Source organism: Nicotiana tomentosiformis, chromosome 12, assembly GCF_000390325.3.
Source record: "Nicotiana tomentosiformis chromosome 12, ASM39032v3, whole genome shotgun sequence".
NCBI lineage: Eukaryota > Viridiplantae > Streptophyta > Magnoliopsida > Solanales > Solanaceae > Nicotiana > Nicotiana tomentosiformis.
Genome location: NC_090823.1, coordinates 42,944,002 through 43,016,090, shown reverse-complemented (window position 1 = coordinate 43,016,090; position 72,089 = coordinate 42,944,002). Strand labels below are relative to the sequence as shown.

The following is a 72,089-nucleotide window of genomic DNA, read 5'->3' as shown; positions in this document are numbered from 1 at the left end:
AATTGCTCATATGTGAACCTAAAGTCTTGATTGAAAATGTCTAACTGTTGATAACCTATAAAGATGTGAAAGAAGTATGAAATGCGATGATTGATATAAGTGAAAGTTATACTTGTGGTCAATGGAGCCAATGAAATGAAATGATGTGAGAAAGGTTATGAAATGAGCCTTGATTCAACTATTTCGAATTGACTTCGAAAATAGAATTGCCTAAAAGCTTATAAACTCAAGTCATACTCATATGTGACTATTTTAACAGACGTTATGATTTGTGAGTATTTTCAATGTGTTTTGCATTCTTACATATTCGTTAGTGGAAATTGTGTATTGCCCTTTGTGGGGAAAAATGTGTCAAGAGTAAATGGTGTGTTATTTGCTAATGATTATAACTTGCGCATCAATTGCCAATCATTTTACTCCATTTCTCGCAAAGAAATCTATTGTGCTTAAATTGTTCATTTCTAATGAACTTAAAGTTGTGATTTCCGGGATATTATATATTTGTTGATATTTATGATGATGATACATGAGAGGGAAGAAATGAAAGTGTGGAATATCAAATATGGCCATCGTGCCTTGAATAAAGAATCTTGTGGATGGCCAAAAGAGCCAAGGAAATATTGTTCTTATTATTGGTTGAAAATACTAGTGAGGATTTATACAATGTGAAAGATGATGAGGTAAATACATTTGCACCTATGTTATTTTTGTGAATTATACCCTTTATTTGGGATGAGGTTGATATGATAAAATTATTCCTCTTAATTGAAATAGAGATTTTGGTTGATGTCTTCAAATGAGACACCCAAGCCGATCGGGTCGTGATCGGACTCCGTGCTAAAATTACGGTGGTATTGGTATTGATAGTAATTGTGGTTGATTCTCTAAGGAGATAGCCTAGCCGATCGGGTCGTGATCGGACTCCGTGCAAAATTTATGGCGGTATTGGTATTGATAGTAATTGTGGTTGATTTCTCTAATGAGATAGCCTAGCCGATCGGGTCGTGATCGGACTCCGTGCTAAAAGTATGGTGGAATTGGTATTGTGAATATTGGTATTGTGAACATTGGTATTATGAACATCGGTATTGTGAACATCGGTATTGTGAACACTGGTATTATGAACATATGTATTGAGAACATCGGTATTGTGAACATTGGTATTGTGAACATCGGTATTGTGAACACTGGTATTGTGAACATTGGTATTGTGAACAGTGGTATATCGGTGCTAAAGATCTCCCAACCAAAAATATTATTATCATCATAATTTGATTATCACTTCCCAGTGTTATCTTCATATTTTGGAAATTATTATGTTTTAACATGGCATTTGAATATCATTGATTGTGACTTGACGTTACTATGGATTTCCCTTTCTTACATTGGTATTCTATTTTGAAAGAGGACAGTTAGCTTAACATACTAGTACTATTCCATATGTACTAACGCCTTTTTTGCCGGGGGCAGTGCATCTTCAATGGATGCAGGTGATTCATCAGCGGTGCAACTTTGGTCCTCGTTAGCAGTTACTCAGTATTCAGGAGGTTTTGGTGAGCCCTACTCTATTCCGGGCCTAATGTCATTTGATGTTACACTTTGTGTCTTGAGGTATAGCCGGGGCTTTGTTGTTGGCACTTCCATACTATTCTTTTGTCATATTTAGAGGCCTCGTAGACAGGTTGTGGGTGGTGTATGACGTTGGAAATTGAACTAGAAATGTTGCTATTTGGCAAACATATTTTTCATTAAATCTATAAACTTGTAATACTTTGGAAATTATGAATGAAGTTGCTAATGGAATGAAATGGGAGTTGTTAATAAATTATTTTCACTGCTTGATTGATGGAGTGCATCTCCTCTTTATTCATGAATAAGTTTGGGTAGAATGAAATCTGATAGGCTTGCTCGGCCGGGTTCACTCGGTTGAGCGCCGGTCGCGTTCACCGAGTTTGGGGCGTGACAAACTTGGTATCAGAGCCTATAGTTTTAAAGTATCCTAGGATGTCTCAGAGCCGTGTCTAGTAGAGTCCTTCTTATCGGTGTGTTGTCGACCACATCTATAATGAGGAGGCTACTTGGACATTTTGGATTTCACACTTCTTTGATACTCCTAATCATGCGATAGAGCTCAAGATAGGAAGTTATTTTCCCCATCATGCCTCATTTTCCATATGAGTAACCTACGGGTTCGAGTCAGTGAGGAGGGAATGAGAGAACCAGTTCCTAAGGGAAGTGTACTAGTCCTTATTAATGTTATCGTGCTACCGGATCATGTGGCAAGAGCACCTAAGAAACGAAAGAGGGTTGTTTGTACCAATAAGTCAGAATGTTTGATTTGCAAGAAATGCCACTTGGGGACGTGTTGAATGACTCTTGAAATAAGTTATGGTTGTGGAGTAGAGGGGCATCAATTAAGGTACTGCCCTGTCAATCTAAAGTCATCAAGTAAGTCACTCCTTAGTACATCATTATGAACACCACATTATTTTCCTTGTTGTATATATACATCCATATTGAAAGGGCCTACATAAATATGGTCTTAAACAAAATTTTGAATAACAAAATGTTGCATGTATCTACTCTTTGAACGAGACTATTCGTGAATCCATTCTATCACAAATTCTCTTATTTACAACCTATTCTGGAATTGAGCTATATAATTATGTCCTTGAATTGAGTTATAACTCTAGGATTAATACATCCCATTTGCTTCCTTAAAATCTCAACAAGGGACTATATCCGATGAATTTCTTACAGAACCTTTTGAATCGAATGAATAACATCTGCTCACTTGTGCCTATCCACGCACCATCATAATATTTACTATGCGATATCAAATCTAATGTAAAGCAGCCTAGTGTTGAGATCCTTCTTGAGCCACTATTTTTCTCTCCGGTGTATGTGACTCCTATGGTTGGAACAATCACTTTACTCCTTTATGAATAGTATCCGGAATCCTTTTCACTGTCTAGTAACATGGGAGCATATCTTAGCACCTATCATATGTGTACCTGTCAATTGAAAGGGGTCACTTATAGATAAAGTTTCTCGGGAATTTGAGGTTTTCGTGAATTTTTCGCATGAAGATCTTTTTATCTGCCCATCTCAGTATGACTTTCGCCCATCTAGTTTCCAACGCTTCAAACCGTTCGTCATTTGGACACTCCTACAAGAAGTTATGACCCAATTACCAAAGGTTGGATCTGTGATCAATTTCTTGACCGCAAAACGGTTCCGAGGACCGCATACGCATCCTAAAGTGGAGCAGAGACGGGAAAATTTTTTAAAAAATATTATGCTGTCGCATAATTGATTATGCTGCAATTCTGCTGCCCACAAAATGATTATGATATAGCATAATTGCGCCACATAATTGATTTTGGGGGTCATTTTTGGAAATTTTCATATCCGATCCAATTTTGATATAAGGCCTTAGGGGGTCATTTTAGAAGGTAAAATGTGATTTTGTAGAGAGAGGAGATATCTATCTTAGAGAGAGAAAGAGAAGACCTAGCTATTTTGTTCATCAATTCTTGCTCAAGGCTTGAAGATTTCACAAGATCTTCATCTAAGAGGTAAGGTTCCATAACATAGTTTTCAATTTCGAATTTGGGTAAAAGATGGTTAAATTGGAGTATGATTCTTGGGTATAAGAGTATTATTTATACATGCTTGTACTAATACAGTTTGTGGGAAGATTGTTGAGCTCAAATAAGTAAAGATTAGGTTGTGGAGTGAAGAAAATCTTATAGAAGAACCTTGTAGTTAGATTTGCATACCTAGTGTTTGATAAAATGCGCAAATGAGCTGAGATCATGAATATTTTCCTAATAATGGTTCAATTTTGTTATATCTCGAAATAGATTGGGATTGCTAGAATTTTCGAAACGTTGTAGTAATTTAAGAAAAGCTCAAAGCAAGGTATTCTAGCTAAACTAGTTTCTTAGAATTGAATTCAATGATGTTCTCATAAGTTTCAAGTATGGTTGTCTCAAGTTCCTTATTCTATGTTCCGAGTTGTTCCCAATAAATTCGATTGTCCCGAATAAGCAAAGTGTCAAAAATTAAGTATTCAAAACGTGTTTCGAATATTCCTAACACATTATGTTATCCTTTGGGAATGTGTTCAAGAATGATATGTGTATTAAAATACTATGTCTTCGATTTGTGTTTCAAATGAAGGTTACGATTCTAAATTATGTGAGAAAACTCAATATGCTTAAGACTCTTAATTGCTCATATGTGAACCTGAAGCCTTGATTGGAAATGTCTAACTGTTGATAACCTATAAAGATATGAAAGAAGTATGAAATGTGATGATTGATATAAGTGAAAGTTATACTTGTGGTCAATGGAGCCAATGAAATGAAATGATGTGAGAAAGGTTATGAAATGAGCCTTGATTCAACTATTCCGAATTGACTTCGAAAATAGAATTGCCTAAATGCTTATAAACTCAAGTCATACTCATATGTGACTGTTTTAACAGACGTTATGATTTTTGAATTTTTTAATGTGTTTTGCATTCTTACATATTCGTGAGTGGAAATTGTGTATTACCCTTTGTGGGGAAAAATGTGTCAAGAATAAATGGTGTGTTATTTGTTGATGATTTTAGCTTGCGCATCAATTGCCAATCATTTTACTCCATTTCTCAAAAAAAAAAAAATCTATTGTGCTTAAATTTTTCATTTCTAATGAACTTAAAGTTGTGATTTCCGTAATATTATATGTATGTTGATATTTAGGATGATGATACATTAGAGGGAAGAAATAAAAGTGTGGAATATCAAATATGGCCATCGTGCCTTGAATAAAGAATCTTGTGAATGACCAAAAGAGCCAAGGAAATATTGTTGTTATTATTGGTTGAAATTATTAGTGGAGATTTATACAATGTGAAAGATGATGGAAATATTGTTGTTGTTATTGGTTGAAATTACTAGTGGAGATTTATACAATGTGAAAGATGATGAGGTAAATACATTTGCACCTATATTATTTTTGTGAATTATTCCCCTTATTTGGGATGAGATTGATGTGATAAAATTATTCCTCTTAATTGAAATGGAGATTTTGGTTGATGTCTTTAAATGAGACAGCCTAGCCGATCGGGTCATGATTGGACTCCATGCTAAAATTATGGTGGTATTGGTATTGATAGTAATTATGGTTGATTCTCTAAGGAGATAGACTAGCCGATCGGGTCGTGATCGGTATCCCTGCTAAAATTACGGTGGTATTGGTATTGATAGTAATTGTGGTTGATTCTCTAAGGAGATAGCCTAGCCGATCGGGTCGTGATCGGACCTCGTGCTAAAATTACGATAGTATTGGTATTTATAGTAATTGTGGTTGATTCTCTAAGGAGATAGCCTAGCCGATCGGGTCGTGATCGGACTCTGTGCTAAATTTATGGTGGTATTGGTATTGATAGTAATTATGGTTGATTTCTCTAATGAGATAGCCTAGCCGATCGGGTCATGATCGGACTCCATGCTAAAAGTACGGTGGCATTGGTATTGTGAACATCGGTATTGTGAACTTTGATATTATGAACATCGGTATTGTTAACACTGGTATTGTGAACATTGGCATTGTGAACATCGGTATTGTGAACATTGGTATTGTGAACATCAGTATTGTGAACACTGGTATTGTGAATATTGGTATTGTGAACAGTGTATATCGATGCTAAAGATCTCCCAACCAAAAATAACATTATCATCATAATTTGATTATCACTTCCCATTGTCATCTTCATATTTTGGAAATTATTATGTTTTAACATGGCATTTGAATATCATTGATTGTGACTTGACGTTACTATGGATTTCCCTTTCTTACATTGGTATTCTATTTTGAAAGAGGACAGTTAGCTTAACATACTAGTACTATTCCATATGTACTAACGCCTTTTTTGCCGGGGGCAGTGCATCTTCAATGGATGCAGGTGATTCATCAGCGGTGCAACTTTGGTCCTCGTTAGCAGTTACTCAGTATTCAGGAGGTTTTGGTGAGCCCTACTCTATTCCGGGCCTAATGTCATTTGATGTTACACTTTGTGTCTTGAGGTATAGCCGGGGCTTTGTTGCTGGCACTTCCATACTATTCTTCTGTCATATTTAGAGGCCTCGTAGACAGGTTGTGGGTGGTGTATGTTGGAAATTGAACTAGAAATATTGCTATTTGGAAAACATGCTTTTCATTAAATCTATAAACTTGTAATACTTTGGAAATTATGAATGAAGTTGTTAATGGAATGAAATGGGAGTTGTTAATAAATTAATTTCACTGTTTGATTAATGGAGTACATCTCCTCTTTATTCATGGATAAGTTTGGGTAGAATGAAATCTAATAGGCTTGCTCGGCCGGGTTCACTCGGTTGAGCGTTGGTCGTGCTCCCCGAGTTTGGGGCGTGACAAACTTGGTATCAGAGCCTACGGTTTTAAAGTATCCTAGGATGTCTCGGAGCCATGTCTAGTAGAGTCCTTCTTATCGGTGTGTTGTTGACCACATCTATAATGAGGAGGCTACTTGGACATTTAGGATTTCACACTTCTTTGATACTCCTAATCATGCGATAGAGCTCAAGATAGGAAGCTATTTTCCTCATCATGCCTCATTTTCCATATGAGTAACCTACGGGTTCGAGTCAGTGAGGGGGGAATGAGAGAACCAGTTGATAAGGGAAATGTACTAGTCCTTATTAATGTTATCGTGCCACCGGATCATGTGGCAAGAGCACCTAAGAAATGAAAGAGGGTTGTTTGTACCAATAAGTCGAAATGTTTTATTTTCAAGAAACGCCCTTTGGGGACGTGTTGAATGATTCTTGAAATAAGTTATGGTTGTGGAGTAGAGGGGCATCAATTAAGGTACTGCCTTGTCAATCTAAAGTCATCAATTAAGTCACTCCTTAGTACATCATTATGAACACCACATTATTTTCCTTGTTGTATATGTACATCCATATTGAAAGGGCCTACATAAATATGGTCTTAACTAAAACGTTTAATCACAAAATGTTGCATGTACCTACTCTTTGAACGAGACGCATTATTCGTGAATCCATTCTATCACAAATTCTCTTATTTACAACCTATTCTGGAATTGAGCTATATAATTATGTCCTTGAATTGAGTTATAACTCTAGGATTAGTACATCCCATTTGCTTCCCTAAATTCTCAAAAAGTGACTATATCCGATGAATTTCTTACATAACCTTTTGAATCGAATGAATAACATCTGCTCACTTGTGCCTATGCACGCACCACCATAATATTTACTATGCGGTATCAAATCTAACGTAAAGTAGCCTAGTGTTGCGATCCTTCTTGAGCCACTGTTTTTCTCTCCGGTGTATGTGACTCCTATGGTTGGAACAATCACTTTACTCTTTTATGAATAGTATCATGAATCCTTTTCACTGTTTAGTAACATGAGAGCATATCTTATCACCTATCATGTGTACTTGTCAATTGAAAGGGGTCACTTATAGATAAAGTTTCTCGGGAATTTGAGGTTTTCGTGAATTTATCGCAAGAAGATCTTTTTATTCGCCCATCTCAGTATGACTTTCATGTCCACCTAGGTCATGCCTCAGTGAGTGACTCACATTGTTACTAGTATTGTAGTTGCCTATGAAGTGGCCTAGTATTGCAGCTTGAGAGTTGTTATGGCAAAAACATGTCTAGCTCACAACAAAGTGTTCATTCTCTCTTACCAATACATGGTTTCATCCCAACATTAAGATGTCCTAGCTACATGATTTCACTTGTGTGTGGTTGAAAGTTAAGCAACTTATGATGAGATTTGAAAGACAAGTTTTTCGTATCTCTTGTCCTCTCATATAGGATCAACTATCAGGAAAGGTTAAGCTGTAAGAATGATAATAACCTCACAAGTGTTCAACTTCTTTTTCAACCTCATGGGTTTGTGGCATAGATTTCTTGTGTCAAATACTGTTAAGAGCGTAATGCAACTTCATTTATCTTGAAACCCATATCACATTCAGAGTGTTAGAATATTCTCATTTCAAGTTAAACTGATTTTTCCTACATTCCAAGAGGCGACTAGTGTCACATACATGACTATCTCTCTTTGAGGCCTACTATTGCCGAACAAGGCACATATGAAATGTAACAATTGTTGTTATCCTTTTCATGGCTAATTTCTTTTAAATCTCAGAATCATGAACATGATCCCTACATTATCAATGCCTACTAGGCAACTCTATACCTCATGTGTCGAATCAATGATGTCATCACAATGATTAACTATGTCAGCACTATTGGTAGTAACCTTCATGTCTCTTAGGATATAACCTCCTGAAATACCGTGCTCGGCACATTGATGGATTCTTGAATAATTCCAGCCCAATCTCGAACCTCGTTGTTCCTATTTTTAGTAAACCTATGGGGGGTAAAGGTTCAAACATGTCAAAGAAGAAGCATCATTCCGTGATCAAATATATTGGATAGAAAATTTTATGGTCATATTCATGGTAGCACATCTTAGAGTAATTGTTGGAGGTCGCAAAAGTTTTAGTTTGGGTGTTCGGCGTAGAGATTTGGAATGGAAGAAAGTGAACGAGTTATTCTAAAGATTTGTCTATGAATATATTGTGTGAATTGTTAAGGAAGGTAAAGTATATGTAGTCACATTAGGCCTTATGAAATCTTGAAAGGAAATAGGCCAAACTACGAGTATGATATTTTCCTATTATTGTTCTCCGTGTACCTGGTGTTTCATGTGCCTATGTATAAAAAGGTAACTGCAAATCCTTTGTATATAGTTCCGATGGAGGTTATTGAAGGTGAAGTTAATGGATAACTGGATTATGAGGAGCAACTATTTGCTATCCTTGTAAGATAAGTCCGGAAGTTAAGATTGCCTCCGTCAAGTACTATGGCTAAGTCTGTGAGTCAAGGAGATCACCTCGTAGTACAAAAGTGTAGAAGAAAGGAAATATTCTCACTCGTTTGAAGAGCCAAATGGTTGTGGTTCAAAAACGTACCTTCTATGCATTATGGTTTAAATGTGTACATTTCATGTCAAGATACCACTTTTGTTAACATAATGCCCTAATGTTGAGATTGGTGTTGTTGGTATATACTGTAATGCGTCGATGAGTAATGAATATATTGTTAGGATTGATTTCTGGGAATCTCTGACAGGTGGATAGGCCCAGTTACAGGGGAAACTCTATCGAAATTTTTAAGAATTTTTAAAGATAGCCAAATCTTAAAGTCCATAAGTAAGTTGAAATTTTAGAAAGGATGTATAAGACCGATGTAGTCATAAGTGCCTATGTATAATGGTTGGAGGTAAAATGATAGTAAATCTATTCTTAGAAGGGACTTTTAAAACATTCGAGGATGAATATTCTTAAGTGGGAGAGAATGTAACACCCCAGAAAATTTCGAAGTATTTAAGCGCTATTAAGAAAGTTGATGTGTGCTAATTATATTATTTTGGGTGCAGACAAGGGCTTTTATAAGAATTATATCCATTGATCATGATAAATTATGTATGAGGTGAATTAAGAATGGTTTATGGTCTAAGAAGAGCCCCAAGGCTAAGTCAAGTTGAAAATATTATGATGGGATCAAGTTTCAAGTGAGTTTGCACAAGAGCTAACTTCAAACGAGAATACCTCTCTTCATATAAAGAGTTATATAGTGTGTTACCTATCAAAAGAGAGGTCTATGTTTCTAGTTTCCAACGTTTCAAACCGTTCGTCATTTGGACACTCCTACAAAATGTTATGACCAAATTACCAAAGGTTAGATCTGTGATCAATTTCGCGACCGCAAAACGGTTCCGCGGACCGCATACGCATAGCAAAGTGGAACAGAGGAGGGAAAATTTTTAAAATATTATTATGCTGTCGCATAATTGTCGATTATGCTGTCGCATAATCATTATGCTATCACATAATTGATTATGCTACAATTCTGCTGCCCACAAAACGATTATTTTATAGCATAATTGCGCCACATAATTGACTTCGGGGGTCATTTTTGGAAATTTTAATATCCGATCCAATTTTGATATAAGGCCTTAGGGGGTTATTTTAGAAGGTAAAATGTGATTTTGTAGAGAGAGTAGATAGCTATCTTAGAGAAAGAAAGAGAAGACCTAGCTATTTTGTTCATCAATTCTTGCTCAAGGCTTGAAGATTTCACAAGATCTTCATCTAAGAGGTAAGGTTCCATAACCTAGTTTTCAATTTCGAATTTGGGTAAAAGATGGTTAAATTGGAGTATGATTCTTGGGTATAAGAGTATTATTTATACATGCTTGTACTAATAAGGTTTGTGGGAAGATTGTTAAGCTCAAATAAGTAAAGATTGGGTTGTGGAGTGAAGAAAATCTTGTAGAAGAAACTTGTAGTTAGATTTGCACACCTAGTGTTTGATAAAATACCCAAATCAGCTGAGATCATGAATATTTTCCTAATAATGATTCAATTTTGTTATGTCTCAAAATAGATTGGGATTGCTAGAATTTCTGGAACGTTGTAGTAATTTAAAGAAAGCTCAAAGCAAGGTATTCTGGCTAAACTCGTCTCTTAGAATTGAATTCAATGATGTTCTCATAAGATTCAAGTATGGTTGTTTCAAGTTCCTTATTCTATGTTCCGAGTTATTCCCAATAAATTCAATTCTCCCGAATAAGCAAAGTGTCGAGAATTAAGTATTCAAAACGTGTTCTGAATATTCCTAACACATTATGTTATCCTTTGGGAATGTGTTCAAGAATGATATGTGTATTAAAATACTATGTCTTTGAGTTGTGTTTCAAATGAAGGTTACCATTCGAAATTGTGTAAGAAAACTCAATATGCTTAAGACTCTTAATTGCTCAATTTTACTCCATTTCTCGGAAAGAAATCTATTGTGCTTAAATTTTTCATTTCTAATGAACTTAAAGTTGTGATTTCCGGATTATTATATGTATGTTGATATTTATGATGAAGATACATTATAGGGAAGAAATGAAAGTGTGGAATATCTGTCACGACCCAAACTAACCCCTGTCGTGATGGCGCCTATCGTGGAACTAGGCAAGCCAACTCATTTCCAAAGCAAACCGATATTTTCATTTCAAAGATAATTCCAATGTTATTTAACATAAAAACCTTTGTAAAGGAGTTCCAATCAAAATAAAAGTGCGGAAGGAAAAGCCCGACATCGGGGTGTCACTAGTCATGAGCATTTAATACAAACTATCTAACATTATCAAGGCTAACTCAGCTTGGAAAATAATGAAATACAACTAGAGGAAGATAAGAGTTGAGAAGAGCAGGGGCTGCAATCGCCAAACAGCTACCTTGCAATCTCCAAGAAAATCTGCAACCAGAACAATCAATAACCGCTACCGTGTCCAGCTACACCTGAATCTACACACAAGGTGCAGGGAGTAACGTGAGTACGCCAACTCAGTAAGTAACAACAATAAATAAAGACTGATCAGTTGTGACGAGCAATAAAGCATATAACATTCATATCGGGAAATCTTAGTAAAATATCACATATTTTTAAAAACAAATCAGGGTTTGAATCAAAACATCTCGTTTAACCCAGTTCCAGTAAAAATCATTTAAAGATATTTTTCAACAGTTTTCAGACCGAGAAAAAATTCAAAGGTGAGCAAAAATGATGAAATCATAAACAGCCCCTCGGGAAAAACATCACTCATATACAGCCCCTCGGGCAAACCTCACAGTCACTCATGCCACTCGGGCATACCTCACAATCACTCTTGCCACTCGGACATACCTCACAAACACTCATACCTCCCAGTCACTCAGCACTCGGCACTCGCACTCAGTAGGTACCTGCGCTCACTGGGGGTGTGTACAGACTCCGGAGGGGCTCCTTCAGCCTAAGCGCTATAATCTGCATGGACAACGCACGTGCTGCACGAACAACTCACGTACTATAATAATAAAGTATGTTGCAGGCGGGCTGCCCCGATCCACACTCATCCTCACAATCAGGCCCTCGGCCGATATCAAACATGCTGCGGCGTGCAGCCCGATCCCATAAATATCCTCACAAATCAGGCCCTCGGCCTCACTCAGTCATAAACCTCTCAAGCCACTCGGGCATTTTAGTAAAATAGGGCATTCGGCCGAAAACAATTATATGCATCAAAATAGAGTCATAAAACTGAGTTATGCATTAAACAAGTATAAACATGACTGAGTATAGATTTTCAATCAAAAACAATGAGAGGATAGTAAGAAAAGGCCCCTAAGGGTCCAAACAGCACTGGCACAAGGCCCAAACATGGCATTCAACCCAATTTACAGAAACTCTTTCTAAAATATATAAGTATCATATAGTTTCAACAAAATATGCAACTTTACAGTTGCTACGGGACGGACCAAGTCACCAATCCCCAATGGTTCACGCCTGTCACCTAGCATGTGTGTCACCTCAATCTAGTAAAATGATACAAAATCCAAGGTTTCATACCCTCATGACTAGATTTACAATCGTCACTTACTTCAAGCCTTGAAATTCTTATTCTGCAATGTCCTTTCCTCATGAATTGGTCTCCAAACGCCTCGAATCTAGTCATAAATAATTCGTTTCAGTCAATAAAATTCACTGGAATTAATTCCATAAGAAAATTATGATTTTCCATAAAAATAAGAAAATTAGCTCAAAACTCGCCGTGGGGACCACGTCTCGGAACTCGACAAAAGTTACAAAATCCGGAAGCCCATTCAACCACGAGTCTAACCATACCAATTTTACCAAAATCCGACCCCAACTCGACCCTCAAATCTTCAATTTAAACCAAGAGGGTTTTCAAATTTTCCCAACTCAATTCACCAATTAAATGATAAAAACAACTATGGATTCGGGTAATTTAACCAATATTGAGTTAAGAAAACTTATCCCATTGTTTCCTCTGAAAATCACCCGAAAATCGCCTCAATCCGAGCCCCAAATCGCCAAAAACTGAAAATGGGACGAACTCCCATTTTCAAAACTTAAACTCACTACCCAGGCTTTTCTTCTTCGCGAACGCGGTCAATGCCTCGCGTTCGCGAAGCACAAAATAGCTCCTGTCCAAATTCCTCCTTCACGAACGCGACATCACCCTCGCGTTCGCGAAGCACAAAATGCCTCTGCCTCAATGCCTTCTACGCGAACGTGCTCAACCCATCGCGAATGCGATGCTTCGTTCCCCCCTCACTATGTGAACGCGACACCCCATACGCGAACGCGTAGACCAATTGTCTGGGGTCCTCGGTTGCTTCCTCTCTTCTTCGCGAACGCATAGCACCTCTCCAGTTCGCGATGCACACCCAGTCCACCCTTTGCGAATGCGTTCTTCTCTTCGCAAAAGCGAAGAGCAAATATTGCCAGCCTCTCAGTTCCTCTTCACGAACGCAAGGCTCTACTCACGAACGCGATGAAGTAAACCAGATGGTGCATCTGAAAAATTCTAGCAGAGTTCCAAGTCCATAATTCGACCTGTTAACCATCTGAAACTCACCCGAGCCCCTCGCAACCTCAACCAAATATACCAACATGTCCTAAAACATCATACGGACTTAGTCGAACCCTCAAATCACCTCAAACAACGCTAAAACCATGAATTACACCCCAATTCAAGCCTAATGAACTTTGAAATTTCTAATTTCTACAAACGACTCCGGAACCTATCAAATCACGTCCGATTGACCTAAAATTTTGCACACAAGTCATAAATGACATAACAGAGGTATTCCAATTTTCAGAATCAGATTCCGACCCCGATATCAAAAAGTTAACCCCCGGTCAAACTTCTCAAAAATTAAACTTTCGGCATTTCAAGCCTAATTCCTCTACGGACCTCCAAATAATATTCCAGACACACTCCTAACCCCAAAATCACCATACAGAGCTATTGGAATTATCAGAATTCGAATTCGAGGTTGCTTACACATAGGTCCATATCCGGTCCATTTTTCTAACTTAATTTTTCAATTATGAGACTAAGTGTCTCATTTCACTCCGAGTTCCTTTCGGACCCGAACCAACTAACCCGATATAACATAATATAGCTGAATAACACAAAATGAAGTAGAAATGGGGAAAACGGGGCTATAACTCTCGAAACGACCGGCTGGGTTGTTATATCCTCCCCATCTTAAACATTCGTTCGTCCTCGAACGGGTCTAGAAATATACCTGGATTCTCGAATAGGCGTGGATATTTACTCTGCATCTCCCTCTCAGTCTCCCAAGTGGCCTCCTCCACAGGCTGACCTCTTCATTGCACCTTCACTGAAGCTATATCCTTTGACCTCAACCTTCGAACCTGCTGATCCAAAATAGCCACCGGTTGCACATCATAAGCCATATCTCCCTCCAACTGAACCGTGCTGAAATCTAAAACATGGGACGGATCTCCAATATACTTCCGGAGCATAGAAACATGAAACACTAGATGCACACTCGACAAGCTGGGTGGCAAGGCAAGCTTATAAGCCACCTCCCTAATCCTCTGAAGCACCTCAAAAGGCCCAATGAACCGGGGGCTCAACTTGCCCCTCTTCCCAAACCTCATAACACCCTTCATGGGTGATACTTTCAGCAAAACCTTCTCCCCAAACCTCATAACACCCTTCATGGGTGATACTTTCAACAAAACCTTCTCCCCAACCATAAAAGACACATCACGGACCCTCCTATACGCGTAGCTCTTTTGCCTAGATTGCGCCGTGCGAAGCCGCTCCTGAATCAATTTCGCCTTATCTAATGCGTCCTGGACCAAGTATGTACCTAAGAGCCTAGCCTCACCCGGCTCAAACCATCCAACCGGAGATCTACACCTCCTCTCATATAAAGCCTCGTACAGAGCCATCTGAATACTCGACTGATAACTGTTGTAATATGCAAACTCCGCGAGTGGCAGAAACTGGTCCCATGAATCCCCAAAGTCAATGGCACAAGCATGTAACATGTACTCCAATATCTTAATAGTGCGCTCGGACTGCCCGTCTGTCTAAGGGTGAAAAGTTGTGCTCAACCCAACCTGAGTACCCAACTCTCGCTGCACGACCCTCCAAAACTGCGATGTGAACTGAGTACCCCTATCTGAAATGATGGAAATTGGGACACCATGCAGGCGAACGATCTCTCGGATATAAATCTCAGCCAACCGCTCTGAAGAGTAAGTAGTACAAACTGGAATGAAGTGCGCGGACTTGGTCAGCCGATCCACAATAACCCAAATAGCATCGATCTTCTTCGAAGTCCGTGGGAGCCCAACTACAAAGTCTATGGTGATTCGCTCCCACTTCCACTCTGGGATCTCTAATCTCTGAAGCAAGCCACCCGGTCTTTGATGCTCATACTTAACCTATTGACAATTGAGACACCGAGCCACAAACCCAACTATATCCTTCTTCATCCGCCTCCACTAATAGTACTGCCTCAAATCCTGGTACATCTCCGCGGCACCCGGATGGATGGAATATCGCGAGTTGTCGGTCTCCTCAAGAATCAACTCTCGAAGCCCATCTACATTAGGCACACATATCCGGCCCTGCATTCTCAGCACGTCGTCATCACCAATAGTCACATCCCTAGCATCACCTCTCCGAACCCTATCCTGAAGAACGAGAAAGTGGGGGTCATTATACTGATGCTCCCTGATACGGTCATAAGAGAAGACCTGGAGACCACACAAGCCAATACCCGACTAGGCTCCGAAATATCCAATCTGACAAGCTAGCCCACTAAGGCCTGAATATCCAATGCCAAAGGTCTCTCTGCTGCTGGAAGATATGCTAAACTCCCCAAACTCTCTGCCTGGCGACTCAAAGCATCGGCCACCACATTGGCCTTCCACTGATGGTACAAAATAGTGATATCATAATCCTTAAGAAGCTCCAACCATCTCCGCTGATGCAAATTAAGATCCTTCTGCTTTAATAGATACTGCAGACTCCGGTAATCAGTATAGATCTCACAATGAACCCCATACAAATAATGACGCCAAATCTTCAAGGCGTGAACAATGGCTGCTAACTCAAGATCATGGACAGGATAGTTCTTCTCATGGGTCTTCAACTGGCGCGAGGCATAGGCAATCACCCTACCCTCCTGCATCAAAACACAACCAATGCCTATCCTCGAGGCATCATAATACACGGTGTAAGAACCTGAAGCTGATGGCAGAACTAACACTGGAGCTGTGGTCAAAGCAGTCTTGAGCTTATGAAAGCTCTCCTCACACTCATCCGACCACCTGAATGGAGCACCTTTTTGGGTCAATTTGGTCAAGGGCGATGCAATAGATGAAAATCCCTCCACAAAGTGACGGTAATAACCTGCCAAACCAAGAAACCAAGAAAGTTCCTAATCTCCGTGGCTGAGGACGGTCTGGGTCAACTCTGCACTGCCTCTATCTTCTTCGGATCCACCTGAATACCCTCACTGGACACCACGTGCCCCAAGAATGCTACTGAACTGAGCCAAAACTCACATTTGGAGAACTTTGCATAAAGTTTTTCCTCCCTCAATCTCTATAATACAATCTTCAAATGCTGAGTGTGCTCCTCCTGGCTACGAGAGTACACCAGGATGTCATCAATGAATACAACAACGAATGAGTCCAAATAGGGTTGGAATACACTATTCATCAAATGCATGAACGTTGTTGGGGCATTGGTCAGCCCAAAAGACATCACCAAAAACTCATAATGGCTATATCGGGTCCTGAAAGTTGTCTTAAGAATATCTGAATCCCAAATCTTCAGCTGGTGATAACCGGACCTCAAATCAATCTTGGAAAACACCCTCGCTCCCTGAAGCTGGTCGAATAAATCATCAATATGAGGCAAAGGATACCTTTTCTTGATTGTGACCTTGTTCAACTGCCTGTAATCAATACACATTCTCATGGAACCATCCTTCTTTTTCACAAATAGAACCGGTGCACCCCAAGGTGACATACTAGGCCGAATAAACCCCTTATCAAGGAGTTCCTAAAGTTGTTCTTTAAATTCCTTCAACTCCGTCGGTGCCATACGATACGGTGGAATAGAAATGGGCTGAGTGCCCGACACAAAATCAATACCAAAGTCAATATCCCTGTCAGGCGGCATGCCCGGCAGGTCTGCAGGAAACACATCCGGAAAATCACGTACCACTGGAACAGAATCAATGACAGGAGTCTCTGCACTAACATCCCTCACAAAAGCCAAATAAGATAGGCAACCCTTCTCAACCATGCGCTGAGCCTTCAAATATGAAATCACCCTACTTGGTACATAATCTACAGAACCGCTCCACTCAACCCTCGGAATTCCCGGCATAGTCAACGTCACTGTCTTAGCGTGACAATCTAGAACAGCATGACATGGAGATAACCAATCCATACCCAATATCATGTCAAAGTCGACCATACTGAGTAGCAAAAGGTCAACTTGGGTCTCCAGACCCCCAATAGTCACCACACATGACTGATATACGCTATCCATAATAATAGTATCGCCCACATGAGTAGATACATGAACAGAAGAAACTAGAGACTCATGGGGCATATCCAGAAAATGGGCGAAATACGAGGAAACATATGAATACGTGGAACCAGGGTCAAATAATAATGAGGCATCTCTGTGAAAAACTGAGACAATACCTATAATCACAGCATCTGAAGTAATAGCATTTGGTCTGGCAGGGAGGGCATAGAAATGGGCCTGGCCACCCCCTGATTTGCCTCCCCCTCTAGGGCGACCCCTAGCTGACTGACCTCCATCCCGAGTTGACTGGGCGGGGGGTGAGATAACTGGTGTTGTAGTCGGAGGCTGACTCCTCTGCTGAGATAGACCTTCATGACAATGAGGACACTGCCTCCATATATGCCCAAGCTCCCCACACTCAAAATAACTCTCTGGTGCTGGCGGCGAAAACTAAAGGGAACCCCTAGCACCGGGATAACTGGTAGAAGAACCTAGCATGGAAGAGCCCTGAACAGGTGGAGCACGAGATGGACTCTGAGCTGGAAGGGCACTAAGTGATGAGTGGCCCTGATGAGAACTGTGAGAACAATGGCCAGATGATGCACCCCGATGAAGTGGCCAAGTTGACTGAGCCTGTCTGAAATGACGACCTCTACCGTGCTGGAACTGACCTCCAAAAGGAGCACCGCTAAATCCACCCTAACCATGAGGCCTCTTGGCCTCCCTCTCAACCCTCTCCTGACCGCGAACCATCTCAATCTGCCAAGCAATGTTGACAACCTCATCAAAGCTAGCACTCAAAACCCGCTCACTGGTCATGAGCAACTGTAGCTGATAAGTGAGGCCATCAATAAACCTCATGATCCTCTCTCTGTCCGTGGGAACCAACCAGATTGCATGACGGGCCAATTCAGAGAATCGCATCTTATACTGTGTCACAGACATATCACCCTGGCGAAGCCGCTCAAACTGTCTGTGCAGCTCCTCTCTACGGGATCGAGGCACGAACTTCTCCAAAAAAACCACGGAGAACTGCTGCCAAGTAAGGGGTGTTGCACCAACAGGCCTACGCCTCTCGTAAGTCTCCCACCAGTTGAGTGCAGCCCCAAAAAACTAAAAGGTAGTGAATGAGACCCCACAAGTCTCCAAAATACCAGCAGTACGGAGTATCCTCTGACACCTGTCCAAAAAGTCCTGAGCATCCTCTCTCTCTGTGCCACTGAAAGGTGGTGGCTGAAGTCTCCCAAACCTCTCCAACCTATGTTGATCATCCTCAAGCATAGCAGGAACCACATAATCCTGAGCAACAGCAACCGGCTGGGCTGGTGGTGCCTCCGATGTCTGAAGTCCCTGAATAACCTGCTCGGGTGTGCGAGCGACGAGAGTTTGAGTGCCTCCCCTGGCCTGAGAAGTGGCTACGGCCGTCGAAATAGAGACCGCCTGAGCAAGGCCAGTATATGCTGTTAGAATCTGAGCTAGGGCCTCCTAAAGGCCTGGAATCACAATAGGTACAGGTGGTGCCCGAGCTGGTGCATTAACAACTGGAACCTGGTCCTGATCTGGGAAAACCGGTGGATCTGCAGGTACTTCCCCAGCTGTTGTACGGGCTGCACCTTTGCCCCTACCACAGCCTCTACCGCGGCCTCGGCCTCTCGCGGCCCTGGATGGCGGTACTGGTGGCTGGCCCTCCTGACCGGTAGCATGAGTCCTCACTATCTGTGAGAGAATGAAATAATAGATGTTTAGTTACTAGAATCAACAGATTCGTATGATAAGAATTCAAGAATGTGGAGTTTCCTAAAGGTTCTGTAGCCTCCCAAAGATAAGTACAAACGTCTCTGTACCGATCCGCAAGACTCTACTAAACTCGCTCATGACTCGTGAGACCTATGTAACCTGGTCTCTGATACCAATCTGTCACGACCCAAACTAAACCTTGTCATGATGGCGCCTATCATGGAACTAGGCAAGCCGGCTCATTTCCAAAGCAAACCAATATTTTTATTTCAAAGATAATTCCAATGTTATTTAACATAAAAACCTTCGTAAAGGAGTTCCAATCAAAATAAAAGTGCGGAAGAAAAAGCCCGACATCGGAGTGTCACTAGTCATGAGCATCTATTACAAACTGTCTAACAATGTCAAGGCTAACTCAGCCTGGAAAATAACTAAATACAACTAGAGTAAGATAAGAGGGAGAAGAGCAGGGGCTGCGATCGCCAAATAGTTACCTTGCTATCTCCAAGAAAATTTGCAACCAGAACAATCAATAACCACTACCGTGTCCAGCTACACCTGAATCTGCACACAAGGTGCAGAGAGTAACGTGAGTACGCCAACTCAGTAAGTAACAACAATAAATAAAGTCTGATCAGTAGTGACGAGCAATAAAGCATATGACATAAATATCAGGAAATCTCAGTAAAATATACTATGTTTTTTAAAAAAAATCAGGGTTTTAATCAAAACTTCTCGTTTAACCCAGTTCCAGTAAAAATCACTTAAATATATTTTTCAACAGTTTTCAGACAGAGAAAAAATTCAAAGGTGAGCAAAAATGATGAAATCATAAACAGCCCCTCGGGCAAAACATCACTCATATACAGCCCCTCGGGCAAACCTCACAGTCACTCGTGCCACTCGGGCATACCTCACAATCACTCTTGCCACTCGGGCATACCTCACAATCACTCATACCTCCCAGTAACTCAGCACTCGCACTCAGTAGGTACCTACACTCACTAGGGTGTGTACAGACTCCGGAGGGGCTCCTTCAGCCCAAGCTCTATAATCTGCACGGACAACGCATGTGATGCACGGAGAACTCATGTGCTATAATAATAAAGTATGTTGTAGGCGGGCAACCCCGATCCACACACATCCTCACAATCAGGCCCTCGGCCAATATCAAACATGCTGCGGCGTGCAGCCCGATCCCATAATTATCCTCACAAATCAGGCCCTCGGCCTCATTCAGTCATAAACCTCTCAAGCCACTCGGGCATTTTAGTAAAACAGGGCATTCGGCCCAAAACATTTATATGCATCAAAATAGAGTCATATAACTGAGTTATGCGTTAAACAAGTATAAACATGAGTGAGTATAGATTTTCAATCGAAAACAATGAGAGGATAGTCAGAAAAGGCCCCTAAGGGTCAAAACAGCACTGGAACAAGGCCCAAACATGGCATGCAGCCCAATTTACAGAAACTCTTTCTAAAACATATAAGTATTATATAGTTTCAACAAAATATGCAACTTTACAGTTGCTATGGGACAGACCAAGTCACCAATCCCCAACGGTGCACACCCGTCACCTAGCATGTGCGTCACCTCAAAGTAGTAAAATGATACGAAATCCAGGGTTTCATACCGTCATGACTAGATTTACAATCGTTACTTACTTCAAGCCGTAAAATTCTTATTCTGCAATGTCCTTTCCTCGTGAATTGGTCTCCAAACGCCTCGAATCTGGTCATAAATAATTTATTTCAGTCAATAAAATTCATTGGAATTAATTCCATAAAAAATAATGATTTTCCATAAAAATACGAAAATTAGCTCAAAAATCGCTGTGGGGCCCACATCTCGGAACACGACAAAAGTTACAAAATTCGGAAGCCCATTCAACCATGAGTCTAACCATACCAATTTTACCAAAATCTGACCCGAACTCGACCCTCAAATCTTCAATTTAAACAAAGAGGGTTTTCGAATTTTCCCAACTCAATTCACCAATTAAATGATAAAACCAATCATGGATTCGGGTAATTTAACCAATATTGAGTTAAGATTACTTATCCCGTTGTTTCCACTGAAAATCACCCAAAAATCTCCTCAATCCGATCTCCAAATCGCCAAAAAAATTTCAGAACTTAAAATCACTGCCCAGGCTTTTCTTCTTCGCGAACGCGGTCAGTGCCTCGCGTTCGCAAAGCACAAAATAGCTCCCGTCCAAATTCCTCCTTCGCGAACGCAACATCGCCCTCGCATTCGCGAAGCACAAAATGCCTCTGCCTCAATGCCTTCTACGCGAATGCATTCAACCCATCGCGAATGCGATGCTTCATTCCCCCTCACTACGCGAACGCGTAGACCAATTGCCTGGCGTCCTCGGCTGCTTCCTCTCTTCTTCACGAACGCATAGCACCTCTCGCGTTCGTGATGCACACCTAGTCCACCCTTCGCGAATGCGTTCTTCTCTTCGCGAACGCGAAGAGCAAATATTGCCAGCCTCTCAGTTCCTCTGCGCCAACCCGAGGCTCCACTCGCGAACGCGATGAAGGAAACCAGATGGTGCATCAGAAAAATTCCAGCAGAGTTCCAAGTCCATAATCCTACCCGTTAACCATCCGAAACTCACCCGAGCCCCTCGGGACCTCAACCAAATATACCAACAAGTCCTAAAATATCATACGGACTTAGTCGAACCCTCAAATCACCTCAAACAACGCTAAAACCATGAATTACACCCCAATTCAAGCCTAATGAACTTTAAAATTTCTAATTTCTACAAACGACTCTGGAACCTATCAAATCATGTCCGATTGACCTCAAATTTTGCACACAAGTCATAAATGACATAACAGAGGTATTCCAATTTTCAGAATCGGATTCCGACCCCGATATCAAAAAGTCAACCCCCGGGTCAAACTTCTCAAAAATTAAACTTTCAGCATTTCAAGCCCAATTCCTCTACGGACCTCCAAATAATATTCTGGACACGCTCCTAAGTCCAAAATCACCATACGGAGCTATTAGAATTATCAGAATTTGAATCCGAGGTCGTTTACACATAGGTCCATATCCGGTCCACTTTTCTAACTTAATTTTTCAATTATGAGACTAAGTGTCTCATTTCACTCCGAGTTCCTTCCAGACCCAAACCAACTAACCCGATATAACATAATATAGTTGAATAACATAAAAATAAGTAGAAATGGGGAAAACGGGGCTATAACTCTCGAAACGACCAGCTGGGTCGTTACTATTTCAAATATGGCCACTGTGCCTTGAATAAAGAATCTTGTGAATGGCCAAAAGAGCCAAGAAAATATCGTTGTTGTTATTGGTTGAAAATACTAGTGGAGATTTATACAATGTGAAAGATGATGAGGTAAATACATTTGCACCTATGTTATTTTTGTGAATTATTCCCCTTATTTGGGATGAGATTGATGTGATAAAATTATTCCTCTTAATTGAAATAAAGATTTTGGTTGATGTCTTCAAATGAGACAGCCTAGCCGATCGGGTCGTGATTGGACTTCGTGCTAAAATTACGGTGGTATTGGTATTGATAGTAATTATTGTTGATTCTCTAAGGAGATAGACTAGCCGATCGGGTCGTGATCGGACTCTGTGCTAAAATTACGGTGGTATTGGTATTGATAGTAACTGTGGTTGATTCTCTAAGGAGATAGCCTTGCCGATCGGGTCGTGATCGGACTCCGTGCAGAAATTATGGTAGTATTGGTATTTATAATAATTGTGGTTGATTCTCTAAGGCGATAGCCTAGCCGATCGGGTCGTGATCAGACTCTGTGCTAAAATTATGGTGTTATTGGTATTGATAGTAATTGTGATTGATTTCTCTAATGAGATAGCCTAGCCGATCGGGTCGTGATCGGACTCCGTGCTAAAAGTACGGTGGCATTGATATTGTGAATATTGGTATTGTGAACATCGGTATTGTGAACATTGGTATTGTGAACATCGGTATTGTTAACACTAGTATTGTGAACAATGGTATTGTGAACATTGGTATTGTGAACATCAGTATTGTGATTATTAGTATTGTGAACATTGGTATTGTGAACAGTGGTATATCGGTGCTAAAGATCTCCCAACCAAAAATAATATTATCATCATAGTTTGATTATCACTTCCCAATGTTATCTTCATATTTTGGAAATTATTATGTTTTAACTTGGCATTTGAATATCATTGATTGTGACTTGACGTTTCTATGAATTTCCCTTTCTTACATCGGTATTCTATTTTGAAAGAGGACAGTTAGCTTTACATACTAGTACTATTCCATATGTACTAACGTCCCTTTTGCCGGGGGCGTTGCATCTTCAATGGATGCAGGTGATTCATCAGCGGTGCAACTTTGGTCCTCGTTAGCAGTTACTCCCTATTCAGCAGGTTTTGGTGAGCCCTACTCTATTCCGGGCCCGATGTCACTTGATTTTATACTTTGTGTATTGAGGTATAGCCGGGGCCTTGTTGCCGGCACTTCCATACTATTCTTCTGTCATATTTAGAGGCTCCGTAGACAGGTTGTGGGTGGTGTATGATGTTGGAAATTGAACTAGAAATGTTGCTATTTGGAAAACATGTTTTTCATTAAATCTATAAACTTGTAATACTTTAGAAATTATGAATGAAGTTGCTAATGGAATGAAATGGGAGTTGTTAATAAATTATTTTCACTGTTTAATTAATGGACTGCATCTCCTCTTTATTCATGGATAAGTTTGGGTAGAATGAAATCTAATAGGCTTGCTCGGCCGGGTTCACTCGGTTGAGCGCCGGTCGCGCTCCCCGAGTTTGGGGCGTGACAATATATATATATATATATATATATATATATATATATATATATATATATATATATATATATATATATATATATATATAACATCAACAAGATATTTTGATCATAAATATATGAGATATTGTTACCTTTAAATAAAAATATGAACCCCGAGATTTATATTGATTATGTCGCAAGATGTTCACGTTAATCTTACCTCTAAATAAAAATAGAACCTTGCATTTTAAAGGTAGCAATCAGCAAACTAAAGCCATGTGAGTTCAAACATAGAGGAATTAGATTTGCTTCTTTGTTGTGTTGATACGAGTTCTAAGCAAATCTCTTAAATATGACACATAGTATATCAATTCGGGATTGACAAGGAATACAAGACTGAAAACGTGCTGGTGCATTTGAAATTTATCTTGGTTATAATTTGAGTACACTTGATTGGTTTTTATCAGGAGAAATAAGATATTTGGTGAAAACTTAAAAACATAATGCAAATTGTTCTTTTTAATCATATGTATTACTTTTTGACCTTGAATTTGGGCTCGCGCTCAGCACGGGCTTACTGCGACTAGTATATATAACAATCCAAAAACAAAGGTCCAAAGAGTAAAAATTGTCTAAAACCAAAGCTTGACGATGAAAAGATACTACTATCTAATAAGTTTATGCTAACTATTACAAAGAGTATATGAGACAGCCTCCAATGTATGATGTTGTGTGTATCCACAAGCCAAGGGTAAAACCTCAATGTAACACCTCTAAAGCTCTCACCAGGCACCAAGTTTTGCAATCCAAAGGATAAGGCAAATGTGAATCTCCAATATACAACACCAACTTCTGAAGTTGTCCAAGTATCCAACATAGCAACACTTCTGAATTCCTCCATGTATGTTAAAATGTAGCAGCTAATTGACCTAAACATTGCTTGGAAACTGTGTATAACATAGTAGATATCCTTAGGAGGAAGCTTTAAGAGTACAGTACTAATGCACCTCAAAGAAGCAAAACTTGTACTCCAAGATGGTACGGAGAACAACATAGTACCCAATATCCTGCCTGCATTTACCGGACCATACATTGTCACACCATTTCCAGTTTGAGCATGTAACCATGCTAATAACACTGGACAATGGTGTAACAATATATAGCCACAGCCACAAGCAGATCCAAACTAGACAGTAAGATCCTGCATTTGTAATCCATGATTTCTAATAATGTACCAATTGTTGCACCCACAATGTAGAATGCAACATCAACTTAGTAAGCAAAAACATGACTAGTGATCATCATTGAAGCCATTTGTACACCATAAGACATACCAAGCTTGCCCTAGCACTTTCCTATAACCATTTGAACTTACATGTGTTGAAGTGTAATGCCTGCTTAGCTTACCCATTCCATGTGTCTTTGAATTGGAGAAATTGAGGATTTTTGTAAAACTTTCAAAAATATAAAATGAGGATTTGAAGGCCGATTTGATGTCGGAATTGGATAATTTTGGTATGGATGGACTCGTATTCGAAGAGCGAGCCCGGGATTGACTTTTTAGTTTTCATTAAAGATCGAAGCTTTATTATCCAGAATTATTTTCTATGGTTTTTATTTATGATATTAAGTTATTTTGGCTAGATATGAGCCGTCCGGAGATTGTTTCACACGAGAAGGTCATTTTAGAGTATTGATTTGGCTTCTTTGAGGTAAGTATCTTGCCTAACTTGTGTGGGGAAGCTACCCCTTAGGATTTGAGTTGTTTGTGCTATTTGTGTTATGTGAAACCCGTGTACGCGAGGTGATGAGTGTGTACTCGGGATTATATGTGGAAATTGACCGGTTTAGACTCTTAGACTTCTTTCATGTATTTATTGGAATTGATAGCACATGTTATATCTTTTATTCGTCATGTTTACTATCACATGCTTTATTTGAAGTTATCGTTACATGTCACATCCATTACTTGTCAAGTTTACTCTTATATACTCTATTAGAAGTTGTTACCTCTTTTATCATTATGTGATTTATTTTATTGTTGAGTTACTCTTAATTGAAATTGTTGTTACATGTTATCCTTTTGTTGCCGGGTTATTCTCATGCATTTAGACGTAGTTGCTAGTCCGTGCCATCTCTTTCATTTTTAGTCTATTTCATACACTAGAATCCAAAGTTTGCCATTTCATGGAAATACCTTCATTATCGAGTTTATCCTTAAGCAATTAATTGAAGTTGAAGTTATTGGAAGTCATTAATCTATTTTAATTAAAGTTGTGTTTAAATGGGGTGTTGTTCATAGTTGAGTTACTTTCTTGTTCGTTTTGTTATTATTGAGATTCTAAACACATTGTGTTTGTGTTGGGGGCTATTTGTTGTGGAAATATTGATATTGTTGGTTCCTTTGGAAAGGTTATGGCCTATGGGTACTTGTGGTATGAGTTGATGTGTCGTGTTATTGTGATGTTAGCACATATGAATTGTTGTGTGGATTGGTTGATGTTATGAGGAGCATAAGGGTGGCATCTCATTGTTGTTGTTATATGGGGCATAAGGGTGGCATCTCACTGTTATTGATTGTGCAGAGTGATACGGGTGGCTATTGTGTTATTGTCCGGGCGGAGTGATACGGGTGGCTATTGTGTTATTGTCCGGGCGGAGTGATAAGGGTGGCTATTATGCGGAGTGATACGGGTGGCTATCAGAGAGATACGGGTGGCTAATGATATTGTCAGGGTGGAGTGATACGGGTGACTATTGGAGAGATAAGGGTGGCAATGTCAGGGATGATGTGTGATGGTATGGGGGCATTATGTTGACGATATTCGTGTGATAGTGTAATTTTCCTTGTGTATGTACGTGACTTGTTATGTTGCTTTCAATGAGCTACTCGATGTATTTGATATTACTTGTGGACTTGGGCTGTAATAGTACACTCGCACAAGCATACATTGTAGCATGACACTTATACTAGTTCAGGAGTATGAAACTTAATATTTATTGATCGTGCCCATGTATTCTTGTATTATCTATTTTTATGTTGATTTTGAGTCTGTGACCATAGCGGGCGGATTGTGATAGTGAGCATGTGACCACGCTGGGTAGATTGTGATAGTGAGCCTGTGACCACGCCGGGCGAATTGTGATTATGAGCTTGTGATCATGCCGAGCGGATTAAGGTATTGGCAAGTGAGTTGTCTGTGCGGTTGTGATTAGAAATATGGGCACAAGGTGTCGTGAGCATATGATTATGGATTGAGACTCGTGACTTGTGATTATGAGATGAGGTATCTCGGAGTAATTTCGTTGCGACACTTGTGTTAGAACGACTTGATTAATTGGTTGTTATTTGTTTTCCTTATTTGGTTTCGATGGAACTTTCACAGTGTTCGTATTACCTTACTGTTTATATCATATGTTGATTCTTATTGTCATTTACTGATTCCTGCTTTCATTATTAGCTTTATACTTCTATATTGCACAGGTTATTTTGACTAGTAGGTGTCTTGACTTGGGTCACTACTCCATCGAGGTTAGTCTTGAAGCTTACTGGGTACCGACCATGGTGTACTCATAGTACACTTCTGCAAATGTTTTGTGCAGATCCAGGTATTGGAGATATCGGATTTAGGCAGAGTTAGCTTATTGATCGCGAGGATTCAAGGTAGAGTTGCTTGGTTGTCGCAGTCCCTTGGAGTTCTTTCCTTTCATTGTACTGTCAGCTTGTTATTTGAACAGTATTATATTTCGAGCTTTGAGATCTTTCCATGTATTCATCTAGAGTTTGTGACTCTATATTACCTACTCTTGGGAGGTTGTAGTGATTATTCCCGCGTAGGCTTATTTCACATTTATTTTGATATTTTATATAATTCTCTGATTTAAATATCATTGTTAAATTTGCTTAATTGTGGTAAGTAATCGTCTTACTTAGTTTTAGAGACTAGGTGCTATCACGACGCTTGAGGTGGGATTTTGGATCGTGACACCTTTATCTCTGCAATGGTCCAACCAATTACAGTCTTGCACTCCTTCAGAACCTGCAAAAGTTGTTCTGCCTGCACATATAACATACCAGATGAGATAATAACATGTAAAGTTGTGTTAGTTCCCAAAAGAACATACCTGAGGTGGGATGGTAGCGGTTTTAGCTCCAACGGTGGAGGCTCTTCCTTTGATGGATTAGGTGGCGGGGTCTTTCTTTCTTCTAAGTGTAAAAGGCTCGAATTCGAGCTCTCTTTTCCAGTACCCTTGATCTTCAAGAGCCAAAACCCACTCCTCCAAGTCCTCACCATCTACCTCTACTAAGATTATGAGGCTGGATACTAGATGGGTCTTTTGCATTAAGTGTCTCATCTTCCTCCTCTGTGATCAGATCCAGTGCTTCAATTAGAGAGCAATTAGCAAACTCACTGGGTCGCCACATAGGATTTTTCACATTAAATGTTATTTCTTCATTATTCAAACTCATCTTTAGCTCTCCAATGCATAATCAATCAGCGCTCTCCCTATGGCCAAGAATGACCTTCCCAAAATTATGGGAATCTCCTCATCAACCTAGCTGTACAGAATGACAAAATATGAATGAAACACAAACTTCCCAACCTATACAAGTACATCATTAAGTATATCTGATGGCCTCTTCACTGTTCGGTCAGCTAGCAGTAGTAACATAGATGTGGGACTTGCTCTTCCAATGCCTAACTTTTTATAGATAGACAAGGGCATCAAATTTATGCTCGCCTCCAAATCACACAACGCTTCAACGAATGCGTAGCTGCTAATGGTGCAAGGCACTGTGGAACTTCCAGGGTTGGATAGCTTCTCAACTACAAATCTTGTAACAACAACACTACAAGTCTGAGTCAATGTCACAGTGGCCAGGTCTTAAAAGCCAAACTTGCATAACCTAGTATCTCTCGTAAGGCATCTATCAATGAAATATTCACCTAAATTTGCTTTAACATCTCCATGAATTTTTTGTACTGCTCATCCTTCTGATATTTAGTCGACCTCTATGGGAAGGGTGTTGGAGGTCGCCTCTTTCCTGTGACTTGAGTCAATTCTTGCTCAAGTACTCTTTTGGATACCTTCTCTTGCACTTTCTCAGTTTCCTTTGCAATATCCTTTTCCTTGATTGGTTCCTCTTGTGCCTGTTGTACTGTTACCTCAATTAAATTAGTTGATTCATCTACCTCTAGTGGTCCTGGCACAAGTGTTGCAATTGGTACACTTTCTCGAGCAATTTCTTGCTCAAAATCTAGATCTCTACCATATCTTAGACTCATAGCCATCAATTGCTTCAAGCCTTGCTGCTTCACATTGATATATGTGTCCGCAGGTAACGTCCCTTGAGGACGATTATTAATAGACATAGATATCTACCATAATAGAACCTCAATGCCCTTGACAGCTGAGTCATGCGCATCTATCTTCTCTTGCATTCTTTTTCATTGGAACCAATAGTTGTTGCAACATTACTTTAGTTTCGGACAACCCATCATCTTGTCTCACCATTTGTTATTGTTGAGGCTATTGATAAACTAGTAGATGATTCTGCTGATTGTATTCTTGTTGCCTTTGATAAGGCACAACTTAACTCTGTGGTCGTATAGCTCCAAGATTGTTATTATTGTTGTACTGCTGTTGGGCAGACCTATACTGTTGATTCTACTGTCCCCAGTTCTGCCCACCTTATCTCTGTCCCCCAAAGTTGCTCACATAGTTCATATTTTTATGGTAGTTATGGCTATCACTTTTATTGCTCCACGAGCACACATATGTGTTTACCCTCAAAATCGGATAACAATTAAATTTGTAAGTGATTTTAAGGATACGCGGATTAATTTGATACAAAACGATAAATTGGGTTAGAATGAACAAATAAAAATATAGCAAATTCAAACCACGCGAGGATAATGATTCCAGTTTTATTGAAATATTCACCCTCGATTCGGTCTCACGGTGGGAAATATTGATGAATGAAAGGAAAAGCTTAGAATAATAGTATAATGCCTTGGAATGCATGTTACTATGTATTTAATGAATTATCAGACCACCCCTTTATATAGTAGGGGAATCTTACTCTAAGTACAACTCTATTAAAAGGTAAAAAAATCCTCTATTTAATTGATTACTGGTTCTACATTGATATGTGCCGAGATATACACCATGATATCCGGCCGGTCGCGGATATTACGGCCTTCTGTTAGTCGTGCTTGATTGCCCAACAATGTTCTCCAAAGCCTCTCACTATTTGGATCGATCTCGAATCATGACACCGATATTCTCGAGAGCAGACAATCGGCCCCCGGACTCTGACTCGATGAGATCTTTGTTTCGATTCCTATCCTTCGCAATCATATCTCGAGCTCGTTTTACCCTGTTGAAGGTCGGAGTGTATCAAGAGCTCAGTTTTTTACCCATATACAGATAGTCCCCGCGTTTCTTGGAAAGTAAGTTGACGAGAAACGACATGAGCATCCCGATTCCTTCTTCAATACACCGTGACATAAACGACAAAAGCCTAAAACGTCTCATCAGTCATGTCATAATGGTGTCTGTCCCTAGAGGCGAAACATCGTGGAACCACTATAAATAATCCCTCTTTTGTTCATTTTTTACTTTACATCAAACCGTCTACGCTCGTACCCTTAGGATTTCACTACTCGTTTTCGCATTCTAGAATTTTTACCTCCGTTATTCGAGATTCCTTTGAAATTTTTACTCATCATCCCATCAAACCAACATATCTGAGCTTCCAGCTTTCAACCTTTTTCTATATCCTTCAAGATTTCCCTTATAACAATGGCAAATACCTCAAAATTTGTTCTCCAAAAGGTTGCTTCCACCTCCCAAACGACTGTCGGAACCAATGAAACTACTTCCGATGTGGTTGACCTCGGGAGATCCGCTGCTAACGTGGTCATCGATGAACCAGCTCCTGAACCTCCCTTGAAGATGTTCATTCCCGAGGGTTGTTCGGTTGCTTATGACTTCAAGGTCGAGAAACCCTCCTCGGTACAGGGTCGGTGTAAGGAGGCATCGAGATTTATTTGCTCGATCATCGAAGATGATCTCCCCTTAGTCCAAAAGGACTATAACTAGGCCGATAAAGACATAGTGGTCCCCAACCCTGAGGAGTCCATTACTACACACGTTGAGGGATACCTAAGTGTCTACACTTATCCCTTTACGTTGGGTTCGGTGGATCTGGTCATCATAAACTTCTGCAAGAGGTACGAGGTATCTCTCAGCCAAATTCATCCTTCACTGTGGAGGATCGTGATCCTCCTCTGATTTTTTGTAAATAAAGTCGATTCATGCACCTTCACCATCAATCATCTCCTCCATTTATACAGTCCTCGAATCTTCTGAGGGGGACTGATAAAGCTTGTTCGTCGGGCCAGCAAAGCCCCATTTTCGAGTATCGACGAGGACCGGGATCGAGGCTGGCAGGGTCGTTTTGTCCAAGTGAGGACCTGGAATTTGATCCTAGCCGAATTCATGTCATTCCCCGAGAAGTGGAATGCATCACGTACGTAAAACTTTCCTTCGAATGTTGATTTCGTGTTCATCTCTCTTTTTCTCATTGGTATTCGTGGTGGTGCAGCTATCGCTCGAGTTCCGAATGTTGTCCCTAGACTCAAGGAGTGGGACGAAGGTATTGTCTCATAGATGCCCTACTCCGAGCGCTCGTGGAGCAAACTCTCGAAGGGCCGTTGGGAGGCCCATTCTCATGGTAAGATTCCTTTCCTGAGTAGGTTGAGTTAGGCTTCTTCTCTTAGCATTACGTTCTTATTATTTTTTCTTTACCTTTCTTTTGCAGGTCTGCCTAAGACTATCGATCTTAGGCCCTCGGTTGGGGACGAGGACTTACCTGCTGATTCTTCTGCTTCGGGATAACCCGGAGCCACAGCAGGGGAGAAGAAAAGAAAAAAGGCCTCGAGTTCACCGACCTCGAAGAAAAAAAAATAAGAAGTAGGCTGGTTCAGAAGCCAAAGGAAACCTCCAGCTCCTGAGTGCTTGACTTAGAATCACTCCTCCGGCTCAGAGACAAGCCCGAGGAGGATGAAATCTTCATGGCCCATGAACCATCTATCCCGGAGGAATGGGTGGCAACTGAGGGGTGATGCCGAAGTAAGAGGCGAAGACTTGCGAGATGTCGACCCTACCTAACCCGGTGTTATAGATATTTCGGGGTCACCTTCATTCACAGAATCAATGTTTGATGAAGCCCGAACGATGAAGGAGCGATCCCATGAAGGGGTCCATGGAGCAGATGATCCCCTCCGAGACTTTTTTGACGATGTGGACTCATCTCCCCGGAGGATTTTACCGGCGTGGGTGACTTAGAGGTGCCGAGGAAAAGTCCACTCTCGGAGGATGGTGGGTCGAGCTTGAGCCCGAGACTGACCAATCGGTTCCCCGCACCGAGCACGGATCCTGGTCGGAAGCGGACTGTCGTTATCACTATTTCGGAGGATGCTCGGATCTTTTTTGCTCGTGTAGGGATAGTCAGTTACCTTCGGTGTCTGGTAACTGAAGAAGACCAAGCCAAAATGAACGTGGTAGACGTGCCATGCCTGTTCAACAAAGCACAACAGGCGCTGAACCGAGTAATTCTTAATAATTCTTGATAATTCTAATATCTCTTCTAATATTTGAAATAATTCTTGATAATTCTACTATCTCTTCTCGTATTTGCAAGCCTCGGTTCTCCACTATGAAACCTTCCTCCGGTATCGGGATGAGCTGAGCCAACTCGAGGCCGAAGTCAAAGAGCTTGCTGAGAAGAGAGGCATGTATAAGCTTCTTAGCGAGCAACGTGAAGGAGAAGTGAAGAGCCTCCGAGCCGAGTTGGACGCAACCTAAAAAGAACACGCCGACCTGTTGGAACATGTAAAAATCTTTGAAGTTAGTGATGATGAGCTAGACATGGTATCTAACGGTCAAAATCCATAGGTCCAACAGACGATTGATCGGGTGGAATAGCTCCGGGCTAAGATGGACGAAGTCAAGGCCATGGCCGAGGAGTGGAAGGGCAAGATGGAGCGATTGGATTCGGAAAAGGAGACTGCCCGGGAAAAGCTGGCCTCAGCGGAGGCCCAACTTCGATCGATGAAAGAGAAAGCTGAGACTCGGTCTCAAAAAATCGAAGACCTCCAATCCCAACTAGGCTCGGTCGTTATCGCACGGGATACCCTTGCCAGGGAGCGTGAAGCAGCCAAGTATACGGCGAAAACAACCAAGGTCGGCGCTGAAGAGATGGTGGCCCAGTACAAAGCCGATGCTGAGGCAGCTCAGGAACGCCTAAAGGCCATTGTCAAATATGTGAAATGGCAGTCCCGAAGGGAGGCTCACCAGGAAGTTCATGCTCAGGGGTTCGATTTATCGGCCGAGATCGAAAATGTTAAGAGGCTCGAGGCTGAGGCCAAGAAGTTGGCGTACCCCGAGGATCAAGAAGATTCCAAGGGTTCGGGCGGATCCGAGGACGGGGAAGACCCCGATGACCCCGGTGACGAGGCGGGCTCTGGCGAAGATTAGGCTTCTTAGGTGCCTTGTAGATTTTTCTTTATTTTTGTACTTCCACATTTTGTTAAGGCCGTTTGGCCTTTGTAAACATTTATGTATATATATATATATATATATATATATATATATATATATATATATACAAGGCTTTTTCCCTTTGGCAATTTTCAAGCTTGTTTCTTTTTTCTTTTTCTTTTATGATTGCAAAAATTTTGGATGCCTTAGCACATAATAATTAGGTCTTGTTCGGAGGTTCGAAGAATGTTCGTTCTCAATTTTATTTTGCTTAAGACTCGTGGGGGCTTGGTATGACCGGAAGCTTTCCCCGAAGTGTTTACTTAGAATTTTTTATAACTTTGCCAAGGGTAGCCTTCGAACCATTTTAGAAATTTTGAAGGCCTTATGTTTTGGATATGGATCTCCCCAATATTTGACCCTGAATGCCACACTTAAGCAGCATCCCTTTGAACCTCTCTCACGTTTCTTGCAATGTTTCAGTTGGTTTTTGCTTGAAGCTTAATATTTCATCAACTTGTTTTGCATCTTATTAGGTGGGTAGAACTTGTTCAAAAATTGCTCGACTAATTCCTCCCAAGGGGTGATGGAGTTTATGGGAGTGAATTAACTAAGTCTGAGCCTCTCCAATCACTTAAAATGGAAAGAATAATAGTCTAATTGCTTTTTGGTGTCACATTCGGTTGCCTTTGAGTGACACAAATTGACAAAAACAATTCAGGTGTTGTTGTGGATCTTCAATATGAGACCTGAAGAACAGTCCCTTGTTCTGCAGCAGATGTAGCATATTATTCATGATTTGAAATGATTCTGCTTGTATTTGAGGGACTGCAATTGGGGTTGCCAGATTTTCAGCGGTGGGTTGTGCCCTATCATAAAGGACTGCTTCTCGCGCAAGAGGTACCACACCCTAATTTTTCGAGTCATTCCCATTATTTATGTTGTTTTGATTGTCTATGATGCCACCCACATCTAGTTCAATTAGTTCAACAACTACCTAACTATCAACCCTTTTTCAAGCAATACACACTAAATAGGCACAATCAATTGAGGGGCCTTCAATTAACAATAATAATACCGTAGTTGAACAAGTGGAGAAAATTCAATGGCAAATTAATATTAAATGCAATAATGAATCATCCTCCAAGAGGTTCCATTAAACCTTAGATAAGAGAAGTTAGCTACTCATAATCATACTAACAATCATGACAATATTCAAAAGCATTAAAAATACAAATTAAGGAATAACAGAGAGAAACCCCTTGTGATTCCTTGCTTCATAGTGTTTCCGTAGCCTTTTTTCCTCTCCAATAATGTCAAACCTCTAAAAAATAGGTTTAGAACCCCTTTTATACATGTTGGAAGTGTGTAGGTGTAACGACCCAACCGGTTGTTTTGAGCATTTGAATTTTGCTTGGTAGTTTACGGGCATGAGTAGCTCCGTATGATGTATTATGACTTATGTAAATTGTCAGTTTTGATTTTCAGGTTATTCGAAATCGAATTGGAAGAATGGATTTCATTGTTGAAGCTTTAAATTGGGAGAGTTGACCAAGTTTGATTTTTTGTGAATTTGAACCCGGAACGGAAGTTTGATGGTTCTGGTAGGTCCATTGGGTAATTTTGGACTTAGGAGTGCGCACGGATTGTGATTTGGAGGTCCGTAGTGGAATTTGGCTTGAAATGACGGATGTTGGATTTTTGGAAAGTTTGACCAGGAGTGGACATTTTGATATCGGATTCCGATTGTAATTTCGGGAATTGGAATAGCTTCGTTATGTAATTTGGTACTTGTGTGCAAAATTTAAGGTCAATCGGACGTGATTTGATAGGTTTCGGCATTGGTTGTGGAAGTTTGAAGTTTAAAGTTCATTAAGTTCGATTTGAAGTGTGATTCATCATTTTGATGTTGTTATGAGTGATTTGAGTCCTCGAGTAGGTCTGTGTTATGTTATTGGACTTGTTGGTACATTCGGACGGGGTCCCGAGTGGCTCGGATGAGTTTCGGACGAGGTTCGGATCACTTTTGTTGCATAGTGCATTGCTGAAGGTTGCTGGTTCTAGTGTGATCGCACCTGTGGCTAGTTTTGCGTAGGTGCGATGGATGTAGAAGTGACAAAGGCGTCGTAGAGGCGAGGTGAGTGCTGGGTGAGGAAGATCGCAGAAGCGGAGATTTGGGCGCATATGCAGATGCGCAGGTGCAAAGTGCTGGAGCGCAGGAGCGAGGTATTTTGCAGGTGCGGATGGTGGCTCGCACCTGCGATGTCGCAGAAGCGGATATTTTATCCACAGGTGTGAGGGTCAAGTTGTCAGTTGATTCCGCAGAAGAGGAGGTAATGTCGCAGAAGCGACGCCGCAGATGCGACTAATGTGCCGCATGTGCGAAAATGCCGGAAGGAGCTAAAATCGAGGGTTTTGGTTTTTTTCTTCATAATTTGAGATGTGGGAGTCGGATTGAGGCAATATTTGGAGCAAATTTCATCACAAGGATTGGGGTAAGTATTTTACACTTGGTTTTGATCTTATTCCACGAATCTATCTTCATTTTTGGCAATTGGTTGATGAATTTTAAAGAGAAATTGGGGGTTTTAGCCTAAAGTTTCATAATGTGAATTTTTGAGTTTTGAACATCGATTTAGAGTCGGATTTGAGTGAAACTAGTATGGTTGGACTCGTAATTGAATGAGTTTTTGGATTTTGTAAATTTTGTCGGGTTCCGAGGTGCGGGCCCGAGTTGGGCTTTTGGCCGATTTTGGTCTTTCGATTCAAGATTTGATCTTTATCGATCGGGATTGGTTCCTTTAACATTTTTTGATGTGCTTGAGTTATTTTTGGTTAGTTCAAGCCGTTCGGAGGTCGAAACGCGCGGGATGGCATTTTTGGAGCATCGCTTGGGTTGCTCGGTATTTGGATTCGTCTTGTTCGAGGTAAGTAACTCTTCTAATCTTAGAGCTGGGGGTATGAACCTTGAATATACGTGTTATGTGTTTGGTCTTGAGGTGACGCACATGCTAGGTGATGGGCGTGTGGGCATGCACCGTGTGAGCTATGACTCTGTCATTTCTGTGATACTGTGTAGTTACCTGAACTTGGGTGAAATCATGAAATCTCTACGTACTAGAGTTATCAAAATATGATTCATGCTATAAACTATGTTTAGGCTACATGCTTATCCTGTTGGGACCCACCGAGGTGATTTCTACTGTTGAGTTATCTGTTGTCATTGCATTACATACTCAGTCAAATGCATTCATATGCATATCATATCTCAGTCTCTGCTGTTATTTATTGATACATTATATCATCATTTTCGGGCTAGTTTCATGACATTGTGAGCCCGTGAGAGAGAGAGACTGGAGAGATTAATGACTTAGTAAGGCCGAGGGCCTGATTGATTCTGATATTGATACTATGGTAAGTGAGTTGTCCGTGCGAATTATAGCGCTTGGACTGAAGGAGCCCCTCCGGAGTCTACACACACCCTCAATAAGCATGGTTGTTATTATTGAGGGATGGATCTTCCCTAGACATGGATCTTGTCCAAATCATTATATACCTGGATATGGATCTTCTCAACGGGCTAGATTGGCCCTACTTGGTACTGAGTGACTGATGATCAGTTGATGAGTATATTATGGGATGGATCTTCTCTGGGCCGGATTGGCCATATACAGTACCGAGTGATTGAGCATGATGAGTGGAATGTGTGAGAAAGTGAGATTGAGTACTCTATGAGTGTGAGTACATGAGTTCATCTCTGAGATACATTACATTGGCATGCACACATGACATACACGCATAGGGATGTATTTTCCTCAAGATGTACGGTATCACGTCATTCATGACTTCTCACACATATTGACATATGGGCATAGTGATGCATTGGTTTTATACTGGCTTTCTGGAAAGAAAATGAAACATCTTAATTATTATTGAAAGGATTTTCAGGAAAATTACTGTTTTCAAACTTATTGATATTTTTGGCAACTTCAGTAAACGATTTGGGTTTTCACTGATATACTTGAACGGCAGAACTATTTTCAGAAATCATGATTTTGTTGAGCATTTTATCTCTGAGTTACTTCTTGTATTACTAGCTTTACGTTGTTATGAACTGTTGTTAGCTATTGGTGTTGGACCCGACCTTGGTAGAAGCTCGTCACTACTTTCAACCTAAGGTTAGGTTTGTTACTTATTGACAACATGCGGTCGGTTGTACTCATACTACACTTCTGCACCTTGTGTGAATATATTGGATATTGATGTTGCTGTTCTTGATGGGAGCTGGAATTGAAGACGTACCTGCGTTCCGGTTGTAGCTGCCTCTTGTTCACGGTAGCCTTAGTTTTAATTTCAAACTTATTCATATTTTTGGCAACTTCGGTAAACGATTTGTGTTTTCACTGATGTACTTGAAAGGCAGAACTATTTTCAGAAATCATGATTTTGTTGAGCATTTTATCTCTGAGTTACTTCTTGTATTACTAGCTTTACGTTGTTATGGACTGTTATTGGCCATTGGTGTTGGACCCGACCTTGGTACAAGCTCGTCACTACTTTCAACCTAAGGTTAGGTTTGTTACTTATTGAGTACATGGGGTCGGTTGTACTCATACTACACTTCTGCACCTTGCGTGCAGATATTGGATGTTGATGTTGCTGTGCTTGATGGGAGCTGGAATTGAAGGCGTACCTGCGTTCCGGTTGTAGCTGCCTCTTGTTCACGGTAGTCTTAGTTTTATAAAAATCTGTTTATGTACTTTTCAAACAAATGATGTATTTATTTCATACCAGCTTTGTAAACTCTAATTCTTAGAAGCTCATGATTTGTAGTACCAGTCCTTGGGGAATGTATAAGATTTCGATAATTTCTGTTGTCTAATTGATTTATTAATTATTATTGGAATTGGTTAGTGGTTAACTGGCTTACCTAGTGGGTTGGGTTAGGTGCCATCATGACTAGTTGGAGTTTGGGTCGTGACAAGGTGGTATTAGAGCTCTAGGTTCATAGGTGCTACAAGTCATAAGCAAGTATCTAGTAGAGTCTTGCGGATCGGTATGATGATGTCCATACCTATCTTCGAGAGACTACAGGGCATTTAAGATATATACTTCCTATCTTTCTTTCCTTATCGTGCGGAATTGATTCAGCTTGAGACATAACTCTTTGAATTCCTTCCACGCATTCGCATGTGCACATGAGCACTCGGTATCAGCTGTGCATCGCCGACTTGTGATTCTATGAACGAGGTTTGAGATGTGTATTCTATGTTTTGATGATGGGCCAGTCTAGAGGACTTGAGGCCATGGTTAGACCACAGCTTAAGCTCGGTAGCTTCAGTTGTAACTTTTACATTTGGACTCATATGTCTGGTAATGTCCCTACGAATGGAATTTGTGGCTCGATGAGCGGTAGAATGGCTTTGTGATGAGTATGATGTGACTGTGGGATGTGTTAAGACGATTTGAATGCGACGAGAAGTGTTTCCTTGAAATGTAAAGGAGGGGCCATTGGGTGCTTGATTTTCATTTGATGTGACGTACAGTCTCGAGTATGAGTGCATTGAAGGATCCTTTCTGTTGCTTAATGCTGGAACAAAATATGCTCTCATGTCTTATTGTCGAGATCAGACTCAGGAAGATTAAGTGATTGCTTAGTAGTTGTAGCTGTGAAAGGGTATAAAGAGATGTCAGTTTGAGTCTAGGTAGGTGGGTTATATCCTACAAGGTAATCTACGGATGTGTGATTTTTATAATATTGTGTGGAGGCTTTCTTTTCTATCAGTGGGGTATATTTTTGCGATTGGAGTTTGGATCAGTTGTAACAGTTGACCTGACTATCACGAGGATGAATGCGAGATTTGCAGATGATTTGAGGTATTATATGGTTTGTGTTACAAGAGCTTACGAAGGATTTAGTTAAATTTCAGTGCGGGATTTTGGCACTAATAGAGTATGGGTATCGTAATGTTATCGATTGTTTTGTTCTATGGCTTTGAGCCAAGTGGGGGAGTCTGCTATCGACGAGTTGATTATAGGATTATGTGTTGTATTGGTTTCGGCTGGAGGTATACTGGTGAATTAGTTATGACTGGGGGGGTTGAGATTGAGGATGACTCGAGTAAGGAGATTTCTGGATATGGGTTGTATTACACTCTATGGGTATATGGGAATCATGGAATGATTGAGTGGTTATTCGTGAAAGATGTAGTGTGCATGGAGTAGGAATTTGCTTGGTCGCGTTAAAGGTGGGGTTACTCCTTTGGGTGTCGTCGTGCCAATGGGGCACCAGTCGTTTGGCCCATTTGGGGCGGTGCAATTGAGATTTGAGTAGAGTGGATGACTCTCGAGAATGGTTCTAATGGATTCAAGAATTATATGTAGCAATTGAGAATTTCAGATTGGTATATGGCTAGTATCTGTTATTTGCATTGGATGGTGTCGAGACTTGTGGCATTTTTATATCATTGTGGATTATGCATTTCAGTATTAAGAAGGTGAAGGAAATAATTTTAGGTTCACATAAGGTCTCTTTAGAGTGGGTGTCTTGGTTGTGGTGCTTTGGGGTGCTTAAGAAGGAAGTCAGCGGCTTATGAGCCTTAGGGAGTTATGGTTTTATACTAGGGTCTCTTGTGTTGTGAATTTTGGTTGAGGATCATGGTATTATGGCGAGGAGAACTATCAATTTGAAGGTAATTAGGAAAGAACTCGTAGAGTTAGGACAACTTGGTAGTAGGTTGGATTAGCACAGTAATGGATATAATCGGTTCTTTGGGTACTTATGATGTGGCTAGTCTCCACAGGTGTTTCGTAGCAATGCTCTTGGGTGTGGCGACCTGCGTGGATGGGTTGAGTTAGAGAGATTCTGTTCTGATAGCTTGGTTATGTGCAAATGGACTTCGGAGAGTTCTCAATGGTCTCTACCAAGGTTCGAGGAGTATAATTTCCTACCAGTGTGTGCAGCATGTGGCGTATTATGATTTTCTCCTGGATGAGATCCAATGGAAGGTTTCTGACTGATCGAAAGTGTATTCTGCTTAGGACTCAAGGTTGAATTTGAGATATTCGTACTTTTCATATGATGGCATAATAGGTATGGTGTGCTGTGTAGGATTGATATTGCATGTGCAAGGTCACAGTTCAGTTTGGAAGGGAAAGGCATAAATTCGTAGGCAACATGGATGGTTTTGGATGACTAGGTAAATGATATTACTAATCGGTATGGCTTGATGAGAGTATACATTTAAGAAGGGCAATGTGTTTTGATTTATGGATACTTCACTGGTACTGCGGCACTCTCCTGGTTGATCCACTACTGATATTCAAATTTTGCTAGGTGGCAAGGAAGAATTTTAGAAGTATTCCTCGTAGGATGATCGTATATGAGAGATGTGTTAGACATTCGGGCGGTGGATATAGAATTAGAAATGGTGATTCGTGTGTTCTATGGATTTGGAAACCAGGAGTTTTCAGGAGCAGATTGTTTCATAGTTGTGGGCTGTGAAGTTGTGGCCAGAGCTAGCCAGATGATAGTAAGTGTTATGATTCAGTCATTGTGGACCTTTGGAGGATTATTTATCTATTGTGGGTGGTCAAAGTTGATTTGGGATTCATTGATAAGCCCAATAAGTATTTGTATTCTACACCAGGTCAGACTGGTCGACTCTGTACTGCTATTGTTGAGGGATGTGCCATTCGGTTGGTGTTGAGCTTATTCGTGTTCTGATATATTCTGTGAGTTACTCTTCTATGCTACGAGGGGTTGTGATTCGTAGGTTGTATGCACACATGGTGCAGTTCTATTGGGGCCTTATAGCGGAATTTGCGCGAGATGGGTATTTGGGTGATGCATGATTGATTGCGCATTGGTTATGTTCTTTCGGGTTTGTATGGCATTGTGTCATTTACTTCTCTGTGGTTATGGTCATGTACTTTGAGTACTTGATGTCAGATTGCACGTGGTTATTGATTTTGAGCATAGTGGCTGAGGTATTTCATATGGATCAGTATTTGGATAGGGTCGCGCATTACGGTAGAGTTATGTTGAGATATGATCCTTTGTGTTAGATTCATGTGTTATGGTTCTACGGTGTGTGATAGGTTCTTAGCATTGCGTTGTGGTGGTACCCGTTGAGCTTGCGGGACGGTTCTCTTTTTTGAGTCATTTTCGTGATTGAGTATATTTGGAATATTGCTTATTGGTGCACGGATTGCACCGGTTGTGGCTTTAGATTATATGGGTGTGTCATGTCACTAGAGTGGTCGTATTGAATGAGATAAGGTCATTGGACCTAGAATGGATACTATCGGAATAGATTACAACATGGTTGGAAGGAAAATATCAGAAGTCGGCTTGGGAATTGGCTATAGTTCTTGTTGAAGTAGAGGGAGCTCCATGACTGGTGGATCTGATGAATGGTTATGAGTTTCTACGTGTTTCTTTCATCATCGGTAGGGTACGAAGGTTTTAGAATAGAGTCTTGCTTGACATGAGGTTTATTACCGGAATTGGGTTGTTTTGGACAGCTGCTATGATTAGAAATCATTGCTATGAGTATTTGAGTTATGAGATATATCATGGGATTACATCTTGGGTTATGATTATGGCTTGATACAGCTTGTTCAGACTTATATAGAGTGTTAATGCGAGATTCTGATCTTATAGAAAGTTTCGGATGTTGGAAATTGGATTCTAAGGCTTGTGGGCTAAGTTTAATTAAGAAAATCTCAGTTATGTTGTGTTATCAGACCTATATGAGATAAGGTGACGTGAGATCACCCCCAGGTATGTGCATGGTAAGGTTACACGGCGGTTTGATGACTTTGAGAACAACTCTGGACACGTTCGAGGACGAACGTATGTTTAAGTGGGGGAGAATGTAACGACCCAACCGGTCGTTTTGAGCATTTTCACTTTACTCGGTAGTTTACAGGCATGAGTAGATATGTATGATGTATTATGACTTATTTGAATCGTCGGTTTTGGTTTTCAGGTTATTCGAAATTGAATTGGAAGAATGGATTTCATTGTTGAAGCATTAAATTGGGATAGTTGACCAAGTTTGACTTTTTATGAATTTGAACCCGAAAGGGAGTTTTGATGGTTTCGGTAGGTTCGTTGGGTAATTTTGGACTTAGGAGTGCGTCCAGATTGTGATTTGGAGGTCCGTAGTGGAATTTGGCTTGAAATGGCAGAAGTTGGATTTTTGGAAAGTTTGACCGAGAGTGGACTTTTTGATATCGGATTCGGATTATGATTCCGGGAATAGGAATAGCGTCGTTATGTCATTTGGGACTTGTGTGCAAAATTTGAGGTCAATCGGACGTGATTTGATAGGTTTCGGCATCGGTTGTGGAAGTTTGAAGTTCAAAGTTCATTAAGTTAGATTTGAGGTGTGATTCGTCATTTTGATGTTGTTATGCGTGATTTGAGGCCTTGAGTAGGTCGGTGTTATGTTATTGGACTTGTTTGTATATTCGGACGGGGTCCCGAGTGGCTCGGATGAGTTTCAGACGAGGTTCGGATCACTTTCGTTGCATAGTGCATTGCTGAAGGCTGCTGGTTCTGGTGTGATCGCACCTGCAGCTGGTTTTGTGCAAGTGCGATGGCCGCAGAAGCGACAAAGGCATTGCAGAAGCGAGGTGAGTGCTGGGTGAGGAAGACCGCAGAAGCGAAGATTTGGGCGCACATGTGGATGCGCAGGTGCGAAGTGATGGAGCGCAGGAGCGAGGTATTTCGCAGGTGTGGATGGTGGCTCGCACCTGCGATGTGGCAGAAGCGGATATTTTATCTGCAGGTGCGAGGGTCGAGTTGTCAACTGATTCTGCAGAAGAGGAGGTTATGTCGCAGAAGCGACGCCGCAGAAGCGGCTAATGTGCCGCAGGTGTGAAAATGCTGGCAGAAGCTATAAATCGAGGGTTTTGGGTTTTTCTTCATATTTTGAGATGTGGGACTCGAATTGAGGCGATATTTGGATCAAATTTCATCACAAAGATTGGGGTAAGTATTCTACACTTGGTTTTGATCTTATTCCACGAATCTATCTTCATTTTTGGCAATTGGTTGATGAATCTTAAAGAGAAATTGAGGGTTTTAGCCTAAAGTTTCATAATGTGAATTTTTGAGTTTTGAACATCGATTTGGAGTCGGATTTGAGTGAAACTAGTATGGTTGGACTCGTAATTGAATGAGTGTTTGGATTTTGTAGATTTTGTCGGGTTCTGAGGTACGGGCCCGAGTTGGGCTTTTGGCCAATTTTGGGCTTTCGATTCAAGATTTGATCTTTATCGATCGGGATTGGTTCCTTTAACATTGTTTGATGTGCTTGAGTTATTTTTGGTTAGTTTCGAGCCGTTAGGAGGTCGAAATGCGCGGGATCTCAATTTTGGAGCATCGCTTGGGTTGCTCAGTATTTGGATTCTTCTTGTTCGAGGTAAGTAACTCTTCTAATCTTAGAGCTGAGGGTATGAACTCTGAATATACGTGTTATGTGTTTGGTGTTGAGGTGACACACATGCTAGGTGACGGGCGTGTGGGCGTGCACCGTGTGAGCTGTGACTCCGTCATTTATGTGGTACTGTGTAGTTACTTGAACTTGTCTGAAATCATGAAATCTTTACGTACTAGAGTTATCAAAATGTGATTCATGCTATAAACTATGTTTAGGCTACATGCTTATCCTGTTGGGACCCACCGAGGTCATTTATGTTGTTGAGTTATCTGCTTTCGTTGCATTACATACTCAGTCATATACATTCATATGCATATCATATCTCAGTCTCTATTGTTATTTATTGATATATTATAACATCATTTTTGGGCTAGTTTCATGACATTGTGAGCCCGTGAGAGAGAGACTGGAGAGATTGATGATTGAGTGAGGCCGAGGGCCTGATTGATTCTGATATTGATACTATGGTAAGTGAGTTGTCCGTGCGAATTATAGCGCTTGGACTGAAGGAGCCCCTCCGGAGTCTACATACACCCTCAATGAGCGCGATTGTTATTATTGAGGGATGGATCTTCCCTGGACATGGATCTTGTCCGAAGCATTATATACCTGGAGATGGATCTTCTCCATGGGATGGATTGGCCCTACTTGGTACCGAGTGACTGATGATCAGTTGATGTGTATATTCCGGGATGGATCTTTCTTGGGCCGGATTGGCCATATACAATACCGAGTGATTGAGCACGATGAGTGGAATGTGTGAGAAAGTGAGATTGAGTACTCTGAGAGTGTGAGTACATGAGTTTATCTCTGAGATACATTGCATTGACATGCACACATGACATACATGCATAGGGATGTATTTTCCTCATGATGTACGGTATCACGTCATTCATGACTTCTCACACATGTTGACATATGGGCATAGTGATGCATTGGTTTTACTCTGGCTATCTGGAAAGAAAATGAAACATCTTAATTATTATTGAAAGGATTTTTGGGAAAATTACTGTTTTCAAACTTATTCATATTTTTGGCAACTTCGGTAAACGATTTAGGTTTTCACTAATGTACTTGAAAGGCAGAACTATTTTCAGAAATCATGATTTTGTTGAGCATTTTATCTCTGAGTTACTTCTTGTATTACTTACTTTACGTTGTTATGGACTGTTGTTGGCTATTGGTGTTGGATCCGACCTTGGTACAAGCTCGTCACTACTTTCAACCTAAGGTTAGGTTTGTTACTTATTGAGTACATGGGGTCGGTTGTACTCATACTATACTTCTGCACCTTGCTTGTAGATATTGGATGCTGATGTTGCTGTGCTTGACGGGAGCTGGAATTGAAGACAACTTGCGTTCCGGTTGTAGCTGCCTCTTGTTCATGGTAGCCTTAGTTTTATAAAAATCTGTTTATGTACTTTTCAAACAGATGGGATATTTATTTCATACCAGCTTTGTAAAGTCTATTCTTAGAAGCTCATGATTTGTACTACCAGTCCTCGGGGAATGTATAAGATTTAGATAATTTCTTTGCTTAATTGCTTTATTAATTATTATTGAAATTGGTTAGTGATTAACTGGCTTACCTAGCGGGTTGGGTTAAGTGCCATCACGACTAGTTGGATTTTGGGTCGTGACAATAGGGTCCAAACTACCAAGTCCTAGATGAAATAGGAAAAGTTTCTCGCTTGGGCGCCACGAAGGGCGACTGGCGCAAAGTTGGGCGCCCAACTCTGTCTTGTGCTGTCTTTTACGTTTTGAACGGGGCATGGCTCAAACCTGGATGCCAAAAATCTTACTCCCTCTAAATTCTTCCATTTTAGCTTCAGTTTACGCACAATCCTCCCATATCACCTTCGATTGACCCCCTACACATATAAACACCATTATTAAGCTTGAGTAACAAATGTTCGCACTAAATTTAACAAGGTCGAGGCATAATGCAAGGCAATTTACATGCAAAAATATAGAATTTTAGCCAAACATCACCACTCCACGCTTAAGCTCTTGCTCGTCCTCGAGCAACCTAGCACTTTGTTAACCCAAACACGCAACACAAGATATCATACAACAGAGGAGCATTTAGCAATTCAATGCACTACACCTATGACTATGATTGATACCAATAATTAAGCCATTGCATCCGCATTCATGCACTTCCCAACCTTCACATGCCAAAACATAAGTGAATAATTCAAAACACTCAAACAAGTTGCCCATAATCGCCCAACCTCAAAGACCAACTCGTTGTCAATAAGCACTCTCGACTTGCACACTCACCCCAACAAGAGAAGTTTAATAAAGTTACCTATCTGTCATGGAACCATGTGTCCTCGCCAAAGAACAAGAGAGTATGTAGTCCACACATTCAAATCAAGAGTTTCAAATATAAGTTAAAAACATTATGAACAAAAGTTAATCACTCACTCTCACAAGAGAATTCATGTGCATCCCGAGGTCGTACCATAGGCTTATCCGTAGTGTTATGTCTCTACTAATCTAAGCTTGTGAAGTCTAAGATCAATTAAGTCTTTACGGGTCTAAGGGACAAGTAGAATATATTTTGGGTATAAGAAAGAAAAAGAGACAATTTCACTTTTAGCTGCTCGGTTGAAACTTTTGATAATATCTAGCCCACAAATCTATTATGCAATTTGAAGCCAAAAACTAATTATAATAGCTAGCCAAAAACTTAAAGGTAGGCACAAAATTTTCGCTTCCCCTCCGCCTGTATCAGTTCAATGAAATATCTAACAAAGCTCCCTAACTTGTAGTTGTTTAAGATGGAGGACGTGAGCATGGGAATGTGGGTTGAGAAATTCAATTGATTTAATTGCACTGAAGTATTAACGGGCATTTATAGTGCATGGGGTAAGGGTAAGAAGGGGAGAAGAGAAAATGGGTGTGGATATTTGTGGTGCCACGTAATTCGGTGTTGGGCCTCTAAAGATGCCTAAGTCACGTGGACTCATTGGGCTTTTACAAAAGTAACACAGTGATGTGGCAACATGAGATGACAAGGATAAAGAAGAAGGGCAACTGAGAATTGAGCAAGGAGAGAGTTGGACAAGTTTTGCAGTTGTAGAAAACATGATCTGTAAACTTTCTTGAACACTCTATTTTAGATATGATATGGGCTGCTTATGGGTCCTTTTCCAGCCTATCTGTGGTTGTATAGATGAATGAACATACATGTGCAAAGAGAATATCCATATACATTTTTATATGTGTCCTACATAGCATAGAATCAGAGCTTGAGATTTTCACGCAAGCTTCTTCAATTTTGCTTGAAGTTCCTTACCCACCTTCTCTCCTCATATCTAGTGATTCTTCAATATACAAAATAGACTGTCCTATACAAAAAATATACTAAATAGACTGTCACTATACAAAATATATACAAAATAGACTGTCATTGTATAATTTATATACAATAGACTGTCACTATACAAAATATGTACAAAATATACTGTCACTATACAAAAAATATACTAAATAGACTGTCACTATACAAAAAATATACAAAAAAGACTACAATTATACAAAATAGACTGTCACTGTACAATTTATATACAATAGACTGTCACTATACAAAAAATTATACTAAATACACTGTCACTATACAAAATATATACAAAATAGACTGTCACTATACAAAAAAATATACAAAATAGATATTTTGGGTTATTAGATGTAATATTTTTGGGTCGGAGGGACATTTCGTGTAAATGGGAAAAACATGGGCTATTAAAATTTTGAGGGGCATAGTCAGTCATTTTCTCAAAGAAAAAAGCCTTTTTCACTCCTAAACGACGGTGTTTTAGTGAAGGCCTAAATCTAAAACGCCGTTGCTTGAACACGGACGTCTTCTTCCTTGGCTGCACTACCAAAACCCCGATAAACCCTAAACGCAACAACCATCAGAGGCTAATCTGCGCAATGGACGAGAAAGAGGCATCTGCTTCAGCGCCTTACCTTAACCCCGTACTATCAAGTGAATGCGAAGAGTGCAAGTCAAATTCATGGAAATACAAATGCCCTGCTTGCTCTATACGCACTTGTAGCCTTCCTTGTGTCAAATCCCACAAGGAAAGAACTGGCTGTACTGGAAAAAGATCGCTCGCTGATGTCGTCCCTTTGTCCCAATTCAACGATAACATCCTTTTATCAGGTTTATATCTTACTCTTAATAGTGAATTTTCATCCTCTGTAGTTGAAGTTTCTTTTTTTTTCCCTTTTTTGTACTTGTTATGATTGCTTAGGATTTTCTCTGAAACTCGTTGCCTTTATGAATGTTTGCTTTTTGCATGAAAGTCTATACAATATAATTTCTAAATTCAGTCTCACTTTGAATCCCCTTGGCACGACAAGAAGTTCAAGTGTAGTGGTAAATGGGGTTCAAAAGTTGCTTTAGGTCATACATTCAAATCCCAATTGTGATATTCCAGATTCTTTTTGGATCCCCATGTATAAATTTCTGGCTCTGCTACTGCTTCGGTAGGATGTATTTGCTTCATCAAGGTTGAAGATATTCTTGCCGTAGTAACATGAGTGCAAAAGAGTTACTGAAATTGTTAATATAGGTGGAGAAGATGTAAAAGGGAAGTTGTTACTGAAAATATTGGAAGCTTTGCGATGGGAACCTGATAGTTTGGTTTCACAGGCCCTTTCTTCTTTCTTTTTAATCTTTTTCTTTTTCCGCCAAAGTGGAACCCTTGGCATGCTGCTTACTTTTGCTCCAAAGTACTTAAAAAAAAAAAAATTCCCTCCAAAAGTTGAGCAAGGTCAAGTTTATAAGAAGTTTGTGTAATAAGCTAGTTTCCCTTTGACAATGATAGGTTTATTCATTCCAGTTTTATTAATCTTTTTAAATGCCTTTTTTTTTCCAATTTGGAGGTTTCACTAAGAGTTTTTATGTGAAACGTCCCATTCAGTCTTGTAAATATGCTTCTTTCTGTGGGATCTATCTATTTCACCTATGAGCAGGGCGGAGCAAGCATAAGAGTTACGGATTCGGCCAAACCCAGTAACTTTGGTCAAAATCCTGTATTTTTCTTAAGAAATCCATTGAATATGTATAAATTAGTAATTTAGACGTAACTTGAACGGACTAGAATTCCGAACCCATAAGCTTCAAATCCTAGCTCCCTTTCTGCCTATGAGGAGGCATTAGTTCGTTGTCCGTGTTGGCGAAAAGCTCTAAAAAGCTCTCTAGGTCTATTGGGGCTATAACTGCAAAGGTCAATTTAAGTGTGGGCTTTAGTTAAAAAAAAAAAGCATGATGGGAAATAAAAATAAAAATATATATGTAATTTAAGACTTAGAAAAAGTAACAAATTCATTCATAATGTTTTTCTTAACTAATGAACTTATTTGCCTGTTATATTTGTTGTTTAGTACCGCTTGATTCAAGATAGAACTCGTGCGCAATGAGTACGCACACCTTAGTGCCTTGCCTACACTGAAGTGCAACTTAGCGAGGCAAAGTGACCTCTTCTAGCTTTTCTGAGCTTCAAGGCTTAAGCGTGCCTTAAATGAGCCTTTGGCAATTCCATTAGTTGGGAAGAAGTCTCAACAATGGTGAAAATCTTCTTCTGTTATGATATGCTTTTGGAAGCTGTTTTTTTTTCCCAATTGATGAATGCTTTTTGAAACTTTTTCTTTTGGCAGATTATAACATGCTTGAGGATGTTAAGAGAGTTGCTGAATCAGCTAAAAGAATGAGACAGAAGCTATGTGGCTACTCTCATTTTAGGCTTCCTTTACATCTGAAGAATCTTCTGCGAGCTGGTTTGAATCGTAAGACCAAATTACTCTTTGTATCAAGCGGAATGTCGAGAAGAGAGAAAAATCAAACTTATTACAATAAAAGGTTTGGTCTCGTGGAGTCGGCTTGTGCTTTGAGTTAATGATGCATACATTTCATATGTATAATGGTGGAATGCTTGGCATATGGATATCCTTTATTATTTTGAGACTAGGAGGCCTATATTTGTTTGTCAGTCTTTTTCTTGTCTGAAGTCCATAAAGTTGCAGTAATAATGCATGTTTTGGATGATCTCATTGTGCACATAATATATATTTTTTGTGCTATGATTATACGGCTTTCTAGGAGTGTTCTAGCCCTGTGTAGTTTTTTTTGCCAGTTAAATATAGAGAACCTCTAATACATTTTATTTGTATTTTTATTTTGCATGATGTTGACCTGGGATGAATATAATTGGATAAACAGGGTCGGTGAGGATTCATACAATTGACACCAACTTGTTTGAGATTGAGGCGTATAATAATAGTAGTAGTTGTCATTATACGGCTTGCTAGAATTACAGAAGCAAGCGCCCTTCACATTACTTGGTTTGGCATCCCCTAAGCCAACAACTTGGTGAATTGGTTCCTGCTTCAACTTTTTTTTTAATCCGTAAAATTATTCCATATGTCATATGCCTTTGGAAAATATCTCCTTTTTCTTCTGTGGATTTCTAGTTGTTCTCATCTTGGACTTCATGAGAAATACAAGGCTTCTGTTTATAGCCAGTTGGTTTAAATGTGAGCCTCCGTTAATCATTTTTCCTTTCTTCCAGATTCATTGTTAGCAACATCAGTTTGCCTTGTTTGTTATTATTATTACTACTCTATCATCAAACTTATCTTCAGCTTTCTTTTTATCACGTGCTTCCCCCTTTTGCTCTTAAAAATTACCATCTGGGCTTTTGTTATCTTATGCATATGACATTCTCAGGTGTTTTATGATTAACAAATTCTTATTTATTCCCCAGGAAAAAGTTCATATCTTGGACAATTGAATGGCGTTTTCACTTGACAGATATTGTGTTGATTGATCATGGGTAAACATCCTTCTTGACTATACTTAGCCTTTCTCCAAAAAATAAAAATAAAAAGACACCCTTCATGACTAATTGTATTTTCCCTTTTGGTTCCTGAAGTTTTCATCTTTTGTTTTGGCCTACATAATATTGATCTACACACTGTCTTGGTGAACTTTCCAGTACTTACTAATTGCTTTTTGTTGCAGAGTACATGAAGACACAAGCCTCTGCTCCGTGATTGAGAATCATTTGAAACCAGGCCCTTGGAATCATCCATTGAGGCAATTTTGTGAAGAGCCACTGGATTCTCTTAAACTTTTCATCTGCAAAAATCCTAAGGTCTCTTCTGATTTCTTGGAATTTGTTTCATATAATTATGTTCGTGGCTGTTATCAGCTCTTTTGGATAGGCTGGTTCCATTTCCTTTTCCTTGGGGGTAAATTTTGTTTACAATGCCAAACCACAAGTAGTGTGCTTTATGTAATTTCTTTTTCGTTGTTTTTTTCTTCTTTTTGAGACATGCTTTTCTTTTTATTTTTTAATAACTATTTTTATATTGGGTACATCTTCAAATGGGTTATTTTTAGTTAATACTGCCAAAGGGAATGTAGGGCGTCTGATTACTTTGTTTGGTGGCAGGGCGCACAATCACCTTTTTATCAGTTGGATATAAAGGCTCCGCTGCGTGAACAACTAGCCAGTAAGGTTATCCTAGAGTACCCTGTCATTTATGTTTTCCTGCCGTCACACAGCTGTGATTTTGAAGTAATCAAAGATTCTGTCCCTCTAAGAGTGGAGCAAAATGAGCTCTATTGTGATAGCCGAAGTCCCAAGGGAGTGATGTTCAAGGAGGAGGATATAGAAGATGGTGGATCTTTAGACCCACACGTTTCAGATCTCTTGAATTATACCAACTTAAATGTTGCATCCAAGTCAGCTGCCAATAAAAAGGAGACCAACAAATTGGTAGCGAGCAGAGGTGCCAGATCATTTGTAAATGAACATTTTAATGAAGATGACCAAGATATATGTAATGATACATACTCAGATCTTGATCTGGTTCATTCATTTATGAAAGAAAAGGATCTGGGGGTAAAAGAGGACTGTTCATACTTGTGTGATGTTTTACCTGTGGAAGGAGAATTGGAGGAAGGAGAGATAGCATTCAAGTCATCTACGGAAAAAAGGGAGACTAACAAATCTGTATTATCAGAAGGCCAAAGTGCCAAATCATTTGTAAGTGAATTTCTTAATGAAAATGTCGCAGATATATGTGATGATACATACTCAGATCTTGATTTGTTTCTTTCATCTATGAACTAGAAGGATCTGGGGGAAAAACAGGACTGTACATATTTGAGTAACGTTTTACTCGTGGATGAAGAATTGGAGGAAGGAGAGATAGCTTGACTTCTTCTTTTCCAATTCCTTACTGCTAATGGCAGTTAAATGCAACAAAAGTCGAGTTATTGTTATGGTGGGCTGGTGGTAGTGGTACAAACCAGGCTTGGCGTGTCAAGTAAATATTTGCTTGTTGTCCACTGACTTGCAGAATATAGTCAGAAAGTTAATTGATAGCAGAATTTCTCGATTATGGCTCTCTGAAGAATTTTTCACTTCTAAATTGATGAGGAGCATTATAACCATATCCGAGGGTTTCTGGTCCTGATTCTCTTACAGCCCTTTTTTGTGGGATGTGAAAGATCCAGCACATGGTGGTGGTTGGCGAAATTTTAATTATAATTGAGAGCTGTCTCTACAATGAGCAGGTCCTAAATGTGATCATTTGGATTGCAGAATCTGCTAGCTGTTCACTTTCCAGTTCTAGCTGATATCTGGAGTAATATGCACATCTAAGCAATGGTTACTTCTTATGCTACCCTTTCTTATTCGGTTATCAACAGCATATCATTTTTCTGGTGCCAAAGGAGACGCAAACCTCTGCAATTCTTGACCCATTGCTTAGTATAACCCTATAAATAGTTCTCAGGAATGGTGTTCATCTGAGGTGATCAGGCGCAGAAGACCCATTTTGTTGTCTACATTCCTCCCTTTTGTGTTCTTAAAGAACTTGGTTCATTTGACAATTGGCAATTGATTGTGTTTTTTCATATGTAATTTATGAGTTTTAGCCCTGCAGAAATGGGGTACTTGAAATGTAATGTCGTTTCCACCAGAACTGATAAATGTTCCAAGAAGTGTTTGATATCTATTTAATATACTGAAGTTACAGATATCATGTAAAATTTGAGGCAATCGAGGCCCGAGCCCAAGGTTGACGAATGATAATTATGTGAAATTTGAGGCAATCGAGTGTGGCAAAGCCCAAAGGTTGATAATTATGTGATAATTATGTGAATGAAATGGAGAAATTTTACTATTAGATTGCTGAACAATTATGCGGTCTGCGAGATGTTTGTTTAATGCTTTTTGAGGATGGTGATCCTTCTACATACTAGGTTAAATGTACAAAACTATTGTTCTTAGTAGTCCATGTGATAATGAGTAGACCTCGTTTCATGTAATTTAAATTTTTATATAAGGGTCTTTCGTATGTGGTAATCACTAATTCCGTCAGGGTAGTTTTTCTTCTTCTGGGAATTCGATTAGAATTCTTTTTTCTCCTTTTATCGTGTTTCGTATGGTATGATAACTTAAAACTTTTAGAAGCTATGCCAGGCTTCTTTGTTTCGTAGCTGCTAAATCCGTGCGCAAGTATCTTGTCGTTAAGAGAATGCCAACTGTGAAGACCACAACGGCGCAAATATTGTACTCAAACTTATGTTTCCTGAAGTGCTCATGTCGTTCAAGTCAAAGTTTAGTGAGACGCCCTATTTAGTCGCCCTCATTTAATAAATAGGCAAGAAATAACGAGAATATCTCAAGCCCAACAAAATTTTGAGTAATTTTGGAATTAAGGGTCTATTGTGGAAAACTCATGAATTTGAACTCCAAATCTTCGTTAAAACCCAATACTGACATCAAATATGATTTATGAATCAAAGGATTCAAATGCTATGACTCATATCTGGCATTCAAGCAGAAACAAGGCACTCAACGAGCCACTGCCCCGCTAGGTGAATCCACTAAGCTAACCACGCTGTTACCAATAAAATAAATAAGATAACAATAATACTAAAGATGTCTCATAGATACAAATATGAAAATGGAAATACAACCGTCTGAGCATTGGCCTATAGTACCCGAATATCTAACTAAATCATGGAGCTACTATGAATTTGAGTACAACTTATACATAAAAAATAAAAGATAAGACTGAAAGAAAAAATAGAAGTTGATGCTGCTTCCACGAACTAGTAGATGGCTCACCTAAACTCTAAGGACTGGATCAAGCAAGAATCAATGCTCAACTGGTGTATCACTGTCCACAGGATCTGCATAACACAATAAACTGTGAATTAACTAGACCTAGCAAGATCACGGATTCACCCTCTCATGTTACCCTTTGGGACAAGTTTTTAGAAAAAAATATAGTGCATAATTACATAAAAAGCATACACAGGTTTAAAACAATATACAAATATGCAACGAACATGTATCATAAACACATATATAGAGATAAGGTCATGATACTGATAACTGCTAACTACTACTAACTACGTTGCTACGAAGCATTGGGTTCGTTAGCCAATATGTCTTACCCGTATTCCGAGCGTTGATTGTATGTTTGACCAACCTGGTGTGGTGCATCAACTACCCGTCTTACCCGATAATAACTCAATATAGAGCTGCTAGCTAAGATATGGATTAATGCGCCCAAGTTAGGAATAGTGCTAAACAAGTGATATAGTATGCTAAGAGCTAACCAAGTGATATAGTAGGACCCTTGCAGTCTATGTTAGATAGTCTGAAATTAACTAATCTAGCTTATGCTTGCTGCACACACAAACTAGATAGTTAAAAAGCATACATATAACATAAATAAGTTGCTTTTTATGAAAAGCAAATAATCTAATAGTAAAGTTTTCACTTGCCTCGAGATGTCAAAATATCCAAATCCACCAAGATGCGCTCCAAAGTCCTCAATCTATGCAAAATACGCATCATCAGAGTCAAGTATACATATTAGACTGGGTTGTCACGTCCTTAGTCATTGACTAAGTACACGTGCGACACTTGACACTTGACTAAGAACACAAGAGAATTGTTAAAGGAAACTTTTTATTAGAGAGAACTCGAATTGTTTGCTTGGTGAATTACAAATGAATGGCCCCCTTTATATACTAGTCTCCTAGGGGCTAGAGTGTAAATATTAATTATTACACAAGTCCTTAATATTTACAAGATAAGAGCTTTTTCTAGAATTCTCTACAAGCCTAGAAGATTCCAAGGACTTTTCTAAAAAAACCATAGACATCTAGGGTCTTCCAAAGGAAATGTCCATACTTCTCTAGAATCTTCTCACAAATACTAGCTTTCCTCCTATGTAAGCTTTCATATGGTATTAATATATGCCAAATGGTGCCTATGTGGTATGGTCACGTGGCGGGTCATCACACTCTCCCCCACCTAATGTTGCAACGACCGCGGCGCAATGTTGATGCATAAACTCTCGGATCTTATCTTTGAATTGCCATAAGTCTTCATATCGTTCCCACGTGGCCTCCTCCGGAGATTGCCCCTTCCAATGGACGAGGAACATTGCGGTGGCTTTCTGCCATTGTTTTCGCCTGGCCTGATAATCAATAATAGCCTCAATCTCCCGGTCATGTGAGGCGGTGATAGTAATAGGCGCTCGACTTGATTGGATCCTACTCGGATCATCCTTGTCTTCATGAAATGGCTCAAGCATGCTGGCATGGAAGACATGATAGATCTTAAGATACGATGTCATGTCAAGCTTGTATGAGATCTTGCCTACCTTGGAGACGATCTTAAATGGCCCCTCATACTTGCGAATCGGATTCTGATGCATGCCCCGTAATGTCTTGAACTATCTTGGGTTAAACTTCACCATTACCATGTCCCCAACTCTATAGTCAGTGGGACGCCGCTTACAGTCCGCAAACTTCTTCATCTTCTTAGCTGCCTTATCCAAGTAGGACTTAGCAGTGTCAAGCTACTCCTCCTATCCTTTGGCCATATGATAAGTCCCCAAACTCTTTCCCTCAAACGCAACTGGTAATAAATGTGGAGTTTGTGGTTGTTGGCCTGTGACTAGCTCAAATAGTGTCCGCCCCGTGGACTCACTCCGCTGTAGGTTATAAGAGAATTGGGCGATATCCAGGAGCCTTGCCCAATCTTTCTGATACGCGCTTATATAATGCCTCAAGTAGCATTCCAGTAAGGCATTGACCCGTTCCGTCTGTCCATCCGTCTGTGGGTGAAAACTAGTGGAAAAGTGTAGTTCCGTGCCAAGTATGTTGAATAACTCTCTCCAAAAGTTCCTAGTAAAGCGGGGGTCTCGATAACTGATAATATGCCTTGGTAAGCCCCAATACTTCACCACGTTTTTAAAGAATAGCTTGGCAGCTTCCTTGGCAGTGCAACCTGGTGAGGCGGGCATGAAGGTGGCATATTTAGAAAATATATCCACGACCACCATAATAGTACCATAATCATCAAACTTCGGTAGACAAGTGATAAAGTCCATAGTCACGCTCTCCCATGGACGCTCTGCAACTAGTAGCGATTCCAAAAGTCCTCTGGGTTGTTGTTGCTCAACCTTGTCCTGCTGACAGACAAGACAAGTCTGCACATAACATTATATGTCATCTCGCATGCGTGGCCAATAGTAGACTGATTTAACCAAGGCCCTAGTGCAACGTTGGCCTGGATGACCAGCCTACATTGTGTCATGACTCTCTCTTATGATCTGCCGTCTAATGTCTCAAAACTTAGGCACGTAGACCCGCCGACCCGTGGTAAGCAGTATGTCATCTTCTACCCAAAAACATCTCGTCTTGCCCTGGTTGGCTAATTCGATAAGCTGTTTGGCTGCTGGATTATGCTGCATGCCTTATTTTATAGTCTTACAAATGTCCCAACTTGCTAAAGTGATGGTAGCAAGCTCGGATTTCTGGCTTAAGGCACCAGTTACAATGTTACCTTTGCCCGGTTTGTACTTTAGCACATAATCAAACTTGGCCAAGAAATCCTGCCACCTAGCCTATTTTGGTGTGAGTTTCTTCTGCGTCTAGAAGTAGCTAGTAGCCACATTGTCGGTCTTGACTATGAACCTCAACCCGAGCAAATAATGTCGCCATGTACGAAGGCAATGCACAATGGCAATCATTTCCTTCTCTTGCACCATGTAACGCCGCTCCGTCTCATTTAACTTACAGCTCTCAAATGCTATGGGATGCTTATCCTGCATTAGGACACTCCCAATGGCAAAGTCTGAGGCATCTGTGTGCACCTCAAATGTATTGGCAAAGTTAGGTAGCGCCAAGACTGACTCCTCTGTTACAGCTGCCTTAGGGCCTTCAAACGCCTTTTGACAATGCTCCGTCCAAACCCATGTCTTGTTCTTCTTTAGCAACTCAGTCAATGGTGCAACTTTTGCTGAGTAGCCACTGATGAAACGATGATAGTAGTTAACAAGGCCAAGGAAGGATCTCAACTCATTTACCTTTATAGGTGCCTCCCGCTCCTGGATAGCACGTACCTTATCCTCGTCCATGCGTAGCTTGCCATTGCTAATAACATGGCCTAAGAAGTGCACATTTGATTGTGCAAACTCGCATTTCTCCCTCTTGATGTATAGCTCATTCTCCCGCAAGACTTGGAAAACTTTCCTTAAGTGCTCCATATGCTCCTCCAAGGTGTTGTTGTAGATGACTATGTCATCTAGGTAGATTACCACGAATTGATCAAGGTAGGGATGGAAAATCTTGTTCATAAGGGTGCAAAATGTGGTTGATACATTGATTAAGCCGAAGAGCATCACAAACCACCCAAAGGCTCCATATCTAGTCACACATATTGTATTCGGCTCATCCCCTTCTGTAATGCGAACCTAGTAGTAGCTCTTGCAAAGATCCACCTTGGTAAAGTACTTGGCTTGCCTAAGTCTATCGAACAAGTCAGCAATGAGCAGGATCAGGTACTTATTCTTTACTGTGACCTTATTAAGTGCTCGTTAGTCTATGCATAAGCGCAATGATATATCCTTCTTCTTCTGGAACAATACCGGCGTGCCGAAAGGTGCCTTTGATGGGCGAGTATGACCAACATCTAGCAGCTCTTTCAATTATTTCCTGAGCTCCTCTACCTTGGGTGGTGCCATACGATTGGGGAAAATGCGGGTGGCTTAGCCCCTGGCTCCAACTCAATCTTGTGATCCACCTCTCGCCTAGGCGGAAAGTGCTTAGGCAACTCCTAGGTCATGACATCTTTGTTTTCCTCAGGTAAATGTCTCTTGAAAACTCTTGTCTTCCTCCAGACTTGCAATGGTTGCCACGAACATCGGCTCCCCCTTCTTTATCCCCTTGACAACCTACATAGATGAAAGTTGTACTTGGCTCTGCCCGTGTGGCATAGTCACTGTAGGTACCATGCAAGATACTTCTCGCTCCATAACCAAGAGACGTTGCTCTATAACCAAGAGACGTTGGAGGTAGGGGTCGATCAAAGTATGATAATGTCTAAATAACTCTTGCCCCAATATGATGTCAAAGATATCCATAACGGTTACGGTTAAGTTTGTCATACCTTTCCAAGTTCCCAATTTGACACCAACTCCATTAGCTACCCCACGAGCATTCTGTACCTCGGCATTCACGGTCTTCACACGAGAGTTGGTTGGAGCAAGCCTTAATTCTAGTCTCTTTGCGGCAGCCTCAGTCACAAAATTATGAGTTTCTCCAGTATCCACCATTGCACGAGCAGGCTTGTTATTGATGGTGATATCCACGTACTGATTGCCATTCTCGGTAGGTTGGATAGATTGCTTCATGACAGAACCGCATAATCCAATCATACCCAACTGTGTGGTTCCCGAACTCTCTCCTCGCGGCTGCTCCTTCCGTTCACGGACCATGGCACTGAGGCTCTTTAGGTCGGGACAATTCTTGAAGCTGTGCGGCCCTCCGTATATGTAACATCCCTTCTTCTCGGCCTGTGCCTACTTCTCGGCGTATCCCTGACGGCCACTCAACCTTTTGGAATCTTGAGTCTTGTAGTATTTTTGTTGTATCTCTTTTCCTTTGCCACGGTCTCCCCCACCTTTGACATTGTTAATCTTTGTTTCTTTGCCTTTGCCTTTGTCGTGCTTTTCATTCTTGAAATCCATCAATGATTCGGCCTCCACTATGGCTTGGTCTATATCTGCGACTTACCGGCGTTGCAACTCCTGCTTAGCCCAATTTTGTAACCCGTCCATGAAGTGGAACATCAAGCCACCATTGGTCAAGTTGGGGATTTGAAGCATAAGGATAGTGAACTCCTTGACATAGACACGTATGCTCCCTATTTTCGTCAACCCCCTAAGCTTGCGCCTTGCCTCGTACAATACATTGTTTGAAAAGAACTGTCGCTTTAACTGGGCTTTGAACTGATCCCACGTGCTAATAGTACATAGACCTTATTCACGTCGGCCATATTCCTTCTCCACCATAGCATGGAAGTCTCTGAGAGGTACAACAATGCAGTGTTGATCATGGCCTCGTCTTCCCTCACTTTGCCGTGCCTGAAGTAGTTCTCCAAGTGCCAAAGGAAGTTTTCCACTTCTTGTGCATCACGAACACCTTTGAACACCGGGGGTTTGGGAGCCTCGATCTTGGCCTCCCTTGTCACCATAACATTACTGCCTGCCTCGGTCACGCCATCACTAAAATGCTCCTCGAGTGACTCTATCTTTACCTTCATAGCATCAATAGTACTCAAAGCCTCCACGAGTCTGCACTCTAAGGCAGTGATGGTTTGCCTTAGTTCCATTTCGGTTTGTGTACGTCACTCCAAGTCATTTCGGATACTCTCAATCTCTTCAAGAGTGTGCCTCAAGAACGCTAAGGGTGCCTTCCACCTTCCCCAAGCGTTGGCCAATGATCTCCACGGCGTCCATCCCCGAGTTCATCTTCATTACCAACTCTTTACCGAGCGAGACGTCCTCGGGCAAAACCTCCACTTCATCCTCGCTTGCCTCAGTGGCAGATGGTTCTTGGGATGTTAGCCCTTCATTTAACACAACCTCGGGTGTCATCTCCTGGCTCTTGTTGGTGGCATTCCTCTTTTTGCTACTGCCACTCTTGCCAACATCATCTTGGATGACGTTGGCTTGGGTGTTGGCAACGTTAATTTCTCCGTCATTCACCATTCACTTAATTGTAACATTTGCTCTAATACCACGTTGTCACATCCTTAGTCGTTAACTAAGTACACGTGCGGCACTTGATAACTCGCTCAGGATCTTGCACAACTTGCTCACGTTCTTGCTATTCCAAGTCAGCCTTACTACACTCAAGATCGCTAATATAATGGTAGAAAGCACACAAGAGAATTGTTAAATGAAGCTTTTTATCAGAGATAACTTGAATTGTTTGCTTGGTGAATTAAAAATGGATGGCCCCCTTTATATACTAGTCTCTTAGGGGCTAGAGTATAAATATTAATTGTTACACAAGTCCTTAATATTTACAAAATAAGGGCTTTCTCTAGAATTCTCTACAAGCCTAGAAGTTTCCAAGGACTTTCCTAGCAAATCCATAGGCATCTAGGGTCTTCCAAAGGAAATGTCCATACTTCTCTAGAATCTTCTCACAAATACTAGCTTTCCTCCTATGTAAGCTTCCACATGGTATTAATATATGCCAAATGGTGCCTATGTGGTATGGTGATGTGGAGGGTCATCACACTGGGTCCTATAATTTTAGGATACTCCAAAATCAAAGTCTAACATTTGATCAACTCAAAAGTTAATCCTCAAGTCAACTAATCAAATGTAAGGCTCCGCAAAAGTTCCTAGGGATCTAAGGATTTAAAGTGCCAAGAACAAGCTAATATGCGGTACAAATTTGTGGACCGCATAATGTGTCGTGAAGTAGGCAGAAGAATCAGCTTGAGAAGATGATTCTCCATCGCAGAATGAGTCAGAAGCGAGCCAGTTTTGAGGGTCTTTTTTCCGGTGATTATGCGAACAACATAGCAGATTTGCGGACCGCAGATTTATCGCGAAAATGGTCAGGCCACCTGAAATGTTTTGAAGGAGAATTTGTGGTCCAATATGCGGACAACATAATAGAAGTACAGACTAAGGAATCACTGCATATCCGACCAAATCATTTTGAAAATTTGGACGACCATTTCGAGGTCCCTTTCACGGACTGCATAAGCGATATGCGGTCCATTTCGCGACCTCAGATCTATTTCGAAGAGGCATTTTTTTAAAAATCTCCTACCCGACGCTTTTTTCTAATAAAATGCATAGAAGTTATTTTAGAAAGAGGAATATAATAATTTTGAGAGAGAGAACCATCTTATAGAGAGAGAGAGGAGGAGCTCCACACTTCAACACTTCAATTCCTTGCCCAGTTCTTAGAGATTCGAGGGGAGAAGTTTACAAGGTCTTCTTCTATCAAGGTAAGGCTTCATTCCAAGTTTTTATCTATTTTCGATTGATTTAATTGTAGGTAGAATTTGAGGATTGGATCTTATGGGATGGTGATTGGAAGCCATAAGCTCCCAACTTGATATTGAGTATTGTGGAGAGTTGGTTGGGTGTAGTATGGGTGGCCATACATGTATTGTTGAAGGTCCCATACTACCGAAGGGTGGCTATGGGTATAAATGTAGTTATGGAAAAGGTGTGAAGGATGAGAAAGCACTATTACTAGAGGTGGTAAAAGGCTATTCCCTTAGGTATTTGATAAAATTCCTAAAAGACATAAAAACATAGAAACTCTCACTAATGTTGGTTTAATTAAACTTTTATGATGTAGATTGAAGCATTATGAACCCTAAGGAGGATTGATTAAGGTGTGTTTGGATAAGCTCTCCCTACAGAATTGAATTCGTTAAACTCCCCTAGGGTACTTCTCTCATATTTCTCTCTTGATGATGTACACACAGTATTAGAAAAATTGATTAGTGTTTGATTTTTGTGTATCTTCTCTATATGCAAACACCTTGGGTGTATACATAATTTTATCGCATATCTTCTCTATATGCTAGTTCTAAAATGTATACATACCTCTTTATGCATATCATCTCTATATGTGCGACGACCCGATTGGTCATTTTGAGTACTAGCCTTAATTTCTATATTTCGAGACCTCTCACAGCTTTATTTGATATTTATTGGTTTGCGTGCGTGGTCTGTTGTCACGACCTCAAAATCTCACCTAAAGCAGTCGTGATGGAACCTAGTCTCTAGAACTAGGTAAGCCTAACATTCATGAATAACTTAACGAAATTAACAACTAAGACAACAAGTTAATTCAATAAAACTCATAATAACTCCAAAACTGAACTTTTGTAACAAAATTCCCAAAACTGGTGGAACTGAGTCATAAGCTCTCTAGGAATATAATAAAAAATTTCTAGTAAAACACTGTCTAGAGAAAGAGTAAACAGTAGCAAAAATAAGGATAGAAGGTGACTTCGAGGCCTGTGAGCACCGAGCAGGTATACCTTGAAGTCTCCGAACTGTATGGTCCAATCACTGATGCCTAGCCTGAGTCGAAGTAACCTGGATCTGCACAAAAAAATATGTAGAAACGAGTACACCATGACGGTACCCAGTAAGTATTAAGCCTAATCTCGGTAGAGTAGTGACTAGGCCAGGTCAAGACACCTACTAGGATAAGAAAATACGATATCGTATAGTCTAATAATAAAAATGAGGTAGTAGTGACAATAAAGCAGTACAATAAGGTAAGCTAATAACGAAATTTAAAGCAATAAAGGCAACAAGGAGGGAACACATGATAAGAGCATCAAGAAATCAATGCGGACAAATACAAATGAGGAAAATAAAGAGATAACAACAAGAATCACAACTGAGGTACCACCTCATAACCTCATTTTACAATCACAATCACATTCTTTTCTTATACCGCCGCGTGATCCTTATATTTAGATAGTTTTGAAAATATTTTTCCTAAAATAGCTACACACACTTTAGCCCACCTTATGTCGCCACGTGGCTTCAAGTAATTCCCTTACTAGCAAAACGCACATAAATCCCAACTTATGCCCACCACATGCACATTAACCCCTATCCTTATACCGCCGCATGCGCATCAATATCATAACACAATAACAACTCGCACCACAAGTGACCTCAAGCCACAACTTGCCAAAATCAACAATACCAAAATTTTCACAACATATAGCCCACAGCTCAACCACAATGTGAACAAGAATCTCAATAATAACAAAATGAATGGGTATTTCTCAACAAGGAAAGATATCTCATTAATCAACAACTTCAACTTTAAGGTGATAATAGCTTTCATAACTTCAACTTCAATAACTCAAAATGAAAGTATTTCCATGAAATGACAATTTTCACTCTAAATGTACAACATAAGCTTAGCAATAAAAGATATGGTATGAAATAGTATCTATATCTATATGTATGGAATAATTCAACACGGAAGGGCACCATGAAATAACAACTCCAAATAAGAATAACTCGACAATAAAAGAGGTAACATGACACTAAGAGAGATAACAAAGGCAATTAAAGCATATAAGAGCATGTTAACAATAAGGGATAAAGCACGTGATAAGAACATCAGTAAAGCATGTAAGATCAATTTAAAAATGGAATATATAACATGATATTACAATTTCTAATTTAATGCATGAAAGAGTCTACGAGTCTAATCCGGTCAAAATACCACACATAAACTCGTGTACACACTCGTCACCTTGTGTACACGTCTTTCACATAACTCAAATAACACAAATCAACCCAAGTACTAAGGGGTAGTTCTCCCACAAAATGTTAGGATAGATACTTACCTCAAACAAGCCAAATCAACCCCCCAATAAGCCTTTCCCCTGAAAATTCGACTCCATATGGCTCGAATCTAACCTAAATAACTTAATACCATAAATATAAATCATAGGAAGAAACTCCGGATAATAAAGTTTCAATTTTTAATGAAAATAAAAAAGTTAACTCAGAAAGTCTACCTCGGGCTCGCACCTCGAAACCCGACCAAACTTACAAAATCCAAACAACCATTAAATAACGAGTGCAATTATATCAAAATTATCCAATTCCGACCTCAAATCGACCTTCAAATCCTCAATTTTCACATTAGAATGTTTTTACAAAACTTCCCCATTTATTCACTTTAATTCACTAAATAATTGACAAAAACTAAGATGGAATCATGAAAAATGAACAAATACGAGTAAAAAACACTTACCCCAATCCAAATGATGAAAATACCCTCTAACATTGCTCAAATTCGAGCTCTCTAGCTCAAAATGTGATATAATAACTCTAACCCTCGAAATGGGGTTTTAACAGTCTGCCCAGTGATTTAACTTTCACGATCATGGACAAACCCACGCAATCACGAAGAACAACTTCTAGCCTCACCAAAATTTTCCTTACGCGAATGTGGGCTAAGTAAGAGTCGCGAATGCGAAGCATACACTCTCCAGAACTACGCGAACGCGAAAACAATATCGTGATTGCGTAGGCTAACGTCTAACACCTCAGTTGAACTCATACTATTATGCGAACGCGAATGCCTATTCGCAATCGCGAAGACCACGGCCATCCAAGCTTTGCGAATGCGTCCCCACTTCATGAACACGAAGCATATTTTTCCTGCCTCCTAGAACACTCTACGCGATTGCATCCTTCTCCTCGTGATCGCGAAGGAGAAAACTAGACACCAGATATCAGCAGCTCCCCATGTCAAAAATATGGTCCGACGATCATCTGAAACACACCCGGGACCCCATCCAAACATATAAACCAGTCCTAAAATACGATACAAACTTACTCAAAACTCCAAATCATATCAAACAATGCCAAAACGCACATCGATTCAAGCCTAATGAACTAACGAACTTCCAACTTCTACAACCAAATACCGAACCATACCAAATCAACTCCGAATAACCTAGAATTTTGCACACTAGTCCCAAATGATACAACAGAACTATTCGAACTCCCGAAACCAAAATTCAAACTTGGTATCAACAAAGTCAACTCTTGGTTAAACCTATCAACCTTCCAAACCTTCAACTTTCCAACTTTTGCCAATTCAAGCCAAAATACCTATGGACCTCCAAATCAATATCTTGACATATTACCAAGTCCAAAATCACCATATGAATATATCAGAACTATCAAAACTCCATTCCGAAGTCATCTACACAAAAGTCAAACTCCGGTCAACTCTTCCAACTTAAGCTTTCAACCTTGGGACTAAGTGTCTCAATTCACTCCGAAACTCACCTGAAACCAAACTGACCACCCCGGCAAGTAACATAACCACAAATAAATATAGAAGAATCAATAAATAGGGAAACGAGACTACAATAATCAAAACGAACAGCCGGGTCATTACATATGTGCCATTTTCTGGAAAGATTTTACGTAAGGTTTTGAAGACAAAGAAAGTTTTGACTTATAATGAGGTTTGAGATGAATACGGTCAACGTTTTTGGTAAACCTCCTTGGATCAGTGTTTTCATAATTTGATAGGTTCGTATGATGTTTTGGACTTGTACGCACGTTTGGTTGGGGTCCCGGGTGACCCGAGTGCGTTTCGGTGCATTATGTAAAAGATTGTGAAAAATGAGTTTTTAAGTTGAAATATTATGTTTTAATGATCGATTCTTGTTATTTGATATTATTTTGATTATTTAAGGTAGTGAGCAAGTTTGTATGATGTTATTACCCTTGTATGCATACTCGGGTTGGAGCCCGAGGGGCTCGGGGAAGTTTCAAATGTGTTTTGGCAAGTTTTGGAACAGTTAATGCATAGCTATTGTTGGTGTAAATCTGTAAATCTTGCAAATGCAAGGTACTGCTCGCAAATGCGAGCCTCACTTTTGCGAGTGAGTGCTCGCATTTGCAAAGAGCGCTGGGGAAATAGGCACTTCGCAATTGTAAAGTTTGGATCGCAAATGCGGGCTGGGGATCTCCGCAAATGCGATATGCATGTCGCATTTGCGACACTTGGGGAATGCTTGATAGCTTCGCAAATGCGAAGCTTTGATCGAATTTATGCACATGGCACATTTTCAACTTCTGAGGGTCTGATACACTGATCGCATTTGCGATATGTGTTTTGCAATTTCGGATATCACAATTGCGCATAAGAGTTTGCATCTGTGATGTCTGCAAATGGGTAAAAGATGGGGAAAATGGGACTTAGTTTATTTTACATCATTTCTCAACCCTAGACTCCATTGCGGCGATTTCTTTAGAGCTTTTTCTTCCCAAATTCATCGGTAAAGCAACTTTAACTAGTTTTTAATCAATTTCAATTACTTTTCCATGAACTTTATCATCAAATCCATGAATTCCACGGTAGAAATTACGGGTTTGGGGAAGAATTTAGGGATTTTGAAGAATTGAGATTTAGACCTCAAATTGAGGTCGGATTTCGAAACAAATTACATAACCGGGCTCGGGGGGTGAATGGGTAATCGGGATTTGGTCTAAATTCAGATTTCGACCAAGCAGTCCTGGGGTTGATTTTTTCAAAAATGATAAAAATTGAACCTTTTTCATTCGTGGGTAGTTTCTGAAGCTTGTTTTGAATTGTTTGATCGATAATTGGCTAGATTTGATTGGTTTGGAGGCTTGTTCAAAAGGAAAATCCGTGTTTGAATATTGATTTGATTGCAGAAAGAGGTAAGTGTCATGGTTAACCTTGACATGAGGAAATATGACTTGATTAGTCTATTTACTACTTTATTTATGTGTGGGAACGACGTATGTGCAAGGTGACGAGTATGCAAGGTGATGAGTGTATATACATTGTCATGGGTTAAACATATGGGTTGGGATATTTAGTTATTTGTCTTCAATCACTTCGTATCTTCATTTGTTCCATGCTACTACGTGTCATATGATTTAATTATTACTTGCCCTTGTCAAATTCATGTTTTCGTTCATTACATGCCTTATGCTATATGTTTTCATATATCAATGTCTTCATTTATTGACTGTCTTTCCTTGCCTTATGTTTTGTATGTTACTAGATAGTCACTTTTACCCGTCTTATGTCTTTATTTGTTTAATTCCCTTATTGTGTTTCATTGTGAGATACGTCGTAGTTGGTTGTAGTTTTGTTCATATATGTTATATATTTGGGATCGGGTTGCACGCCACAATGGATTTTTTAATGATGTTTGGGATCGGGTTGCACCGCAATAGTATTGATGTTGTATTTGGAATCGAATTGCACGCCGTAACAGATATTGATATGTTGTTTGAGATCAAGTTGCACGCTAAAATGGTGTTGGTATATATATATATATATATATATATATATATATATATATATATATATATATATATATATATGTGTGTGTGTGTGTGTGTGTGTGTGTGTGTGTGTGTGTGGACTGGGTTGCGCACCTCAATGGAGAAGATATGTTTTGACTGTTGGTTCTATATCCATGTGGTGTTGTGAATTTGAGCATATGCGATACTCTAGGGCCCTCTGTATGCATTTTTGGTTCCGGTTTTCATGTTAATTTTTGTTTTCTCTATTTTGCTTTTGTTATCATTTATTCTCGTACATGTGTATAGTGAGTATCTTGTTATAACATCGTTACTACTTCATCGAGGCTAGGCTCAGAACTTATGGAGTACATGGGATCAGTTGTACTCATACTACACTGCTCCACTTCTTGTGTAGATTCTGGTATTGGTCCCAACGGTGTTTAGTAGAGGCATGCTCGGATCATCATTTATACGAAGACTTGAGGTAGAGCTACACAACGGTTGCAGACCCTGAAGTCCCCTTCTTATCTTTATACTGTTTACTTTATCCAGACAATTGTATTTTATTTCAGACCTTGCATGTAGTATTTTTAGTAGCTCATGTAGTTATGACTCTTGATTCCAGGATTAGACTAGACAACGTATCTGGAGTTTATTATATACATTTTAAAGATTTAAAGTATTACCTTCTTATTTATCTGCTTTTAAAATTGTTAAAAATGAATATTTTGTAGCTAATGTTGGTTTGTTTAGCAAGTGGACGTTAGGCGTCATCACAGCCCCGTGATTTCAGAATGCGCCAGTTGGACCATCTCAGGTCCGAGAGGGGTTCATTGCCACTGTAGTACTTTACGATGCCCTAGTCTGCCCAGGGGGCCTTATAGAGAGTGTGGCCCAGGCCGGTGTGTTCCCTATGGCATCAGCTGTCTCTCAGGCTAGGGGAGGAGCCCAGACTCCCACCACTCACATTCTAGAGCAGATGGCTCACGGATATCAGACTCCGGCAATTCCGTCAGTTAGAGTAGTTCAGCCTCTTATTGCTACACAGTTCAAGTAGGGACCCATAATGTCGTTCGCGGGGATGAAGAGGTTGGACAAGTTCACCAAGTTGTTACCTACTCGCTTTGGTGGTACACCTTCTGAGGACCCCCAAGATTTCTTGGACCGTTGCCATGGGTATTGTGCAACATGAGTATAGTGGAGTCCAATGGAGTCGACTTTGCAGTATTTTAGATGCATGGCTCTGCCAAGAGGTGGTGGTAGGAGTATGTTTGGGATAGACCATCAGGTTCACCTCTACTCACTTGGGCTTAGTTCTCACAGCTATTCTTGTATAAGTTCACACTCTTCACTTAGAGAGAGGACTTCTGCAGCTAGTTTGGGCGCCTCCAGCAGGGTAGCATGACTGTTACTCAGTAGGAGACCAGATTCGTGGATTTATCCCCCCATGCAGTTATCTTGATCCTTACTGAGGAAGAGATAGGGTGAAGAGATTTATAGATGGCCTTACTTATGGTATCAGGCTACAGATGGCTAGAGATACTGAGCATGATATTTCTTTCACGTGGGTTGTGTAGATTTCTAGGCAGATCTACAGGATTCATGGTCAGGGTAGAGAGGTGGCATTTGAGAAGAGGCCTCGTCATTTCAATAGTTTCAGTGGTGCCTCATCGGGAGGCAGGGTTTCATTTGGTAAAGGCCATCCTATCAGGTCGATTCAGTCAACACTTCAGGCATCACATGGTGTTTCAGGCAATCGTGGTTCTTATTGTCACATCCTGAGTAGCTAGCCTACAGTGCACCTTCAGCTCCCATCGGTGCACCACCGATTCAGAGCTATCACAGTGGTTATTCAGACCATTAGGATCAGTCCCAGATAAGTAGCCACATCAGTAGAGAGAGTGCTTTGAGTGTGGAGGTATGAGTCATATCAAAAGGTACTATCCCAGACTCTAGATCAGTATGCCACAGTAGGGTACTTGTGCCATGATTCAGGCACCGGTTGCTCTACTGGCCGCTCAGCCAGCTTTAGGCGGTGGTCAGGTAACCCGAGGTGGTGGTCAGGCCATTAGAGGTGGAGGCCAGCTAGAGAGAGGTCGTCTGAGAGGTAGAGGTTAGACTGGTGGGGTTCATCCCCATTTTTATGCATTCCCAGCTAGACCTGAGGCAGAGTCGTCTGATGCGATCATCACAGGTATTGTTCCGGTTTTCCATAGAGATGAATACGTTTTATTTGACCGGTGTTCCACTTATTCATACGTGTCATCTTATTTTGCTTCATATTTGGATATCTCTTATGATTCGTTAAGTACCTGTGTTTATGTGTCTACATTTGTTGGGTATTCAATTGCGGTAGACCATGTCTATCATTCGTGTTTAGTGTCTATCAGGGGTTATGAGACTAGGATAGACCTTTTGTAACTAAATATAGTTGACTTTGATGTGATTTTGGGCATGGATTGGTTGTCACCATATCACGCTATTCTGGATTATCACGCTAAGACCGTGATATTGGCTATGCCGGGGTTGCCGAGGTTTGAGTAGAGAGGTTCATTGTGTCATGTTCCTAGTAGGGTGGTGTCTTTTTTTAAGACACAATAGATGGTTGAGAAGGGGTGCTTGACATACTTAGCCTTTGTGAGGGATGTTAGTACTGATACTCCTACCATTGAGTCAATTCTAGTAGTGAGAGAGTTTCCAGATGTGTTTCTAGCAGACCTACCGGGCAGTGCTGCCCGATAGAGATATTGATTTTGGTATTGACTTGGTGGCAGGCAATCAGTGTCACGCCCCGAACTCGGGGAGCGCGACCGATGCTCAACCGAGTGAACCCGGTCAAGCAAGCATGTTAGATACTTTCTACCCAAACTCACTTATGAATAAAGAGAATACATATTTTCGTTAATTAGACAATAAGGAGATCATGTATACAATACCAATTCATTATTATTAGTTACTTCATTTTAAAGTCTCAAATTACACACATTTTCATGGTCTGAAGTGGAACAAGTAATTCAAACACAACATAACTTATTTGACTTCCCCAACACTAATATATAAACCACACTATGTCTACGGAACCTCTAATAGATACAAAATAGTACTATGATAGTGCCGGCAATAAGGCCCCGGCTGTTACCTCAAACACAATACACAAGGAACAAAAGATACATGACCCCAAAATGAAGTGGGGCTTACCAAGTCAGCTGGGAAGAAGGTGTACCGCTATCATTGATCAATATCTCCTGTCGTGGAATCACCTGCATCCATTGAAGATGCAGCGCCCCCGGCAAAAGGGACGTTAGTACATATGGAATAGTACTAGTATGAATGACAAAACACCCTTTCAATAGAACGATTAATAATACAAGCAAGAACAAACATAATATCAGTGGAAGCCTCAAACAACATCAAACCTCAAATTAGGACCAAGACAGTGTTCAAATAAATTTCCATATCTTAAGTTGGGAGATATTTAGTACCAATATGCCACCATTCACAATACCACCGTCCTTTTAGCACAGAGTCCGATCACGACCCGATTGGCTATGCCATCTCATCCGAGACATCAACCTCAATCACAATTTCAATTACAATTTCTAGCACAATCACCACCATGTGTGCGGCATGGCATCAGATCACGACCCGATCAGCTAGGCCGTCTCACCATAATGATGTGTGGATTGACATCATCCTTTTCTATCAATCATCTCGTTTCATACTTCTTTCACATCTTTTTATTTCATTGGCACTAATGGCCTTAATTATAAAACCATTCTTAGCACGTAAGCCGTATTTAATATTTCATGCTCACCTTATTCACATTCTAACACCATCATCATCATCATCAATAACAAGGCATTTCAAATCAAGATTTTTAGTACACATGTGAGCAATTAAGATTCTTAGGCACATAGAGATGTTTCACAAAATTTGGCATAATAGCCTTCGTTTGAACTTGACTTGAAGTTGAAACATTTTAATGCACAACCCATACTTTGAACACATTCTCAAATGATAACATAACATGATAAAGCATTTGGGATACATATTGAACATATATATTTCAACACAAGCTTATTCGGAATAACCAATTTTATAATGAACAACTCGGGACTTACATAAACTACATGAATACCGTGGGATTCAATTCTAAGAGAGGAGTTTAGCCTACCTTGCTTGAGCTTCCCTTAGAGTACCACAACGTCCCAACACTTATAGAAATTTCAATCAACTATAGATATAATAAAATTGAACCATAATTAGGTAGAGATTCATGGTTTCAGCTCATTTGAGCATTTTATCAAACACTATATGTGCAAATTGGTTACAAGGTTCTTCCACAAGATTTCTTTCACTTCACAACCCAATCTTTACCCATTTAGGCTCAACAATCTTCCCACAAACCTTATTGGTACATGCATGTATATATAATACTCTCACACCCAAGAATCATACTCTCAATCACCCATCTTTTACCCCAAACTCGAAATTGAAGACTAGAGTTAGAACCTTACATCTTGAGTGAAGATCTTGTGAGATTTCCTTATTGGATTTCAAAGTTTGGACAAGATCTTGATAAACAAAGTACTTGAGCTTCTTCCTCTCTCTAGAACACTCTCACTTCTCTCTAAAAATATCAGATTTTGCCTTCAAAATGAGCCCCAAAGGCTATTTATCAAAATGGGGTTGGGTTATAAAAATTATAAAATGGACCCTCTGATTCCAAGTCTGCGATTGCAGAGTGGACCGCAGAGTAGATGTGTCGCCCGTAAAATGGACCGCATAATTGATTTCCAAAAACTGGGTTATTACGGGTTGAGTCTGCGGCAAGTCTACGGCCCGCA

General features: G+C 40.2%; 1 protein-coding gene across 2 annotated transcripts; it reads left to right on the top strand.

The window, feature by feature from the left end:
• The first annotated feature begins 47,868 nt into the window (after positions 1-47,868).
• On the top strand, positions 47,869-53,064 carry LOC104089397 (uncharacterized). Of its 2 annotated transcripts, none has more exons than XM_009594275.4 (6): positions 47,869-48,196; positions 49,696-49,897; positions 50,802-50,870; positions 51,059-51,191; positions 51,492-52,088; positions 52,179-53,064. In XM_009594275.4, exons 1-6 carry the CDS (start codon positions 47,965-47,967, stop codon positions 52,260-52,262), a joined length of 1,317 nt encoding a protein of 438 aa, XP_009592570.1. In that variant the 5' UTR covers positions 47,869-47,964; the 3' UTR covers positions 52,263-53,064. The 2 variants fall into 2 exon arrangements, with proteins under 2 accessions (XP_009592570.1, XP_009592569.1); XM_009594274.4 differs by having other exon boundaries at positions 52,176-53,064.
• Positions 53,065-72,089: the final 19,025 nt, after the last annotated feature.

What these genes read in the sequence shown, in the direction of transcription:
- LOC104089397 (XM_009594274.4), top strand. Translation starts at nt 47,965, where the DNA reads ATGGACGAGAAAGAGGCATCTGCTTCAGCGCCTTACCTTAACCCCGTA. An exon ending in CGATAACATCCTTTTATCAG is followed by an intron (nt 48,197 to 49,695) that starts GTTTATATCTTA and finishes TTCTTTTGGCAG; the next exon opens with ATTATAACATGCTTGAGGAT. An exon ending in CAAACTTATTACAATAAAAG is followed by an intron (nt 49,898 to 50,801) that starts GTTTGGTCTCGT and finishes TTTATTCCCCAG; the next exon opens with GAAAAAGTTCATATCTTGGA.